General features: G+C 42.9%; 3 protein-coding genes across 16 annotated transcripts in view; 2 read left to right on the top strand and 1 right to left on the bottom strand.

Annotated features, from left to right (window-relative positions):
- Nucleotides 1-22,503, bottom strand: part of LOC118224015 (connector enhancer of kinase suppressor of ras 2-like) — an 83,135-nt gene extending 60,632 nt beyond the window's left edge. Inside the window, exon 1 of one of the 4 annotated variants that reach the window (XM_035411164.1) lies at nt 21,347-22,503. In XM_035411164.1, the coding sequence (XP_035267055.1) occupies nt 21,347-21,410 (64 nt within the window). In that variant the 5' untranslated portion in view covers nt 21,411-22,503. The remainder of the gene's footprint in view (nt 1-21,346) is intronic. The other 3 variants (XM_035411162.1, XM_035411163.1, XM_035411165.1) reach the window with 3 other exon arrangements.
- Nucleotides 22,504-28,529: 6,026 nt separating this feature from the next.
- On the top strand, nt 28,530-43,391 carry hdx (highly divergent homeobox). Of its 8 annotated transcripts, none has more exons than XM_035410994.1 (11): nt 28,530-28,708; nt 30,330-30,682; nt 31,420-31,566; nt 31,928-33,169; nt 33,616-33,669; nt 35,166-35,312; nt 35,597-35,798; nt 38,335-38,417; nt 39,147-39,236; nt 41,344-41,466; nt 43,067-43,391. In XM_035410994.1, the coding sequence occupies exons 2-11, from the start codon at nt 30,656-30,658 to the stop codon at nt 43,208-43,210; spliced, it is 2,259 nt and encodes a 752-aa protein (XP_035266885.1). In that variant the 5' UTR covers nt 28,530-28,708; nt 30,330-30,655; the 3' UTR covers nt 43,211-43,391. The 8 variants fall into 8 exon arrangements, with proteins under 8 accessions (XP_035266885.1, XP_035266882.1, XP_035266879.1 ...); XM_035410991.1 differs by having other exon boundaries at nt 35,109-35,312; XM_035410988.1 differs by having other exon boundaries at nt 31,387-31,566; nt 35,109-35,312.
- A 634-nt stretch (nt 43,392-44,025) lies between these two features.
- On the top strand, nt 44,026-71,022 carry rps6kal (ribosomal protein S6 kinase a, like). 4 transcript variants are annotated; one of them, XM_035410596.1, is made up of 22 exons: nt 44,026-44,048; nt 54,049-54,108; nt 57,346-57,462; nt 58,124-58,205; nt 58,647-58,727; nt 59,236-59,315; nt 60,020-60,126; nt 60,615-60,652; nt 61,118-61,260; nt 61,392-61,462; nt 61,756-61,844; nt 62,656-62,720; nt 64,951-65,053; nt 65,577-65,701; nt 66,914-67,039; nt 67,866-67,955; nt 68,231-68,389; nt 68,811-68,972; nt 69,387-69,463; nt 69,806-69,923; nt 70,524-70,664; nt 70,807-71,022. In XM_035410596.1, the coding sequence occupies exons 2-22, from the start codon at nt 54,079-54,081 to the stop codon at nt 70,930-70,932; spliced, it is 2,130 nt and encodes a 709-aa protein (XP_035266487.1). In that variant the 5' UTR covers nt 44,026-44,048; nt 54,049-54,078; the 3' UTR covers nt 70,933-71,022. The 4 variants fall into 4 exon arrangements, with proteins under 4 accessions (XP_035266487.1, XP_035266486.1, XP_035266485.1 ...); XM_035410595.1 differs by lacking the exon at nt 44,026-44,048 and adding an exon at nt 44,529-44,815; XM_035410594.1 differs by lacking the exon at nt 44,026-44,048 and adding an exon at nt 51,982-53,029 and having other exon boundaries at nt 66,917-67,039.
- The last annotated feature ends 1,067 nt before the right edge of the window (nt 71,023-72,089 follow it).

The raw sequence follows: 72,089 nt of genomic DNA, 5'->3' as shown, positions 1-72,089 counted from the left end.
TAGCAACCACCTAGAACACCATATCAACTACCTATCAACACCTTAGCAACCACCTAGAACTCCATAGCAACCACCTAGCAACACCCTAGCAACTGCCTAGAACACCATATAAACTACATAGCATACGAAACCTGAAATACGTTGTCTTCTTCCAAAATAGTAATACTGAATACTCATGTAAGAATAATGTTTACATAATGTACAAAGCTCTGTTTAGCAGAAAGTCGACTTTGCATTGGTGGCAACCACACTTCACAATTTCTGCAGGAATTGTCTAGTTATAATAATAATAATAATAATAATAATGATGATGATGATGATGATTATTATGATTATTATTATTATTATTATTATTATTATTATTATTATTATTATTATAAAGTAAGGGACAGAATGCCGTATAGGCACAACAAATCGTGAAAAAATACCAGTCTTCTTGATTTGTACACAACATTACTTCTTGCATCAATTATTAAAAAGAGTACATCATATTTAATTCCCACTGAAAACACATTGAGCTGCAATAACTTGTAATACCTGCACGGTGGTAGTCTTCCTAACTACCTGCTGTTTTGCTTTTTGTCTAATAACATTTGGCCAATTGTGTGAGGTCACACTCTGAAACTAATTTACATCTGTTCATTGTACCGGTTACATTTTTAATAATTAAAATTTGTTCTTTCATAGGTATGTGTATGTGTGTGTATGTGTGTCTTCCACAATATGATTTCACTGCATCATGAAGAATGGGTCAGTTGCCCACAGGCTTTGCTAATAATAAATCCTCTCACTGACCCCTCTGCCTTCCCACAATGCCCCGGGACACCACCACAAGGTCTGGGCTACATCAAGCACATGCATGATTCCCCCCATCTTCTTCCAAGCGCTACAGCAGCTGAGGCTTATTTCCATATTTCCTGGGGGAGAATTAAATAGAATCCCTTTGCAATATGGCAACTCATTCTGTAATTTGTTACTTAATTTGTTTGGAGGAGGAGATGACTGATGACTGGGTTTCAAATAGTTTAGTTTTTCAGTTTTCTTGGTGGCTGACGATTAGGTCAGTGGGATTAGTAGTGAACTTCTGCCAGAGTGAGACACCTCAGTATCGTCAAACATCTCTCCTGCAACTGATCTTTCCCAGGAATTTAACTGGAGCAATCCACCACTCCAGCCATATCTAATTTTAAAAACAACCAAACAGAAACTCAGGGATAATCTCTATGGAACAGCCGACTCCCATGTTTTCCCTATGGTCGAGCTGAACAGTTTTCTGAAAGACAAGCTGCGCAGTTTCACAATCGGCGTCGATGACTGGCCTTGGAAATTAATTGGCACACCCATGCATGCACAAAGATAAACACGATACATTATAATTGGACATTCTGGCAATGGGAACTCAAAGAAGTAATGCAAGCAGAGGCAGGAAATGGCCGCTTCTGTATAATGTGTAAAAAGGCACAACAGCATATGAATGCGCACAGAACTGTACGTGGCATGAGCTCATTTGTAATAGACAGATTTTCGATCCCCCGCAGCGAACCTAAACCAGCATGTGTATCACACCCTCATTTCGCTTCCAGCAGGTTTGGAACCGTCACCATCTCCGTGCTGATATGAGGAACGCAGATCATTTATTTTTCGCCCATCTCGCTATCTGCTCGCGAGGCGCCCGTTCGCTGCTCTCCAGCTGCCGATAATCACAGCGCACCTGTGGCGGTATCGCGGCCGAGCCGAGAAAAGGCGAAATGGCCGGCTCGGTGGCGGATACAGCCGGCACGCTTACATAAAGACCCGATATGAATAAAGGATGGCGGGGAGGGAAGCCGCGGCAGAGCGCCGCGGTAGCCGATCCAGGGGGGCCTTGGGGAAGGCTCCAGCGCCAGCCCTGACCTACTTCTGCCTCCGCAGCCATGAAGCCGGCTGCGTGCTCATTTTAATCACAGCCGCACTCGCTCGCCCGCGCCCCCCCCGCCGCGCCGCGGAAACGCGCACCCTCTGCACCCAGCTCGGGCAAGGCTGGCCCCGTCGGGAAAGGGACCTGACAACGTCGCTGCAGCGTCCCGCAAATGGTCTAAAAATGTTGCTGGAAACACCAGAGAAATTGTCTGACAACGTGCCGGTTTTTGCTCGCCGTTTCTAGGCAGTGGGGGGGGGGGGGGTGTGAAGGGATCTCCTACTCATTCGAGAGCAGCTATTTCAGATGTTCAGACTGAAGCTCAAGTCCAGGAAACTTTCCAGTGAATGCACGTTTACATTGACAATGCAGAAAATAAATCCGAGTTGTTTAAAATAGGTGGCACAGTTATTTTCCCTCCATTCCTATAGTGGTCTGATGAGGAGGAAAAAATACTTGTACACAAACAAAATGAGCAAAGCCCATTAGTCAGAGACAACGGGGAGACTCACCCACACAATCACTCTATAGAGACATAACCACAGCCACCACCCCCTACATGTTGATTTGACATGGTTTATCCCTCCATTCTCAATGTTCCCACATGATGACATTCCCTCATCTAGACCATTGGTCCATAAATGTTCTGTGTAGTTGGGATACTAGAAGGGTTGAGGTATTTTATGTCAATGTAATTTCCCTTTGGGGGATTAAATTAAAGACGTGTCTGTCTGTCTATCTATCTATCTATTTATCTATCTATATAGCCCGGAATGATCATTGAAGCCTCTTCACCAATGCAAAAGAATCTGACACTGATGGCTACCTGATAATTCAGCTCAAGCTGAATGATTCCCCACCTCACACCTGAAGCCAGTCTCCCAGAGTCTTTTTCCTCAGGAAGAGATTTCAATCATATTGATTTACTCCTGTATAAAACCGTTAGTTTTGTCCGGGACACTTTTTCAGAGAAGAAAGTAGGGCTGTAACATGATCTTTGTTCAGAGCTGGATAGGATGTCTAACATACAAACGAGACCATCGATTGTAGGTCTGAATGACTTTCTAATGACTCTGATTCACTTTGTGTAACTTGCATTTGACAGTCATTAGGAGATTATGACTTTTGGGATTTTCATTTATCACCTGTGTACATAAGATGACACCTTATCTCTTTTACCTTCATTTGACTTCTATGCTCAAATAACTGGTGGGTGCCCACATACATTATTATGCTTCATGTATTTGCTTTTCAAGGGCAGTCAACACAGTTTGCATTTTACTGTACTGATGCAGATAAAGCACCTTATTGTTTCATACAGAAAACCATAAACATTTGGTTCCAGTTCCATTCCAGCTACACCACACTACTGTTCACATGTAACTCATGTCTTTCAATATTTATCTTATAAGTTAAAATGATTTACACTGGAAAAATTGTCTCCAAAAATCCAACTAGAGCATTTGTATATGTATTGGTATAATTAACCAATCAAAATACAAACCCTTGCACTCACCTTCTTCAGTGAAACTATACCTTTACAAAACAACTTTTAAATAACATTTTTATATACAATCATGAAACTGTACACCTAAGATTCTGCACAAGAACAAACCGGTTTTCCTTCACAAGCGTTTTTAAATGTGGTAGCGCTAATGCTGCATTAAGCATGTTTCCTTCACACTGTCCCATGATCCCATGAGCACATATGGCAAGTTAAATTGCTCCAGTGCACCAGTCGCTCCCTCATTGCATTTGTTCACATATAGCCATGGACTTTAAAAGCTTGCATATGCACTACAACTGCTGCAATGTTCTCACAGGACTTCCAGCATTTTGGCTTATTGCAGAGCTGCAACCAGTATTTAAAAATGAGGCAGCCCTGCTACTCACAAGTTTAAACTCAAGTTCCTAATTTGTTTCTGCACAAAGAATTAAGTGTCCTTTATCTTTCATTCACAGCTGTCTGCACGTGTCTTTATTTTGGCTCATACTGAATACTTCAGTGTCTGTTTACAGGTTTTTGAATGTGACTGTGAGGTTGCATGTGGTATTTCCCATCTCTGCCTGGCTGCTTGTGTGTCTGTTTGCCTGCCTGCCTGCCTGCCTGCCTGTCTGTCTGTTTATCTGTCTGTCCATCTGCCCATATCAGTCTTCATCCTGCATGACCTCTGGGACAGTTCTGGGATGAGTTGTTTGTTGACAGTACGCACAGGATGGCCAGGCACACAGGCTTCTTCTTCTACAGTACCTATGCATTTCTTCATCTGCCCATCTGCAGTCAGTCACACCCCCCCCACCACCCCCCCCCCCCCCACAAACTGGGTCCTGTCACATTCAGTGCATCTGCTCACCAGGTCCCCCATTCTCAGTACGACTCCACTTACACAAGGCAGAGGTTCTATCCAGGGTCCAGGAAGTGGGAGGGTCTCTGAAGAGACTGGGAATGATTTAGAAGTAAGGATTTAATATTTATACGGTTCTTCTCAGGAGAATGGAGCATGACCATGTGAGAGAGGCTTAGCCAGCCACACACCACTTCGTGTGAAGTCTTCCCACGACATCCAGGCTGCATCCCACACAACACAACGGGCTTCGCTGTATATCTCCTCAGCTGTGACACCAATATAGCTGCCAAGGTAGCTGCAAGGACACTTATGAAACCCAGCCCACTGCAAATGAAACAGCATTCTTATATCATGTAGATAAGAACATGGCAGGCACTCTTGTAGTCAGCCACATGAGCTCGTTAAATGGATACATACTAGCCATGGCTGGTATCATGTAGGCTGTGTTTCATTATGCGTACTTGCATTCTAGTTAGGACAAAGAGCAAGTACAATGACCATATTGTTTATAAGTGTGTTCTGAACTGCAAATATGCAAACGTGAAATACGTACTAAAATCCTCTGAAGTGCACTTCCATACTTGCACATGACCCAGATTTTCTAGAATGCATAGATGTATAATTGTATGCACTCTTCACTCCCAGAGATCATTGCACTAAACATAGCAACATGCCAGCTATAATTTACCATAGTAACCGTCCTCTAAGTGAAAGAGGAATTTGTTTTCAGCAATAACCATTATAGACGTACCTTTTCGATAGTGAGTTAATGATCTTAATTGTTATTTTTTATTATATATTTCTGGTATTTTAAGTACACTACATTTAGAGAAAATGTTGCCTACTTAACTTTCTCATACAGTGTATTCAACAACTATAATCAATAGTAGGCAAATGCACTGATTTGGACATAGCCATTGACTCTGATGGTTCTGGGTTTTCCAAGCTCAATGCCAGTAGTCAAGGACATTGTGAGGTGATGTAATGAATTAGATCCATTAGTTCTCCCCATTTCACTGCTCGGAAAAAAACGATGTAACTGTGATGATCATGATTCCAACACAGGGTAAACAGCATGCATTATGAGTCTCTTTCTCTGAGAAACTGTAGTGGACCAAGCCGCTTTTGATTCCACAAATCCACTGGCAGATGCTGCAGATTAGATGCAACATGTATTTATTAAGGTCCTGAAACCTGGCAACCCTTCATTTTACTGTGCCTCCCATTCAAGTGTGGATTTACAGTTGGACGTGTCAGAATGGTTCAGCGTTTTTACTAATCTGCACTCTGTTAAGTTAAATCTCATTTCAACTGAAACTGAATGACAGGTCTGAAATGCATAACTGTGTTTTAATTAGAATCTGACTAACAGCTTCCACATCCCACTTCAGGATTATCGGGAATGGGGGAAGGCTGGCTGAGAATGCCCTTCAGCTGGGATCAGTTGGCACACGGCCAAGCTTTGCTTTTCATTTTCATATTTGCCATTAATGTGGCTATGAGATGTTTAAGCTTGCATGCATGTGTGTGCATGCATAGGCCTATATGTGTGAGTGAGTGAGATGTGTGTGTGTGTGTGTGTGTGTGTGAATGTGCATGTGGGTGTTTATGAGTATGAGAGAGCATGTTAATGTGTAAATACATGTGTGCATGCGTGTGCAAGTGCATGTCTGCAGGTCCCAGGGTCCTAGGCAATCTGTACCTGCCTGAATTAGATTGCCATGTGTGTGGGTGTGTCCATCTGTCTGTGTATCTCTCAGAGTGGCATGGGGATCACATGGTGCTCATAACATATCTGTTTGGGCTTAAGTAACAAATCTCAAGCAGCTGTGATAATGGCAAAGCAGAGTGCTTAATAACCCAATTTAACATGCTCACAATTTACATCCATCCTGCATTAACACTCCCATTACAACAAACACTCCAAATAACCCATCAGCACTGCATTAGCACTCCCATTGCAGCAAACACGCAAAATTACCCATCAGCCCTGCATTTACACTCCCAATACAACAAACATGCAAAATTACCCATCAACACTGCATTTACACTCCCATTACAACAAACACTGAAAATTACCCATCAGCACTGCACTAGCACTCCCATTACAACAAACACTGAAAATTACCCATCAGCACTGCATTAGCACTCCCATTACAACACACTGAAAATTATCCATCAGCACTGCACTAGCACTCCCATTACAACAAACACTGAAAATTACCCATCAGCACTGCATTAGCACTCCCATTACAACACACTGAAAATTATCCATCAGCACTGCACTAGCACTCCCATTACAACACACTGAAAATTACCCATCAGCACTGCACTAGCACTCCCATTACAACACACTGAAAATTACCCATCAGCACTGCATTTACACTCCCATTACAACAAACACTGAAAATTACCCATCAGCACTGCACTAGCACTCCCATTACAACAAACACTGAAAATTACCCATCAGCACTGCATTAGCACTCCCATTACAACACACTGAAAATTATCCATCAGCACTGCACTAGCACTCCCATTACAACACACTGAAAATTACCCATCAGCACTGCACTAGCACTCCCATTACAACACACTGAAAATTGCCCATCAGCACTGCATTAGCACTCCCAAAAAAATGCATTAAATGAAATAAAATTGGAATTACCTTTACAATATCATTACAGCAATCATTCAGAAGTACCTGTTAGCATTGCCTCTACTAGAGATTTACTACAGGGAGACAGCAATGAGAAAACAGGAAGAAAATGAGTTAGAGGACAGAGAGGTGAGATGGATGGACAAAGTAGGGAGTCATCAATTTGACGACTTCAAAATAGGTCCCATGAAACTCTTCGCTTTGCTGAACTGACAGATGCATGACATGGGAATAGCATGGTAATACGGAAGAAATACCATGTTATCTCTAGAGCGGCAAGGGAGAAGGATTCATCCAGCGTGGGACCACAGTAATTTCTCACACCTTGTTTCACACCTAAATGACATATCAGATGATCACAGGCTAGCATTTGGATGTCAAATATGAAAACAAAGCATTTGGTTTGCATCAGAGAAATGCACCCTCTTCAAACATCTTGCTTCTGTTCAAGAAGGTCGGTTTTGTTACCTTCCCCAAGGCTGGTAAAACAGGCAGCTGAAAAGTAAATGTATGAGCCAGAGCAGGCAGTGGTGTTCCGGCGGTAGGGAAAGCCAAGGGATGTAGGGGTTAGAGAATTAGATGAGACTTCTGAGCTCTGCTACTCAGCCCCATACTTTAAAGGTGACCTTGTCCAGGAGATGAGATCTTAAACCGAGGTCCCGACTCACCGCGGTCATTAAAGTTCCATTCACACTTATCAGACTAAATGTGGTGCTCTCCCCAGCAACCTGGCTTCTTAGTTTGGCAAGCTAATTATCACCCAGTGTAATAGACAAGTTCGATACTTACGCTCTCAATCAAACCTGATGGTGAGTGCGGTATAGTGAAGGAGCAGGGAGTTGCAAGCCTCCTCAACTGTAAGCATTCTGGGGTTTTTGAAAGATACGTGTATGTGATTCATTTGTACAGTCTTTATTCGTTCATCCGAATTTGAAATGTAGCACAATTAATGTAAAACAGAATCCAGAGCAAAAGCTTCCAGACTAAAGAATTACATGTAATCCTGGAGAAGAATGTCAAGTACTGTACTTAGATGATCTAGCCAACGCTCAATCTAATCACAGTACATTTTTAGCAATAAGTCAGCAAAATATACATTTCATTATATCGTAAAATGATCACTTTGTATTCCCGTGGCACTTACAAATATGTTTTTGAAATGATACATGCAAAAAAAGATGCAAAAAAGATGATGTGCACACTGATGTTGCAATACCACAATATTTCCCACAAGAGTTTCAGTACAATCTCAAATAGAATGTTGCCTCTAAAGTTAGTGCAGCCTTGCTTTAGGCCTGTGTTGAGAATATCCATGCGAAAAAGAAAGGCCTCATAGGGTCTCTGAAATCTATAGTCAAGAATATTTTAGATTTAGATGATAGTCAGGAATATATCCTCACTATAACCTCACCCTACATTTTACATATTTTTTACATATTATTTCATGCATGGTTTTGTGCACTTGATTGATCAGCCTCTGCTGACTCTGAACAGGCTGTCAGACATTGTCACAAAAACAGAGCCCTGAGTCACAGGACCATGAGTCACGGCTGTGGGAGTCAATGACTGGGAACGCTGACCAATTTGTTTTCCACAGCCTCATCACGGCAGTCCCCACCTCCAAGGGTAATAATTCTGTTTGAATCAGATGTTTACTAATCATGGGTTTTCTCTTTGTGTTTATTTATTTGGTAAACATGAGTCCACGTAGAAATTACTGAAAAATTCAGGATGGCTTCAGTATGTAAACTCAGAGCACTGCCTGCTTTTTTTAAATCTCCCGAAGCATGTGATTTCTGCTGCCACATCTTCTCACACCGCAGTTTGCAAGTCGAGCTCGTCCAGACGTGAGTCAGAAGACACTTCATGCGAAGAAGAACAGGCAAACCTGCAGGTGCCACGTTGACCACCGGAGGCAGCTGGCACGCAATGAGATGTGATCATGTGACTGAAGCCCACCCATCCCAGGGTGACATTTGCGCCAATTGAGTGTCACCATGTGGGGCTTCCAGCTACATTCGCCAATGTTAGGCTCTCGATTCGATGCCAGACTACGGGGCCCATCCATGGATAAGCCACCCAGCAGCCTCATAGCATTCACAAAATCATAATTTCTGTCCCTGCTATTGTTTTTTTCAAAGTATCTGCATTGTTCACACACTGTGCATATTCATGAAAATGTGGACCTGAAGACATAACATTCATAGCATGACTAGCAACACAAGCACCAGAACCTGTTACCAACTGGAACCTTCTAGAATAAGGAAATACAAAGGAAGGAAAAGAACGCAGGAGTTGACTATCTAGTTTTTTTAATAGAACATCTGTGATATCACGACCTGACAGATGCCAATGCTACACGGTCATGGGTTTTGCTATAAGTGGAAGATGTTATGCAAGTAATCATAAAAAATGACTGTGGATACTGAGACACCTAAATGTTTGCAGATGCAACTCTTAGCTGGGGCATTGCTGTTGATCCAATGAATGTCCTACTTACTTACTCAGTAATTACATCTGACTAATAATATTTTGTAAAAATCTAAGTTATATAATATGTCCTAGCTAATCAAAGAAATAAAAATAAACAACAAAAAGGCATGCACCAATATATTTCAAAATGATTTAGAATAAAATAGGATAAAAATAGGATTCAACAAGATGACTATTCTCTCCACAAATCCCCATTACGTTTATCAGTCTATCCCAAACTTCATACCAAAATTGCATTTTAACACTCTTAATTCTAAAACTTCAGCATACATATGGAGTAGGAATTGTCCCTGTAGTGACATAAAGCTTTCTCTCAGTGACACAGGCAGATAGGGGGACTGGCTCCTACCTTCCTGCATTTTTATTGGTCAACTGACATTTGTTATATTTCATATTATATAACTTTCATTTACAGCAAACAGGACTTTCATGGGTGATTATGAAGGCTGGGCAATGCCACTCAACCTCTCACGCCATTCCCAGAAGCACCAATAAGCTGGTTATGAAACATTCACTTGAAATATGGGCTCAATTTAAGATAAACTTTGGGTTCAGTCACCCCTACTGCTCTCCCCAATTGCTGTAAACCATCCCTATGCTTCCTATGATACATCCACAGAAAAAGCTTGAAATGTTTTAAAGATTTGTTTATAGCCAATTTCAACAAATAACCTAATTACCCCAAAAATATTCCTGTTGTTTTTGTGTGAAAAAAAAAAATACATGAAAATCTATTTTTTAAAAGAAAGATAGGGGAAAACTAATAATAATTGACTGTGGCCAGAAAAATACACAATCCTTTAAAAATACACACAAAATGAAATAGTCCTGTTTCTGGGCACATATTTGCCATTTGCTACATGCTGCTCAACTAACACTGCTAACTAACTTTTTATCACTGCTCAGAAAGCAGTTGCCTCCTGTACGGTTAATAATGAGCATGCTCATTATCATGACCACCGGCCATAGAATGTGTGTGTGTGTGTGTGTGTGCACACATGTGTACATGTGCGCACATTGCGTGTGCACACATGCATGCATACATGCATGTCTGTATGTGTGTGCATGCATGTATGCATGCGTGCATGAGTGTGTGCATGTGTGCATGCACGCATGCATGTGTGTGTATGTGTGTGCATGCATGCCTGCAGGCATGCGTGTGTGTGTATGTGTGTATCACAGGTCTAATCAAGTGTGTTTAAGTGTGTTTAAGTGCATGCATGTTTGAGTCAGCATGAATGTTTTCCTTGTTCATTTCTGATAATGAAGCAGAGGACATCTTGATCTGGGCAGCTCAAATTTGGTCCCTTCCATCCACCTTACCTCATCTTCCCCCCCTCCCTCACCTTGCTTCAGCAGGCCAGGGCTCCTTGGCAACTGTTGCTTGGCAACCAGGAGGCAAGCCCTCCTTGGAGAAGCGAATCATTAGTAAAACCTTTTCACAGGATCCAGGGTTCCGATGCAAGGATGTGGTAAAACAGCAAGCCTCTATTTCTCGATTTAACAAAACTAAGCAGCTGCTCTCAAGATTGAGGAACCAACTCACATGTCTTTGAGATCTGTGCTTCAGTTAGTTCTCCATATTTATTTTCTGACTGAGTTAAATAGCAGCAATGCAAGCCTCAGATTCAGACTGTCATTGTCATTCTGGTCAGGAGAAGGGAAACACCCCTTAATTCCCGATCAGACTGCATTTCGCCTCCAGACCCCGGTGGCGAACCATGCCAGTTTTCCTTATGGGAATTCAGGAATGCAGGTCAGAACCGCTCACCGAACAGCCAGCAGCAAATCAATCCGAGAGAAGCTGACACAATCAAGGACACACCCATGTAATGAAAAAGAGAGGAGCTTCCATTGGTTCATTGTTATTGTTCCCCATTTTTTCCTTACACATTTCCCTTATCGTTTTTTCCCTTATATTCTTCCACAGTCTGTACATGAAAAAGAAATACAAGACACCATTTTGTAGCAGCCTAGGTCTCACTCCATGGAATAAATGTCCTTCTAATAAATGTTGTTTGTAAATGTGGATCAGGGGAGAGACATTAAAATGCATGGGTAGCTGCACTTGCACTCTATTTTGCAAATAAATGTTGAGTTGGTTGCAACATGAGTTCTTAAAGTGCTAAACAAATAATTGTGCAGTGTGCATTAAGACCATTAACATCATAACGACAGCAGCATTGTTAAAGATTTGCAATGAAAAAAAAAGATCAGGGCAGCTAAAACATAGAGATTTGAATTTCCCTTCTACTTTGATCACCTCTGCAATACATTCAATGAGGAAAAAGTCAAATTCACCATCTCATCACATGTACACACAGTTGTTCTGGATGCACTGAGACATTTTCATCACAATAATAACATTAAGGTTTCAAGAAATTTTACAAAAGATGGAGAGTGATCAATATTATCTTTCCCCACTGCCTCATGTCTTCAAGATTTCAATGTTTTTTTTTTGTTTGTTTGTTTGTTTTTTTGTTGCTTTTGTTGGATTGTTGCAGGCACAGGAAAAAGAAATTAATTTTGGGGTATTGTTACCTCTGACTATGCTGACTAGGAAGTTGCAAAGAAAAATAATTGTCTTAATTTTAGATTAAATCCTGCTTATATCTGCAAACAAAATATGTCCATATGGCTGTATTACAAAACATAAGCATAATATATTTCAAAATGAAGATCGGTAACATTTTCTAATGATGTTCCCCAACACTTCTTTTCAGCATAGTATATTTACTCCTGCACTTCTTTTCTTTCACATGTCAGTTTCACATTTTCACATACGTGAAAAGAAAATGTCACGTGTATCTGACATTTTCACGTGATTGGCTTGTTTCACATGTGAAAATAGGTCACATGAAATTTGCATGATCACATGTGAATTATATACACCGATCAGCCACAACATTAAAACCACCTACCTAATATTGTGTAGGTCCCCCTCGTGCCGCCGGTGTATGTTCATATGTGACTGACTTTTTCAAATGTGAACTGCAATTTTCACAAGTGAAAACAAAACACGTGACTTGAAATAGCATAGGTTACCTTTTTCTGCTCTCATCTTAAAAGTGGAATTATTTTTACAGATCACATATGTACTCTTCATATGTTGGGTGTTCACTTGTGGTTTTATCGTGAGGGTCCAAAGCATGTGGTGCCAAGTGTCATGTCTCACCACACCACTGCTGGTAAGCTGGATGAGCTGGGGATCCCTTTAGACTGAACCCTCCCTAACCCCGTGCGAAGCTGCCGCCAATTGCGTATCATTCCCCAGGGTTGCCGGCCACAGTCGCACTGCTAAGGCAGGAATCTGATCCTGGACAGCGGTGCTCATGTATACACTTGAATGAGAATGGTGTTTTAACTGGTTAAGCCACCAGGCACCTCCACAAGCACCTGCATTTTGTATGTTTGTGGTGATATTTAGATCATCCTATTTGTATGCTGACAAAAGACTATAGCCATGATCAAATCCTCACAACATTTGAGTATTTATATACGGTATTTGTAGGTATTTGTCAGAAGGTGGGTACAGCACAGAAGGCCAAGAAGTCAACAGATCATAATGTACGACAGCCACAAACATCACTATTCAATGTGAAAACAAGGAAGAAGAGACGGCATACATTTGTCTAGAAATATAAATACAAGTTAATGGATAATGCAGTCAAATCAGACAAATCTCTTTTGCCTTTGTTTTGTCAAACCTCAGAGGCAATCAACCAGAAACAAGCTGTAAGAATGGCTATGAATCTGAGACACTGAAAACACTGGCATTGTCAGGTTTCAAAACTAGAATATAACGTACAATTTCCCTTTAAAAAATAGAAATAATGTACACTCAGACTTAGAAAATACTATGGATGTTACTAACAAAGGTGAAAAATTTTTTGCTTCATCCTTGCTGGGTCAAGTTACTATTTTAATTTTCACATTCAATTCACTGACAGATATCTACACATTTATTTGTTATAAATTCAATATATTTATGACAAGACTATAACACATATGAATACATAAAATTCAGTATGATCTCAATACGATAGTTTGTTATTCATTAGTAGAGGTGCCTGCTAAGTTCACCATTTGTAAAATAAATAAATAAAATAAGCATGCAGAATGGTCTGCTCTAATAGCAGTATTCACCATGCCGCCTATATCAATTGAAGATAATACAATGGAACAGAGATCTTTAGTGCAGAGTGAAGACACACTTCTATGTTCAGTATAATAAGTCCTTTGTTTTCATTCATATAATGTCAAAAATCAAAAAGAAAAGGAGCACTTAATTTAAAAAGCATGTAATGATACTCAAAACACAGTGGTTCCAGAAGTCTGTCAGTAAGGGGAAAAGGAAAGGAAAAGTAAAAACCTGAATAAATGAGTGGAGAAACAACAAATGCAGATGCTTCCATACAGGTGCACTGCATGATATAATTAAGCAATTAATTAGCAATGCTCTGTGGCATGTATAAAGATGCTGAGCAGGTCAAGTTGACCTCAATTTTGGATCAAGAGGGCAAGAGGAAAAGATCTATGTGACGTTGAAAGAGGGTTCATTTTTGGGGCACGGATGGCAGGAGCTTCAGTCACAAAGATTGTTCAATTGGCTAGTGTTTCAATAGCAACAGTGACTAAACATCAGCATTTAAATCTATGGGAAAGACATCAGTAGGCTATATAGGGTCAAAAATTGTGGTCAAAAGTATATATTCAATTGAGCACCTTGAGAGATTTTGGGCCTACATGTTAGGCAGTGCTCTCTACCACCATCATCAAAATGAGGGAATATCTTTTGGAAGAATGGTGTTCCATCCCTTCAGTAGAGTTCCAGAGACTTAGAATCTATGCCAAGGTGCATTGAAGCTGTCCTGATGGCTCGTGGTGGCCCAACACCTTACTAAGACATTTTAAGTTGGTTTTTCCTTTAATTTGTCATCTATATTTGGAACAAAGACATATTTTTTGTTTATTTGGCCTCTGTACTACACAGTATTAGATTTGTAACCAAATAATGCACATGCAGTTAAAGTGCACTCAGCTTTATTAAATTTATACATTTTGGTTTCATTATGCAGAAAATGCAGCGCTTTTTATGCAGGTACAGGTATAAAAGATTTCACAAATGAGGGTGAGGGCTTTGGATTTTGGACAGTTTGTTTTGGCCTCCACACTTTGCTCTTATCATCACTCTGATGCAAGTGAATCCTGGTCTCATCTGTCCACAGCATTTTACAGAACTTTGTAGGCTCTTTTAGGTACTGCCTAGCAAACTGTAACCTGGTCATCCTGTTTTTCCAGCTATCTAGAGGTTTGCACCTTGCAGCCTCAGCAGTTCTGTTTGTGAAGACTTCTGTGCACAGCAGTCACCGACACATCCACACCTGAAGAGTGTTTCTGATCTCTCGGACAGGTGTTTGGAGTTTTTTTCATTATGGTGAGAATTCTTCGGCCATCAACTATAGAGGCCTACCAAGCCCTTTGCTATTACTGAGCTCACCAGTGACCTCTTTCTTTGTAATGATGTTCGAAACAGTTGATTTTGGTAAGGCAAAGGTTTGGCCTCTGTCTCTGACTTTTTTTCTTTCTTTTTTTTACACTCATCAGCCTAATAATGGCTTCGTTGACTTTAATCGGCACAACTCTGATCCTCATGTTGACAAACACCAGTAACAAACTCCAGAGGCAATCAAAAGCATAGAATCAAGACTAGATACTAAAAACTCGCTTTCATCAGCACTAAGGAAGCAATTGAATGCACCTGACTAATCAGAAACACCTGTGAAGCCATTTATCCCAAACATTATGATGCCTGAAATTGGGGGTCTGTGGATAAAGAGTACTGTAACTTCTACATGGTGAAACCGAAATGTATATAGTGTGTGTGAGTGTGTGTGTTTTATTCATTCAACTACATTTTATATTGTCAAACTCATGTGCATTATACACAGATATACATGTGATATACATCAGACGTCAGATCATTACAAGAAACAGAAAAATTAAGTATTGCCAATTTTTGAAATCGTGAGGACCAAATCTGCCATGTCTTGAAAATATGTATTAGTGAAGTCATGTCAGTGACACAACAGCTGTGTGAGTGAGGAGGTTTAGGCTACAGATCCAGAGCTCCTTGGGGAAAGGTCAGGAACAGAACTGAGGCAAACTCAAATAGTCAATTTAACAGCAACCGGCACTTTCTTCCATTTCTGTTTATCAAATGTTATTGTCCTCCTTTTACTCTGTTTGATCCTGGCTGTGGTTGTTCAAACGCTCACTTATGGTGAGTGTTGGAACTGGTGAGAAGACCTTACTGCCCTTTAGAGCATTAGCTGTCTGAAGATAGCAGAGATATGGTAAGACATAAACTGCAAAAACACCTTTAGGATATCTCACAAAACATGCCCTCAATTTATTTAGAATTTTCACTTCTGTCCACCCCCCAAACCCCCGCAAACCCCCCAACCCCAACCTGCTTTCAGAAAGATCAGGAAAGAGATCAACTTCTGCACCGAATATGGCTGAAAAATCATGATTGCCTTTTCTGAATTGTGTAGGAAGAACACACCACTTTATAAACAACTGCAGTTCTCATTCAGAATGCAATGCTAAGAATTCATTCAGCTGATTTCAGATCCTGGATTTAAAAAATAAATAAATAAATATATATATCTTTTAATTTGGATGAGACTGAATAAGACTCAAATCCTTTAATTTCCTGGGACTTCTCCAAAGGCAATTCAATCTTTGATACATTATCAATTTCATTCTGCGCCCAGCCTAGTTTCTGATACCGCCGCTCTGTGCTATTCTCATCCCCATCTGACTCCAGTAACGGACGCCAAATTCCTACTCACTTTAGTCTGTGGCACTGCAAAAGAGAATGGGCAGAGGAAAGAAACTGAAAGCAAAACTGGGCAGAACCCAAAGGAGCAGTCAGGATTAATGGAATTCTGGAAGAGGTGGAATTTTGTTAATGGTCCCGTTTGATTCAGCAGGGAAAGAGAGGCGGAGCTTGCGGAACTATGGTATATGCTATGGAGTCAGTGTGCCTCATTAGACTAGACAGCCCACATTTCACACACGTAAATGCACACACAAACTCACACAGTTGTTCACATACTCACACACACTCTTTTACTGCATCACACTCACACATAGTTATATATGCAATCATTGGTTATTTACACAAATACAAACACACTTGCACGCACAGAAGCACGCAAGCACACACACACACACACACACACACACACACACGCACGCACACACCAATCCTCACAAAAACCTTGTGTGGGCGCTGACAGCTTTCTAATCCCTGCTTAATTAACTGTTTCAAAGAAATAAACAACACTGCAACTTCTCCATTAATCCAGGATGAGTAATCGTCTGTGAACCCCAGCTTCTCATACAGCATGTTTCAATGAGCAAACCCCGACAACAACTCCTTAACCGCTTTAACACTACAAACCTTCTGGCAGGTCAGGTATAAGACCCACAGGACAAAGAGAAGCATACAATATAATCAATAACATCTATATAATCACAATCGACTCACATGCTAACCAAGCCAAAACTAACACTTTGGGAAGTCATTTGCTATAGCCTTGATCTGGATGAAAGGATTTCATCTGAAATTACAGTACAACATTTTGCCTTGTTAAATTAGCTAAATTGCTGAAATGAACTACGGTATTTTGAGCTACTGGCAGAACCACTGACGGAGGGCCTCAGTGGATAATTTGTTGCCGTTCACTCGAGATGTGGCTGCCATGCCTGAGCTGTTTGCGGCATTTCTATGAAAGCTATGGGATGTGGGGCTGGGGGGTGGGGGTTGCGCTGCTACGGTCATATCTGAAAGCGCAGGGAGCCGTGAAGTGAAGTGCAACACTCCATGCTGACGAGGCCCCCGTGCAGCTGAGCTGCGGCTCCAATCTCGCGACGCCTTCAGCGTCTCCAGGACGATGGGCCAAGGATCTGTTGCCACAACGACGATGGCAGCAGCGGCTTCGCGAAGCTCAGAAGTGATGCTGCTTTGGGTTTGAAGTTTTGAGGTGTGTGAGCACCAGGGAGAAATGAAGGGCAGTGAGTCACGCAGCATTCCTCTTCCACCCCCACCCCCTCTGAGAAAAAAATATATATACCGAGCCCAGTTTAATCACAGGCACTCTGGAAACAGAAGGCCCAGAAAGAGGAGAGTCACAGGGAATACAATTCAATTTCCACAGACAAGGGTGTCTCCACGGCTTGCTTCTGTCACACCAGTCTCGCGCCAAATTGAATCTTTACCAGAGGGACAGCCTCTCCTCTCCTCTACTCACCTAGCCAAGGAGGAGGCTTTGCCTTCCTGCCAGAGTCTCCAACTCCCTACCCGGCCCTGCTATCTTGCCTGGGGGACAGGCCTGAAAATTATACTCCATGGGTTCCGGAGTGGCTCTCACCAAAGCAAAGGCTGGGCCCTGAATCAATGGAGCAATTATCTTAGCTAAGACAGCAGCTAACTATGACTACAATAGCAGAACACAAGTGGCCATTGGCCTCATCCTACCTGCTCTTATGTTTAGGTTTTCAGGTTGTTTCTGTACTCACATTCATACCAATACTGACATCAGGATCAGAACTTCAGAGGACAACACCAAACTGCATATTTCATGCACCTGAGTGCATTCTCAAAATTGCTCCTTCAGCACCAGACATGATGTCATCTTGACTGCTACACAGGAAGCTCACATCCTTTCCCAATGCCCTTCTGCCATCACGACAGAGTGCACATCAAAGATCCTGCATAGAATATGATGGGCTCACTCTGCATTTCTCATTGAACACTGTTAAAGGCTGTTTGTTTATCAAGGGATCCTTAACTTAAATAAGTTAAATATTTGTCAAAAAGCAGGATGTCTGTGAAAGTAACAGAACCAGTGGGCATATGCCTACAATGGTATAATCTACAGAATGACAAAAAATCTCTAGCCCAGTCCCCACACTATAGAACCAAAAGTTCAATAATTGGAATAATTGGAACCAGAGTGCGACCAAATATCTGTTTGAGTTGAGTTGAGTTGACACTGAACATTTTACTGAGCAGTTATGGCTTTCAACATTTTTATGGGTGAGTGAAACTCTAACTTGAATGGCACATTCATTTTCTGATGGCAAGTTTGACCACTGGGTTTCAGAATAGATATTCAAGGTAGTTACTGACTTCAAGTGACATCGGGCTTTACTGTATGTTGTGTATCTCCCCAGAGTATTTTAATTTTTGATGCTATCCCATGTTGGCAATTCCATGTTTGAATTCCTCACTGTGAAGTCCTTGTACATCATACATAATACAGTGCCAGTGTTTATATATACTGAGATATTGAGTAATTGAAATTTTAATCCCAAAATCTATTTTGCATTTGGAAACAACCTGTCACTCATCAACAAATCAGTGAATAAGTGTGTTTTCACAGTCCAGAGTGACTGTATTTATTCAGTCATTCAGTATTTATTCAGAGTGACTGTATTTATTCAGACTGTATTTATTCATCCACACATCATAATGGATTTTTTGCTGAAATAGATATGTGACATTTAACTTTGATTATTAATTCTGATTTAACAATTGTAGGGTCAAAGTCAAAGACTCGTAAGACTATGTGTACCCTGATGGTGTACCACTTTTTATAAAACAAATTAATAAAAGGGCAATGTTTAACTTTTTCTAATGGTATGATTACATAAGCAAGTCATCAAACATTATGCAGAAAAAAGATAATTAAGGGAGTTTTCACTGCTGTTAAACTCAGAAAAGGGTCTTTTTTGACCCAAGCAAAGCACAAAAAGTTCATTTTTGAGTGTAGCTATGAGGTCTGTCTGTTCTTTTTTAATAATATGAATAACTGTGCAGCTGCTTTTGTGTTAATTGTTCAACTGGAAAAAACACATATATTGTACATGTTATAAATGTCTTATAAATATGGTGTTGAATACTATTACCATGATAGAATGGGTGAAATTGTTACTTTTTTAGATGAAAAAAAAACATTTCTATGTTTTACAATTTGGTTTGCAGAAACAAATTTAGCAGCTGAATTGACAGCATTAACATAAACCATGCTTAAGTCTCAAAATACTGAAGTTTAAAAAAAAAAAAAATTCACGCAAAAACTAGTTTGGAACTTCAAAGTGCAGTTGGAACCGAGATAGAATTGATTGTATGGAGAAAATTTTTACATTCAGATATAACTATCCAAACTCACATTAAATCCCTCTCTTGCATGGCATAGATATAAATGGAAATAGATACTCAAACCAAACACGCTGTAGCAGCAGGCACAAAAGTCTGAATCAGTGCCAGAGATCCAGTATCAAAACACTGCAAGTGGTCCACAACACACATTAACACCATAAGTCTTAAATCCACACACCAGCTGGTGCCATTAACGATATCTATCTGCAACCAATTTGGATGTCTGTGTCCAGCGAACAGACTTATTCAGCAAGATATTTCTTTGTGGGCTCCTGAGTAGTTAATTCCCTAAAGGCACTTGCCACAAACCTAGTTGTCTACACATGGCAGGCTTTTAGACTGGGCTATGAGTAATATTTTTAGTAGAGGCTTGTAGGCCTGTGTGGTCTAGCTAACTGACGTCTCTGTAAGCCCCATGACATATCTGACAATCGCCATACCAAACTATCCAGTAATACAAATTCAGCTCATCAAGACACATGTCATGTGGATACTATCATTCTGTGTTGCCCTGGTATTCAATGGCAGAACTTTAATGGGAAGTATTATACACCAGCATGCCTTTCTGCACTATTTAAAATACAAGGTAAACTACTGTGCCAATGCCAAACATGTATACAGAACAGGTAAGTACCATCTCTACTCATTCCTGACATGGTACAGTATTTATCAAATGCAACAGAATTTTAGTCAGGTTTTCTTGACATATTTCGCTCTTACTTGTGGTCAGAAATGGCATGTAGACCCAATATCAACCATCATATTATTTTTAAAGGTTTGGTAAATAATGTCTCATCTCCAAATAGTAGGCCTAATGGCAAAAGAGTAGTGGAGGGACGGTGCAGATCATTGACGTAGTCGTTCTCGTGCGGGCTTACTGTAATAAAAAATGTCATGCACACGCTGTTACTCGCGCTGTTAGTTTGACCGGATTCAGGCAAGCGCCTAATTTTATAATAGCCTACATATCTTGTCCGGACACGAGAGAGCCTGAGCGTGTGCGCGCGCATTTATTAGTCCTAATCTTTCCCCTTCGTGAAGTAATCAGTATCACATTGAGGCCGCGGTTCCCGCCAAGTCCACGCGCGTGAGAACTAGCACTGATCAGTAATTCCCCCCAAAATGCGTATCTCTGTGCTGTCCATGGTGCTAGTCTTTAAAGCTATTGAAAACTGCAACAGCGCCAAGACGGGGAGCCAGCGAAAGAAAGAAGAGCGATTGTGCGTGAGGGAGACCGTAACATGTATGAGAGAACGGTGTGTGTGTGTGTTGGGGGGGCACACTGATGACCGTTAGCAAGGTTAAAAATGTAAATCTTCTGGCATGACTGCAAACTTACCCTAAACCTAAGTCACTATGTAAGCGCACCTAGTCGATACATTAACCTGCGGAGTTCACTGACAACAAAAAAATATACCGAAATTTATACCTTTTGATCCGTGCATCCAGACAGACCATACGTTCATAAGGATGACAGTCACATCAAATCATGCGTTTCAGAATTGATCAGATACATGTACACTGGTATAACCTGGTGCATATACCTTGCATTAGCTACATTTTTTTAACGCATTGGCTACCTTGATGATTTATATCCGCACAACCATAAATGCCAAATGTAGAAGGCGTACTGTGCACAGACATTCCTTACGTTCGCTGCAATTTTGACAAATTCCCACGAGCGAGAATTTCGGGAAGGGAAACATGAACATGCTTACCTTTCATCCAATCCAGGACCTGCTTGGGTGTCCATTTACTTATAGGCTCCATCACGAGTGCCATAATCGATGTCACTGTATCTTCTGAATTCACGCCAAAGGAAACGTATGGGTTATTTCGCGATGAAAAACGTATCACCACAAGGACACATAGAATCGTAAAATATGGGTTAATCTGAAACTGTTGTTCAAAGCATGGCTGTTCGCATGTTTTGTGGAGAGGATGCGGTGGTGCAATCCATGCGCACACGCACGCTTTCTCTATTTCGTCCGTATCTCTCTCTCTCAGCTGCTCACTCCCCTGATGCCAGCCGACCCTCGCAGTAGTACTGTGGAGTAGAGAGATTACTGTGAACGAGCAAGTCTAGCATTCCCTCCTCCTCCCTCTCCTGCACGCCGCAGCATCACACCACGGGCCGCTGTACGCGAGACACGGGGAATGGTGCAATACTAAACATTGTAGTCCACTGGCAGCTCAAAGAGTGACGCAAAAGCAAAAAACCCATCACGAGAAAAGAAAGTGCAGTATACGTCACATAAAAGAGGGTATCACACCTTGAATGAGACAATAGCAGACCTTCACAGCAGTGCTATCTCATTTGGCAATGTAATAGATATGTTGTAGCAAACACGACATATGAAATGTAAAGCATGACTTAAATACGTTTTAATGAATTATTCTAAGATGACTTGTGCTGTTTTAGTATTTCACCTAATCTAATACCGACCTGCATTTTATTATTCAAATAATGTTGCAATAAATAAAATATTCACACGGTTGGTTCCACTGGATAGTATTTCCATACACAATATTAATAGCCCCAGATCATGCAATATCTTAACCCAACATGTAAGCACTCAAAATATATCAGTCACAAAGGTGACTTACAGGACACATTTCAGCCTATTTCACTACATTTCTTATTCAAAAATTAAACAGGGTGCAAATCTACGGTAAAAATCAATGCTGGAACCTTAAGATAACGTCTTCCAGTACAGAGCAGAGCAGAGCATCGCGGAAAGAAAGAATTGCCTACATAACAGGGATGAACTACGACAGGCAACGTGCCTTTTCCTATATCATTGCAGTTTTACCATTAAACGGAGTGAACGGGAGCATAAAATATTGCACCAATAATAGAAAAGATCTTGTTCTGCAATAATTTTCCGGCATGCATATATTGCCAAGAGGGGGAACAACGTGAGACATAGACATATATCACACTTCCTCACACCAATAATGAAAAATGGTCGGATAAACACGGACAGTAACTGCCAGCGACCCCTGCCGTTACATCGTGTAAATTCAGCTCAATGGTGACGTATTACATTAAAGACGTCTCTGCTTGGTGTTCTTTGCACTGTTTCTGTCGGTGTAATCATGAACTGCAAAACCTGACAATTATATTTACAGAATGGACTACATTACCTGACAGACATGAGTAAATAAAATATTACATGTAATTATTGGACACATGTTCATGTATGACTGAATTGACTGATGGATGGGATGAATTGCTGTTATTATTATTATTATTATTATTATTATTATTATTATTATTATATTGCCATACATTTTCATTGGTTTCAAAATCTCCGGGATTACTGCAATAGGCTTAGTGTCCATTACTCATCCGCCACAACCAAATCATTTGAGAAAAGTAAGATAAGAGAAAAGTAAGGTCATCACATATTTCAACACACGCCTTGCTTAATACATGTCTTATACAGACAGCAAGTGCTCTGGTGAGGCTACTGCTACCCTGCTAGCTATGAGAAGACCAGTGAATGACTCAGCAGGTAGAGTGCTGTCTCTAATATACAACACAAGCTGAACATTGAAATAATGCTGTGCAGTAGGTTTATGCCAATCTAAGTGCTCTGCAAGTACTTTTCTAACACCATGTACCAAACGAAAACAAATTTTTGGAAGTCTTGCATAGTTTTTATTGTTGCCTAACAACTGGTATGGTTTAAATTAACAGGTTATTAACCAGTCCTTTATTCAGTTTTGTTTACCTATTTTATCAGTTCATAATTAATTTTTTTGTTATTATCAGAGGAGTCACTCCTTTTTCCTGTCACTCTACACATACTGCTGTTCTACACACATTTTAACATTTTACAGTCTTACTGTAAAATGAATTCTTACAGAACAATTACAAGTCCAAGCATATAAAAAATCAATATGTAAACTCATATGCAATTACTTATGGCAAATTAAAGTGCAATTATATCATAAACTGGCACATGTTAATTCTGTAAAAAAAAAATTTAAAAAGGGTTGCAATTAAAATAATATTCCTGTGGTGTTTTTATTTTCAATAACACCCACGCATCCTGCAGAAAGCAACAAAATGCTATTTACAACACCAAATTTTTAAAATACTAATTCCGAGTATTTTCCTTAACTAAGTAAACAAATTAAGCAAGTGTTCAAACATTTCTTTTTAGTTTCTTACCAAGTATTAATTATGTTCTGAAAATACTCCTGCTCATAAAATAGGGAACATTGGTGGTGATGGTGATCGTGGTGGTGGTGGTGGTGGTGGGGGATTTGCAACGAATAAAGAAAACAGCATTGCGGTTCTGCGTGTCTGTGCCATCGTCATATTTCTGGGGTGAATACTTTCACATTATTTCACTGAAAGTGTTTCAGATATATCAAAACTTCCAACTACTTTAAATTAGCATCATACACAGATCAGTCTGAGAAGATGCACAGCAGCTACAACAGATTTACTGGATTATCATATTGAGGATCAGTTATTGCTTTTTTCCATTATCAATAATTCAGATGCAATAATTCCACTGGTGCTGCTAGTGTTTCTATCCTCTGCTATTTGATAAAACTACTAATAATACTGGATTTTATACTTTAGTGTGTTAACACTGGCAGTTCAAAACCCATGGCAATTCACATACAATATAGCTTTTTCTTATTTATTGTTTATTTTGAATCGTTTATTCATGAACGGAATAAAATGTTTTTATTTCACAACATCTTCATTTCATATTGTTACACTGGTATGATATATACAAATAATTATATGTATTATTGATTTGTTTGTTATAATCTAAAAAAAGGTTCTGAAATGAAATGGACTTTTAAATACTGTGACTTTGTTCTGCTCAGAATGGCTCTTGTGATTGCGGATGTATTTATACTTAAGTGAGATTCTTTGGAGACATATTGTGTCCTGTACTATTCTCAATCGCGATTATATCCACATTAAACAAGACGGCATGGAATGAAAGCAACATCAAGCAGAGCACTTGTGAGCACAAGAGGATACAAACACAAACAAATTTTTTTTGACATTTGGAAATGCATGCATTTCTACATGCATGTGCAGACGTGTAGATGATGCATGCACTTCCAAACGTATGTGCCACTATATGTATTTGTTTATTCCACAATTAGGCCCATGCATCACAACCTTAGCAAGCAGACCACCCACGCCTGTCAGGCATTTACCATGTCAACAATGCAAGGTCCAAAGCCTGTGGTGTCCAGAGGTAGCCAGAGGTGTGCACTGACCTGCAATGTCCAATCAGGAAACACCAAACTATGCAGGAAAGCAGACGTCCTGTACACTGCTAGAATGCGGTTTAGGGGCAACACTTCACATTAATAAATAGTTAGATGATTTCATAGAAATGAATACACAAAACTACACAAAGGAGAAGTTTATTAATTGATGTACTGTCCCCTGTTTGCAAATGATATGTTGTCAGACATCACCTTGAAATTATGTTAGACCTTTTTTTTTTTTAAAATAACACAAAAATAATCATCTCCATTTGATAGACAAATGCTATAAAGCCAATGCTGAAGAAAATGATTCATTCGACAAAACTACAATTTTACTTCAATTTGTTACACCTATTTTTTTTTTTTTTTAGGTTTCTCAGCTGAAACTTTTTAGTCTCATTCAAATTAACTTAAAAAATATTTAACTGAGAAAACCCAAAAAATCTAGGCGTAACAAACTGAAGTGAAAAATCTTTGGTATCCAATGAAACATTTTTTTTTCAGCGAATGCTAACACAGTACATTTAGTGTTGCAACCCAGAAATGTAAGTACAACCAGTTTGGTCTTTTGCTGTTTAGCTGTGGTATAGGAAGTAGGGGTATCTATTTTTATAATAAAAGGAACCACAGGTTCCTCACACTCTCCTTGTAAGACAGACCTTTTCCATGGCAGTTAAGCTTGGTACTGTGATATCGGATATTCACAGCTTTCTTTTTAAATTTTGGAAAAAATAATAAAATAAAATAAATGCATTTTGAATGCAAACAAGAACAATTCTATAATGAAAGCACATACACCTCTGGAGATAATAATGTCTGGTACATCACCTGATACAGCTGCTCGAAGATGTTTAAAAAAAATTAATAAATTTTAAAAAAAAACATTAAGTATTTGGAAGCTCTCGGTGGCATATTCAGTTGAAGCACTGGTTCTCAGTGCAGTGATGTTTTCAAGAGTCTGACCGTGCCATTGAAAAATGTAGCCAGGTGGAACAACAACGCACAATTGATCAGAGTGTTACCCAGGGAGTGAGGGGTTGGTTGGCAGGCTATTCCCCATCTCATCAAACTAAAGTGGCCTCTCTGGTCAGTTGGGTGCCTGCAATTTGTATTATTCTGCCAGCTCAGCTAGCAGACTGCAGAACAATCACACTGCAAAAACCAAAATATAAGTTGAACTTAAAAAGCATTTTTTTCTTATATTAAGACTTAAAGAAGTAATAGAGCATGCAATAAAATCCAAGAATTCCCAAAAAGGTAATCAGATAAATGAAAGAAAAGTTGGGAAAACACTTAAGTGCAGAAAAAAGTCATATTGATTTATTGGGATTAAGGCTCACAAGGCGAATGACTAGCCGTGGAGCAAAGAAGGCTCCTGCACTGCTGTCTATGTGCTGGTGACATGCTTCCAGAAACAAGCTCTCTTCCTCAGGTAACATTGGGAAAAACTGCTGCACTATGTAACTTATCTATCCTAGAATAGGAAATGCATTATATCTGAAGGAGTGGACAAGGCAAACATACTTACTAATACAAGAAAATACAAGAAAAAGTGCTGATGTGTGGTCACCAAAGGAATTACACACAAAAGCCTACAGAAAAGACAATGCAAAACCTACAACTACAACACACACACACACACACACACGCACACACACATATATATTATATATATATATATATATATAGAAAACAGAAACTCATTAGGGCCATTAGGGGCTACTGTGTTTAAATAATGAAATAATGAAGCGTGCCTCTGTCCAGAGAACTTTTCCGTCATAGTCTCCACCACAGGGTGATGGCAGCCCTTTTTTAATGGCCCAGAAACTAAATTGGGAAATGGTATGTCCCAAATGTTTGAAATGGACTGTTAGGGTATACGTTTCATCATTTCTCTTGATGCTGTTTTTATGTTCTGCAATGCAGTTTTTGAAAGGGTGTGATGTTTCACCAATGTAAAGTTTTGGGCAAAACATTGAATGGCATATACCACTTCTTTTTTATTGCACATGTTGTGAAAGTGAGAAAGGGAATTTGTTTTTTTGGTATGTCTATGAGGAATGTGTTTTACATGTGTAGACCAGGGGCAAAAACAGCAATGGCCACAGTTAATGACCTATAGGGGGCAACCCTGTTAGGTGGACTTGATGGTCTCAGGTATCCTATGCTCGGCATGAACCAGCATGTCTGTCAAACTGGTGTTGCACTTATAGGCAACAATGCTCTCTTTAAAAAATAAAAATAAAAGAAAGTCTCATGCACTTGTAGGACACCCCAATGTTTCAACAATGCACAGCTGATCCTATTGGCAAGTGGAGAATATTGCAGGATGCAAACTAGATGATCACTAGTGCGTCTATGTCTGGGCTCCAGAACAGCATCACGAATGGAGCACAGTGTTCTTTTACAGGCTTTTCTTACAACTGATTTACTATAACTCCTCTCTATAAATCTGCCTAAACCGCAGTGTGGGGGCTTTCTTTGTTCCATTCACCTTGTGCGTTCTAAGCCCAATAAATCAGTATAATTTTTTTCATCAAGTGTTTTCCCTAAATTGGATTTGGACTTAAATTCTTATTTATATGACTTTTTTTTCTGTTTTCTTTTGCTAAATAAGACAAAAATAGTGTCAGTAAGGTGAGACAGTTTGACTCATTTCAAAATTTGCAAATGGGGTAAGACAATTTTACTTATCAAAAAGTAACATGGCAAACTAATCAAAAAGTAACTTAAAAAAAGTTAATATTTTCTACATGAGAGAAAAGATTATATATTTTATGTCTCATTGCATGACTAAAACCCTTGTTAAGACAGGCTTTTTTTGCACAGCTCAAATGCCAGTTAGCAGCACATATTTTGAGAACACATGTCCTACACTGTGCCCTGCAAAACAGCAGAGTATGTTTTAGCAATGGCACAGACTTATACCAGGGAATCACCTACTATCAATCTGGGAAAATGTATTATTATTATTATTATTATTATTATTATTATTATTATTATTCACACCTTGGATGACTAAGGAAACAGTAGGCTAGTTATGACTCGTAAATTGCACCAAATATACAGTAATATATGCTGTAGCACTACCGCAGCATATCACTGAATGGATCAAGGGTCAATTCCAATAATACTATGTGTCTGTGAAAGAATGAAAAAAACTATTTCAAGCATAGCCTAATACATACAATTGTCTGAGTAAAAACAATAATATAACGTCAAATAACAGTTTATCATTAAAAACAAACATGAATATTAATTTTTATACACTGTACTCGGCGTTACTCATCATGCATAAATAATTTAAAGTTAAGGTCATTTTCTCATATTACGTATGCATGCTCAGCCATCTATCTATAGTCAATTTATATAGCCTACCTCGAAACAACACACAAATGTGCATCAACTGTGTTCATGTAATTCAGTCAGCAATTACATTTACCAAGACAAAACAAACGTGAGCTCGTTTAAATAGGCCTACACTATTAAACAAAATATGGAAAACCGGTCCAGTGAGACTGTAATGGCGAAATTCGTGTGGACTGAGACAAAAGTCGGACGGTATTTGCGGTCTCTATGACCTCCCCTTTCGCTCCCTCCCTCTCTCCCTCCACAAAGTCAATGATGGGCGGGACAATGGTGCTCAGTTTTCAGTCGGTTACGACTGTCACAGCTCTGATCTCGAGCAGCTATTGGCTCCTGTCTGTGTCTACGTCACAATCATGATTAGAATTGATGATCGGACGTTTTGATTTCATTGTCTGGCGAAGGGAGTCGGGAAGAAATCTGCTGAATTCGAGCGTTCGTTTGATTTGTCAACAGAAAAGGTATCTAGCAAATTAATTATCTCCTAGCTTTTCATAGCTTTCGACGAAGGTTTAGTGTGCTCCGGGGGAATGGCTCGGGCCATATGTGCAGCTCCGCTTGGGGTGGGAAAACCGCAAAAGATATTTAAAGAAAAAGTTTACTTGCATTCAGACGCATGGCCTCCAGGGCCTGGCTTGCAATCGGCTCTTATCCGTAGCTAGCCCGCTGTGTACATTAGCTCATCTTGTCTTTGTTATGTTGATGTACCGCTTACCCATAGTTAGCTGTTTTGCTGTACCAAGCCGGAAAGTTATCGCTCTGGTTTCCTGTGCTCGTTTTCTATTCCGGCGACCAGTATTGCCCTTGTGGTGAACTGGGTGGATGTGCGTTTTATTCATCATCAGCGCTCTTTGTAATGTAATCAATATTACATACAGCGGCCATGCGCACTGAGTCTTTCCGAAACGGGAAGAAGGAACAAAGTAACCCTTACATTGCCTCCCTTCCCATTCAGAAAACGATTTGATCTGGTGTCAGCTTTCACCAAAGCAATCTAAGTTAACTTCTCCAGTGCGAAATCTGTGTATTTGTTTCATAGCTAACCTTAGCTATAACCTGCTGGCTAACTAGTTAGCCAGCTTAAGAAATCGTGTTTCCTTGCTTTCCGCAATTCTCATGTTTACATCGACTAACGTTAGCTGACCCTGGTGAATCAGTTAAGACTAGAGTAGGCAGAATTTACACAGTTAAACATAACGTTACCTAGCTACATCCATGACAAGCTGTTACAGTTAGCTAGCTCATAGTTCATAGTAACGTTCATAGTCTTGAAAGCTCGTCTTTAAACTTTAGAAGCAGGGTCAAACAAACATTGTTCAATGAGTCTATGTTCCCCATGTGAAATGCGCAATATCATATTTGCTGGATAGCGAATTACTGTAAGTTAGCTAGTTAGGTAGACTGTGTCGCTAGCTAAATATGTTATAGCCAGCGAACTAGAACCCAGACTACTGTTGTTTTACCGGTTCATTCTGCAAATGACCCTGTGTGAAAATGAAGCTTTTTCCAATTATTGAAATGTCACGGAGGTTTTTATATTGACTTTATCATAAATTCTAGCCTCTGTTAGTCTAAATGTTTAATGTTATGTGTTTCTCAGCGAAGGTTCCCTCGTAACGTTAGTAGACTGTTATCTGACGTAACTGCCCACGTTCTCTTGTACTTCTCATGTTGATTTTATTTAATTATCTTGACTGTGACAGCAACAATTACAGCATTTAGCTAAATGTAGCTACGTTTCTGAACTGAGAAATGTGGCAAAAGCACATTCCAGTAACACTTAATTTAGCATTTGGCGGTGACCCAATGTTGCAAACCATTGTTTGTTCTTGACTGGGGAATCTCTCTGCTCGGAAATGATTAATTTTCTCTGCCTCTGCTGTTATTTTGCGACTATGAATGTTTTTTTCCCCCACAAACTGAATTATATTAAGGACACCCCAGGACAACATATTTTTAATTCCATTCATTTATTTGTAATTCCTAGTTTTGATGTCATGTACCAGCAAAAATGAGTCTGTACAGTAGCACATATAACACATCGTCATGGTCTCCTCAGTTTCTCTGTCTATTCTCTTTCAGAGCTTCTCCAGAGGGACAAGTAGGCTAGATAGCTTTTGAAGGCCGCCAGTCGTGGAGTGCCCTGCAGCCTGCAAAACTCCACGAGACCCTCCAGGATGTAACGTTAGCAGTGTTGGGCCAGAAATCGCATAGCCCAAAGAACACTTGAGGGAAGGCTGTTGGTTTGCGCGATGGTAGACAAATCATCATTCGCCTGACCAGTCGCCCTCACTAGCTGTCCGTTTCTACAACAACCGAAGTGACCGAACTGAAACTTTGGCATTGAAAACCTGGGTTTTCTGTTGATTAGCCTACCTGACGCACCCGACTCCTCCTGCTCCAGAAATATGGAGGCATGGCAGGAAAAGCGGACCGTAAGTAGGTTATATTATATACTGTGGAACAGGCCACGGTAAGGCCCTTGAAAATCCCCTGCCTACCTTTGAGTCCCACATATATTTTCACTTAAACCTCCCACGTTAAAATTTTTATTATTATTTAGGAATGTGTTTTTTTCCTACCGCTTCATTTGGTGGGAAATTATGATCAAATTAAGGCTTTACTTTGCTTGTAGTGTAGTATAATGGGCAAAGATCTGGTCTTTTAACTTAAAGGAAACAGGTTCGATTCCCGGGTAGGACTCTGGTGTTGTACCCCTGAGCAAGGAACTTAACCTGCAATGCTCAGTATATATCCAGCTGTATAAATGGATGCAATGTTAGTGATTCTGTGTAAATTCTGTGTAAGTTACTCTGGATAGAGTTTCTGCTGAAAATGCCTGTAATGTAATGTTTAATATAATGGATATGTTCAAATCATTGAGTCAACTGTAGCTCCACCCATCTTGCGGCTCATAAAGCCTCTGTTTTGAATCAGTAAGTGTATGAGAATTTTCACAGTTTGTAGTACTGCAGAGATGTCTGCAATTTACCAAGTCTGTGGCCCTTTCAACGCTGATTTATACATGTTTGGTACTTGGTTCATCAAATTATAAAAGCTTTCTCAGAGTTTTCTCATCTAATGCAATCCCTTTTGTGCCTTCTAAATGGTAAAGGGGATTAACTTTATCATTTGGCAGCTGTGCTGTCCCAACCACTTTTCACCTCCACAGATGAATCTACGCTCTGTATTTTCTGCTGAGCAGCAGCAAATCCTGGAGCGTTACTATGAAAACGGGATGACCAATCAGAGCAAAAGCTGTTTCCAGATGATCCTGCAGTGCGCTCAAGAGACCAAGCTTGATTTCAGTGTGGTCAGGGTAGGATGCTGAATGAACACCTTATGGTCATTGAAATATACAAGGCTGGATTTATAGTTTGTTCAGAAATGCTGATACTATGCTACCAATCTGTTTTTGTTATTATCTGTCAGGCTTCAGCACTGAAGTGAATTTGTATGGAAACCTGCTTGTACACTTACCTGAGAAAATAAATAAAACAAATGCATTATTATTCTCATTTTATAGTTTTTTGTTTATTTATTTTTTTAAAGATGGACCATGCTTAAAACATTTTAAAAATCAGGTTGCAGGGTTTAGCTTGCCCATGACTGTATTTTTAATTTGTACGTAGGGTCTACTTGAATATTTTGTGTGACTATTTTTTTCTTCCTCTTGATAGACATGGGTGGGAAACAAGAGGCGGAAACTGGCGTCTAAGGTGGAGCAGCAGAACGTGGTGGTGGCACACGGTCCTCCCGGGCACAGTGCGGTAGGAGCAGGTGGTGGGCCGCTGGTGTTGACCCCTGAAATGGTGGCTTCGCGGAACGTCCAGCGGAGCGCGCCGGTTGCACACCTCCACCCGCCAGCCTCCGCGTCCTCCACGTCCCCCGCCCCCTCCTCCTGCTCCCCCCACAGTAGCGGGGGCGGGCACAGCAGCAGCAGCAGCGGCGGCAACAGCAACAACAACAACAACGACGTGATCGTCACGGGCATCTACTCCCTGAGCCGCCCCTCCACCCGCCCCGAACCGCCCTCGTCGCACTCCAGGGCTACTGCCAAGGCCCCGCCCCCGCTGCGTACGGAGGCGGAGCGACCCATACAGATCCACGTTCGCCCCACCTTGAGCACGGACAGCCCGCCCCTCCACACCAAGGGGGCTCCTCTCCCGCGCAAGGCCCCCCACCACGGCAGCAGCTCAGGCCCCACCCCCGCCCTGTACAGCCAAATCAGGAAGCTCTTCTCCCCGGGGGAGCCGGCGGACGTGCCCCGGTCTTGGGCGCGGCAGTACGGGCCGCTGCAGTCAAAGTCCTGGCCTCACCCCTCCTCACAGTCCCAGTCGCAACCCCACCCCGCTCCAGCGGGCGCAGGCGCCCACAACGGTCCTCAGCCGGAGGAGGCAGAGCCCGGCGTCTGGATCCAACAGGTCTTCACCATGGCCGCCCTCGGGGGCGGGTCACGCAGATCCCCGTCCGCGGGGGGCGGCCAGACACGGCCTGCCAAGCCGCGCTCTCCCGACGGCACCGGCTGCTTTTCCATTGCCATGGAGACGGGGGATGCTGACGACGAGTACGCCAGGGAGGAGGAGCTGGCTAACATGGGGGCGCAGATCCGGCTGTGCCCAGGAGGGGGCAGTAGCAGCAGCAGCAGTGGCAGCAGCAGTGGCGGAGCGGGGGACATCAGCGGGGCTACAGGGACGAGCCAGGGGGGCCCGCGGTGGGACAGCCCCGCTACGGGACGAAACCCGACTGGGGCAAACCCCCCAAACTCTGATCACTTTGGGGGAAAAGGGTACCAGACGCCCCCCTCGTCTTCCCTCGGCCCCCACAGACAAAGTCCCTACTACACTAGCATGGCTCCACGTGGAAGCTACCCGCTTAGGATGCCCTTCCAGGGTTCTGGGCAGACTGTGCCCAGCCTGCAGGTGAGTTCAACCAGCCTGCCAGCATACCTTCCTAATTTGGAGAGGAGGGGTGAGTGGGAAGTGTGAGTCGCTGGTTTTCTCCCAGAGAAAACAAGCTGTGTCCTGTAGTTAAGACATGACAGGCAGGTGAGTGTACTTACTGTTGCACTTGGGCAAACGTGTGGATGACAACATAAATACTTTTTCCCAGCTTTTGGCATCCCACTGTGTTTAGTGCAAAAGTGTGTCACACTAGTTTTTTTAGTTATGACTCCTGATACTTGTGATGAGCATGCGTGGGTTTGGGGACTGAGGAGCGGCGGGTGGGTTTGCAGTGACGCACGTACAGCATTGTCCAGGCCGGCTGGGCGCTCCAGCTCGCTGCTGCCGGAGTGTGGCTGTAAGGAGGTGTGGTGTGAAACCGAACGCGTGAAGTCTGTCTCCTTTCTCTCCCTCCTTCCCAACAGGCCTCAGGCTCACTCAGCGCCCCCTGGATCGTCAGCAACTCCCGCAAAAGGACAGTAAGTCTGACCGCGTTGGCGGGCTTTCGTCTGCTGATGCCGCGTTAGTTGGCCTGCGTGTTCAGTAATTGCGGGGCTCTCTAACTGAAGGGAGTGCTGTTTGATAACAGCCCGTGATCACTGTGTTGGATTCAGGATAGCAATGATGGGGGGTGAGGCTGTAAAGAAAACGTAGACTAGAGGTTGTGAGCCTAAGTCAGCCAATCAAAGAGCAGGGGTAGATTAGACAGGGTCTGGGAGTCAGTGCTTGACATTATCTTTGGAACACTGGGGCATCAAGGGGAATGAGAGCTTCTACCACAGGGTGCTACTGTAAATAACACATTGTTTAGCCATAGCACACACGTGTAACACTTTGCACAGGTGAAATCAAAAGCTAAGTAAACACAGATTGCATTTTTAAGATAAAACTTACCAAATGTCTGCTATTATGGTTATTGAACTCTTGAAGTTGGAAGATTGGGATGCTGTTTGGGGGGCGGGGCAAGGTGCGTTATCCTTGATCAGTAGAGTTGGTTGGCTTTGACACTGTAGTTGACCTTGGCTGTGGCATGAATTAAGTTTCAGGCACATTTTATGGTTTCAGATACGATATCAGTAGCATGGTTCTTTTGATCTCAGGTATTTCTGAGAACGCTGAACCACATCCCTGTTGTCCCTGCTCCACCGCAACACTAGAGTCTCTCATTCTCTGTTGTTCTTTTGATTGGCTGATTTTTCTCAGGGTACTAGAAGCTGGGGTTGTTTTGGCCCCCGATGCCATGTTAATCAGGTTAATCAGGCACTGTAGGATCTAATTAGTTTGATTGTGTGCCTGCCAATAATCAGAATTCTATTAACTCATTTAGTCTGGGGGGGAAGGGGGGGGGGGCAGGCCTGAACATGGGAAACTCATCTGATGACTGTGGTGTCTTATTGGCCAGTTAGTGTGTTTATTTGATTAATAAACAGAACAGCAAGGTAAAAAGTGTCCAAACAAAAAAAGCGTCCTCTTTTTTAAACTGAAACAGTCACAGGCACAAATCGGTCTTGGCTGAAATAGCTGTCATTGTTGTCCTAACCTCCTCCACAGAGCTGAGTATATATAGACTGATGTGGTTCTGCTTGGGTGGGAGTGTAATTGACTGTTGGGGAGGTTTGTCTATCTCCCTGTGTACTTGCATCTATTTTTACACATAAGAGCGCGTGTGAGTGTGAGCGGTGAGAGTGTGAGTGTGTGTGTGTGGATGTGCGCACGTGTGTGTGTTTGTGTTTATGTGTGCAAGTGTATCAGTTTGCACATGTGCACAAGCATATATATGTATCTGTATACAGGTATGTATAAGTGTGGGACTGCAGGTGATTGTTTGAGTGCGTACGTTTCTGTGAGTGACTAGTCGCCTACCTGAAATTGGTCAGGTGTGTATCAGTGTGTATGTCTGTTCCCTCCCATAATGAAGGTGTCTGAAGTGCATTGTGGGATGTCATCGACCAGTAGTGCATGTTGCCCTGTGCAGCTACAGGACAGGACACAGTTCAGTGAAAGGGACCTGCACACGCTGAAGAGGTACTGGGACAATGGCATGACCAGCCTGGGATCCGTCTGTCGGGAAAAGATCACTGCTGCATCCACAGAGCTGAGCGTGGACAGCGAGATCGTCAAGGTACAGCGCGAAGAGGCTTAACTTCGAAGAGAAGAATTAAGTAGCCGTCAACAGAGGACTTTCACTTCTGCCAATGTATATGGGAGGTTCTTAATGAGTCCACTTTGGCATATGGCACTACAAAGCCCTGCATTAAGAGAACACCCAACACCCTTTATAGGTCATATTTGTGGATATATATGGCATTACCATTACCACTGCGAAATATATGTTCCAGCGTTTACCTGTATGTGTGTGTATTTGCTGTTACATTGCTAAATGCTCATTTCTCTCCTCGTTGGCAGACCTGGATTGGTAATCGCCGCAGGAAGTACCGCCTGATGGGCATTGAGACCCCGCCCCCGAAGGGAGGTCCCGCCGTGTTCACCAACCACTCGGAGTCAGAATCGCCGTGCCGCTGGACTCCCGACGTAGACGACGTCACCACCCCCGAGCCGGGGGAGGACGGCGAGAGGACGGATGAGGTGTCCATCTGTCTGTCCGAGGGTGAGATTCGGCCTGCACTCCGCCATATTCCATATTCCATATTCCATACCTCATTTCCAGACCTTTTGTGCTGTTTCTGATTTGATGGGGGTCCAGGGACGGACATTTTTTTCCTGCAGCATAATCTTTTGGCAGAATGTCTTCTGATGAAAGGCTCTGAAATTCCCTGTATTCTGTTGCAAGCACACTCCTGCATATAGGGCTAGCTAGTGTGTGCTGCAGTGTTGGAAATTTAGGATCTTTCTAAATAAGCACAGCTGGAAGGTAAATTGTTGCATTATGTATTAATGCTTTATAGTTTGATAAATCAACATTAGTTTTTTAGTATGCAACAGCAGTAAATTTGTAATCCTCAGCAAATTCATGGAAGTAGTGTTCTGTTTTATCACAGATTTCCACTGCAGGGAGTGATGGCTGTTTGATTACTCGTTACAGGTATCGTGCTAATTAACGGCCCCTTTGAACAGTGGAGAGCAGGGCCCTGTTTCACAATGCAGGATTACAGAGTTAGCTGGATAACTGTACGTGTTACACTTTCCACTGCATTTATATAGCACTTTTTCAAACTTTCAAAATGCTTTACAGTGATAAGTGGGAACTCACCTCACCCACCATGGTGATGCATGGCAGCCATTTTGCACCAGAACGCTCACCACACATTAACTAAGGTGAAGAGGGAGAGAAAAATTTCAGCCAATTAAATCAGGGGATGATTAGGTGGCGAGTTCGAGAGAGCCAGGTTGGGCATTTAGCCAGGACACCAGGGAACCGCAGAGTCAAGACCTCGGTCTCATGCGAAAGACAGCATCTCCAACAGCACAGCATCCCCCTCACTCCACTGGGGAATTGGGGTTTATTTAACCGGAGGGAAGATTGCCCCCCACCAACACCACTTCCAGCAGCAACTTAGTTTTCCCAGATGATCTCCCATCCAAGTACTAACCAAACCCACGCTTGCTTAGCTTCAGCAATTTGGCAGGAGCAGAGTGCATGACTAATACTGCACTGAATAGAAGTGACCATCATGGTAGGATGGTTTACTGTGGTTTTCTTCTTATATGCTGGATGTTTTCAGTGAATATTCTGCAAAAAGTGGGAAACATTATGCTGAAGACTACATAAAGACCTCAAAGGCCACACTTGAACTTATTCATCACACAACTTGTATTTAAACAACATTTATTTAATTCGGTAGGCTAGTTAATCACGACATGACAGAGGACAAAACACTAAAGCAACACCTTTGATTGCATGAATAAACTGCACGTCATGGGGCAGCTTTAAAAACCAAACTAATCCAAGGCCTGCAGCCAAATGGAGTCGGGTTCAAGGGTTGCCACTGACATACAGATCAATGCCTGGTTCAACTGCGCATCTCACTACCGTCCCAGCAAACGATTCTCAGGCCTACCTTAGCCTGTAAAAGACTTGCACTCGCTAGTGATGTCCTTTTTTTTTCGCGGTGTGCTTTGTGGCCTTTCTAATTGGCTGGTCGTGGCAGGGATGTGAAGAGCTCCGCTCTGCATGACCGGGGTTTAGAGATGGCACGACCGTTAGCGGGGTACACAATGGAGAAAGGTCTGAGGCCGGGGAGTAATCCCTCGCTGACGCCCGACGGGGCACAAACAAAGTGGATTATGTCAGCGCGGAGGAATCCGCCATTGTTGATCCTGTCCAAACAGGGCTCAAGGCCGCGGGCTCAGTTTGGCTCTCATGCCATTAGCGGGAGCTCCGCGGCTTTGGCGCGCCCAGCTCTCCATTTGCTACTCTTTTGAGCGCCCGTTGCCCTCCGACAACCGTTACTAGTTGTTTTCTTTGTTTCTTTGTTCTTTTCGTCTATCTTTAGTGGTGGTTTAAAAAAAAAAAAAAAAACATCTGAAAATCTGTTTCCTGAATGTGCTAATTTTCAATATAAAAAAAGGACAAGTGAGTCACAGGATGTGTGTGTAGAACACCCATCATATGATTATGGATTACAAAAGCGGTCTTCGCTGAACAACAAGAGTAGTTTTTACAGACACCGCTGAAGGTATAGCATGTAAGACATCGGTATCTCTACCCTCTGTGTTTGTCAAATATTTTTAAACAAAACCAGCAAGACTCATTGCTGACTTATTTTGGAAAACTTTTTTCCTTTCATCTCTAAAAGTTGATTATCTTTGCTCCGCCTTTTAGACCAAAGAAATCCAATCTGTTGTCTCTGTGATTCAGATCTGAGAGAGTCGCTAATGGGCTAAAGGAAGAGGACTGACACCCCCTCTATCCTGTAGAGCTGGAACCACAGGCCACAACCAGTACAGCATATTTACTTTTCCCTCCCGATTTCAACAACAACCCAAAGGCCGAGGATTTCCTGCAGAAACAGTTTTCCCCCAGAAAGTAAACGGTAACTTTAATGAGCTCGTGTGGCTCGGCTCAACAGTGGGAAAGGCTATAACGAGCCAGTCTGGTTCCAGTCTGACTGTAGGAATGGAGACTGGGAGAGCTTCCTCGGTGTAACCTGGGGATTGACGTAGATGATTCTGTCTTCACACAGACGGTGGCAGTGACACCTACCAGAGAGAAGACAGTGGTGATGGGGATGGTGAGACCACTGGCAGTACCCTGGCTGACAATGTGGTATGTCACATTTCCTGTTTGTCAGTGTGGTGAAAATGATTAATTCAAACTATGGTTAGACCTCTCCATGACAGAATGTCAAGCACCCTAAGGGGATTTCTTGCTCTGTCATAAATGGAAATGGCAAAGAATCAGCGAGAGTTGCTGTATTTGGGTGTGCGTCTGTGAAGGTCCTAGACCTGCTTCTTGTAATATATCTATGATGATATGATCTGTGGTGATCCGTGAAAGCCAGCTGTAAAATACTTTTCCGTTTGTGTACATCTTCCTTACATTTAATTTATTTTATGCACAACCAAGAATTCCACGTTGTCCCGAACCCCGTAGCTCTGTCCTCCATAAGTTCAGGTGGGCACACACTAACACGGACATCTTATACAGGAGTCGTCACAAGTGATTTTTTCAGCCACGCCCTAGCTGGCCCCATCAAGTAATAACATGTCAAATTGGTATTATCAACCATATAACTGTAGAGATTAAATTAATACAGGTACATCTATGCAATTAATCTCCAGATGTCTGGGTAAAGGACATTTTACACGTTATACATGATACCGTATTTCAAAATGGCTATAGGGACTGCACAATGGCACCTAAAGTAGATCATTTCTCAGTTACATCCAGGTGTCTTGTGATAGCTAGCCTGCTGTGTCACATGCAGCATATGCATATGTGGTGCATTGCATAATTTAACTACTTTTTGGTTTTATATTCTGCACACTTTGACAGAAAATTGAAATAATTGATGATGAGGAGGAGGAAGATGGTGACGTGATTGGCTCAGACATGGAACACCTGCAGAATCTCGTGGAGTTTAAGGTACGGACAAGACAGGGCCAGTCTTTCCAGGGGTATGTGGGCTAAATGGCCTTTTAGGTTTTCCAAAGCCTGAAACACAAACTCACTGCTGTCTAATGCTGTCTAAGATTTCTCATGATGAGAGAGTGAGGCTTTATGAGGATGTTTTGTGCAGTTACATTTTTCAATTTAGTCATGTAGCAGACGCTCTCATCTATAATTCAGCCTAATCACCTTGCTCATATGGTATAATATGGCAGTGCCCTACCTGGCAATGAAATCTGCTCAGTTGCCTAACCATTATACTAGGCTGCCACCCTACAGCTTACACCATTATGTTACACTGCCACCCGACAGCTTACACCATTATGCTACGCTGCCACCATACAACCTCCACCATTATGCTACACTGCCACCCTATAGCTACCATCCGCTATCAGTCATGTGGTTGTTAGAACAAAGCAAAAGCTGTTGTTTTGTACAGGAAAACACTATTATTTTTGACAAAAAAACTGTGAATTACTGAATATGCATGATGGCTCCATCCATTTTTGAGTTCATGAAGCCTTAGATGAATCACATGCACAGTTGTACTGGTAATCACAGAAAGGTCACCTGGGACTATGTTCTCAAAAATGCAAAAAACTACTTAACTGTTCAGCAGTTATTTAATGTGTGTCTATTAGGATTGTGCTGACATTGCTATATCCGTTATGCTGTATCCTTTATGTGTGTCATTATATTCAGGTGTAGCCTGGCCATCTACTGTTCAAGTATATGAAAATACAGTAGTTGTACTATCCACTTTCAAAAGATCTTCCATTTAAAATAGTTTTTCATTTTCTTTGAAATGTTCTGCTATTTTGTTTCAACTATTGATTCCTCCAGATATAATTGCATGATAGCAGTAGTCGGCGCATAATTTTCATAATTATATAATAGGTCATAATGATTTTATTATCCTATTTTCCGACTACCAGGCACACCACTAATATCCAAGTAGATATGTAAATCCATTCCATATTTTCTTGAAAAGGGTATTTAAATATACCTGAATGTAAAATCTTGGGAAAGTGCTTAGTTGGATATGGCAAGCCCACACGAGGCTAATGGCCTTACAAGGAAGAACTGTCTGACCACACATTGGCCCTGGGTTTTATCTTCCCGTAGAACATTAATTGGTCTAATTTAAACATGGATTCTTGGTTATCGGTTTCTGCAGTCTCTCTCTTACTGACCCGCTGAGGCTATATGCTGTTGGCTCAAAGTCCATACGAGGAAAGTACTTAATAGCAATGGGCAGACTTCACATTTGCCAGATTTTCCTTGAAAGCAATTACACCAAAAAATCTCAGTCATGTTTAGGCAATTTCTGTTCTCCTGTCGTGTCGACTCCTCGGGATTTAAAGGATAAAAAAACGTCAGCCCCGGCAGTGTGGCTTACAGGACTGCTCAGAGAGACGGTTCAGAGTGACCATTCCTCACGGCCAGTGCTTCTCTAAGCCCCTGCTTATTGTCTGGAAGGCCAATGCACGGATGGCCACATCCAGAGCCAGGCGATGCCAGGCATTCCTAATCCCCTCCTCGAATCAGAAACGTTTCCGCCCGAGCGACGAGCTGGCGAACTCGCAGCGCCCTGCTCTGCGCCCTTCGCACTGGCAGGCCCAGAAACGTACCGGATTTGCATACAAATAATGCCCGGGACAAATTATTCCTGTAGGTGTGAGTAACCCCTCTGACTGCTTTTTTGCATCTCAATAAAGCCCGACCTAGTTTTAATTTCCCCAGTCACCAGAGAGGCGGAGTGTCAGCACGCTGGGTAGAGTCTCCCGTATAGCGGGTTGAGCCGGTCAAGTGTGACCGCGAACTTAGCCTCCGCTTCATTAGCGCAGCCGTCTACACGGTGGTATGACTCCATCAAACGGCGCATCAAATTCTTTTGTTTAAGAAGTGGAAATATTTTTGGTGCTAGGTTTGGACCGTCACCTTGAGCACAGCACGGAAGCGAAAATTCCTGTCACCAGAATCACACTGAGGAAGTGACAGAGGTCGGAGGTAAATGTTGCAACTTTCACCGGTTAGTTCCTCCGGCTCAGAGAATTAATTGCATCCATCTGCTCTTCTCCAGCATGAAGAGGTGCGCTTCCTTGAGAGTGAGCTAGAGAACCAAAAACAGAAGTACACTGAGCTGCAGAACTTTACTCGGAACTTACTAAATGCCATGAAGAATGACGACAAGGAGAAACAGCAGGTGAGCAAAAGGAAACGTATTGGGAAATGGACCAGAATGGCTGCCTAGCCTCAACTAGTCTTAATGACAAGCCTACCATCACATCCAAATCAGGGGCTTTCAAACTTCCACTAAATATTGCAAACTTGAAAATCTGTAAATGTATCAAACACAGAATGTGTAAATGACTGAGATTGAACTTTACATACTTAAAATATATCTAGCTTCAGCAACAAGCTAAAAGCTGATAATATAATATATTGTGATGTATGTCAGTTATACATTATAGGGAGAAATTAAAAGCAATCATTGAGAACATATGTTGCAATAACAGCAGTATAAAAACTTATGACAATGATATGGCATGGTGATGCAGAAAAGGGAAGGAGAGCTAGCCTTGTGGTATGATGAAAGCACTCAGTATGCACAGTGCATGTGAAGTGGATCTGCTTTTATACTCTGTCTCCAAACATCAGCTTGATCTTGCCACAGTTATCACCTAATACATCTCCTGTTATGGGCTTGTGTTGTGGATTTGTTTGTAAGTTTGTAAGGTAATGAAAGCTGTTTTGTCAACTTTTCCCAGACACACCTGTTCCATAAAGAAAAATGAATTAAGTTTTATTTTTTTTCCTTCCCAACCTGGAATCAGCAACTGTGTCCCTGGGTTACTGTTGTGCCACCTGCACCTGTGCCACATGCACCTGTGCCTCGATACACTCAACTGCTATTTTTCACCCTACGGCGCGCACAGTATTATAGAAGAGCTAGCAGTGTTAGCAGAGGCATAGTTTTCACCGATAACAGCTGGTGTTGTAGCCAGTGGCCACCTGGCATTTTGCTGGGAGAAGCTAATGTAGCAGCAAACCAAGGAACCCTGCCAACTTAAACCCCATCCTTGGCTAGATAAGAATATTTGTGTCCCCTCTCTGTGGACTCCTGGTCATGCAGCTCTGGAAAAAATTACGAGACCACCATCCCATATTTTTAGGAGAAGAATTGGGGTTACTCCACCGAATATTTATTGTTGAACCCTTACAAAGTGAAGACATTATTTCTATTATTTATTTATGGGTATAAACTTGTATAGTTGGCATTGTTCAGTGTATAACAATCACTTTATGGTGCCCTGAAATGGGTGGATATGTATAAATGGTGCTGTAATTTCTACATTGTGGATAAAAATACCCTTAAATAAAATGAGAATATGCACTTTTACCACGTGACTTGTTTCATTACAAATCTAAAATTGTGGAGTACAGAGCCAAATCAAGAAAATATATATATATCTTTGTCCCAGACATTATGTAGCTCACTGTAAATGTCCTGAATGACAATATTTTTGTTTGGAATTAAAATCAAATGTGGCCAGTGGTTCATGAAAGAATATCAAAGTTAGATTTTACACAGATACCCATAAAACTGTTAATCTGAAAATTTGATGTTGTCTCTTAATTTTGTCCTGAGCAATAGATGGCTGATGAAAGTTCAGAAGCTCAAAAATCCTACTATTTTTCAAACACAGTTGGAAAGGAAGTGCTGCATACTCCTTGGGTCCGTCGGACCAGGAGGAAAGCATGGCACCACCGGCTCATCTTGTGGTCTTTCACCTGCCCCTCAGGAGCTGTTGGCGAGCCTACCTCAAGACGTTGAAGAGGACTGTGAGATGAGTCCGGAGATGGGGGAGGAAGCTGGTGTCTCATCGATCTGCATCCAGAGCTGTTCCCCAGGGCCAGAGGAGATGGGGGAACAGGCGCCCCTGTGACAGTGGCCCTCACCTCTACACACCTTCCCCTCTCACTACAACCACCACACACTCCATACGGTGCCTGCTGACACACTCACACCTAACTGTACTGGGCTCGGAATGCCTTTTTTTTCTACTGCATATCAGATCGCCTTGTTCAACATTTCCGGTCCAACTACAATAAATGCCACTAACTTGATTGGCTGTCTCTGTCATTGATCTGTCTTTGTAGGAAAGGCATTATGGATCTTAATTTAAAACTGCACGCTTTCCCTTTTCCGTCCCTCTGCCTTGATGTTTACCATTCCCTTGACATCCTTCTAATTGAATTTCACCTCGCACTTTATGTTGTGCTTTTCAAGCAGTAAAAATAAAAAGTGCAGTGTAGAATGAAATAGTTCTGTATTTTAAATTTATGAACTCTACCAGATTACTATATAGCAACGTGGAGAAATTAGGTCCTTCCAAAGAGTACACACCCGTGGATAAGAGAGATCGTCTGGTCCTCTATCAGGAGTACGCGCTGTTAAAACGCCTGTGCGAATGACAAATGTCTGAACAACAGATAGGCTACTCCAGGTGCGACAGATGAGCAGGGGTTCCCTCTTGAGGCGGAGCCGGGAGTGACCACGGTAACAATGAAAAGCACATCTTCAACCGCTTCGAGGTGGAAAAAGAATCACATTACGACACTGTTATCTAAATTGCCGTTTTATTCGCAGGCGTTTGTGAGCTTTTGTAATTGTACAAAGGATGCGAAGCTTGAAATTTTTTATGCGGTCATATGTGTCTGAGAAAAATGCGCACAAGGTTGGAAGAGAATCCGCAGTCTTCATAATTTGACTTACCTGCTAAGGTGGGTAACTTTAAATTGAGCTTGAGGTGTAGATGTTAATCAATGCATTATGAAGTGAAGGGAGTAACACAAATGAAACTTATAAAGGTGCACATTTTCATGACTAATAACATTTAGTCTAAATGGAATCACATTACAACTGACACACCACGTGTGTTCTACATTAGGCTAATACAGTCAGCACCGATGAAAGGAAAAATTAATGTAATTGTAGTTATAGCCTAGACGAGATAATAATGTCATGCATACGAACGCACACATTGTAGGTTAAATTTCTAATTGTGTAGCAATCATATTGTCATATATATGCCCCTCTCTTGCTTCAGCAATTATTAAGGGTTTTTCCAACCTGGCTGCCAAGGTTATTTTTGTTCAGGTTTTTACCCACCCCAGGTTTGAGTTGTTTCTCGGGATGGGGAAATCCTTAGCTTCATGGCGTCATAGCTACGTCAGTTGTACTTGCTTCCCATACTGTTCATCAGACGGCCATATTCACATCTATAGGAATAGCAAAGGGACTGGCCATAGACGATCCGTACGTGATACAGTCTGCTACACTCCAGATAGACCGTGCACCGTCGGTAGAACTGGGTAACGTTATTAGTTAATCTTCGTCGCAACTGAAAACCAGGGGGCGGAGGCAACCAGGCTGACCAGTGAAACGAAGAAATGCAGTCTGAAATAAGGCAGTAGTCAATAGTACAATGCCTTTTGCTCAACCGCAGGATTCCTGGCACAAAATGGAGGTACATACCGTTAGTAGCGAGGTATGTATCATATATTTAACTGCATCGTGTCTGTTATATACGATTTGACAGTTGTCAGTTTTGGTGCAAGCTCAATCGGCAGCGTGTTCGCCACGTAGCGATCAAGCTCCTAAACTTGTGTACTTTGTCTCCGCAAGCGGATGAGCTGGGGTGTTTTGCAGTTGTTCAGCAATTAAGCTCCACATGGCCAGCTAACTAAAAAGTAAACTTGACAGTTATGTTAAATAAGTTTCTTTATTTTGTTTTGGTGACGTTTCTACCAAACTATCTTTTAGCTAACTAAACACCAAGACACAACATCCAGCTTGCTAGTATGCAACGGTAAATCCAAGTTATTTACTTGGGTAGCTGATCACTGGCTATCGGTTTCGCAGGTATATCTGCCGGGACAAAAATGGTAGAGCTACTGGAGTCCCAAAATTTCAATTAGTTGCTAGCAAGCAATAACCTCTTTGTAAACGTATTGCCTCTTAACTCCGCTAACCCCCTGCTTCCGAAAGCAACAGCAGCGTTAGCTTGTCGCTGTGCTAGCTAGCTAACTTGTATTCGCTGTTGTGGGTTGTTGTTTGCAGCAATGTGCCTACAAACATGTCTAGAAAGCAAATTAAATAAGCGCTAGTTTATATATCAATTGCGCTGTGGTTTCGGGGCATCCTGTGCTTAATTTTCTTACCATAGTCCATATGACAACGCAAAAGTTCAACTGAAGTTGAATGTCATCTACGAGAGGCAGCTAGCTACTTAGCCCTAGATAAATGAAATTGACATATCGGACTTGCAGTTAGCTTGCAGACAGAACCGCGCATGCTTCTTCAGCTGGGTCAGTGTTTTTAACGATTAAGTTGTGTGTTGCCGGTCTTTCCAGTTAGTATGATTGAACAGCGTAACTTTAATTTACAAAATGAAACAAAATGGAACAAGTCTGGTAACCAAACATTCCAACAGTTTTCTGAAATGCGCACTTATCGTAACACAGTGGTTTATTTAAAATGGCTAGAACAAAGCGTTTTACACTGACGTTCTGATTTGTGCAATATATGGATCAGCAGCGTCTTATGTCCTGTCCTGCCAACAGACCGCCGTACAAATAGCCAAGTAAAGAGATTTTATGCCCTAAATCTGGTCGTGTTCTGAAGAGTTGGCGCTGGCATTGTAAGTGCAGGCTACGTTTTGTTTCACTGCAGACTGCGCGTAATATTGTTTTGGTTCTACATACACAATATCTCCCTGTATAATTATTGAAACGGTAAGGGCATTGCATGTTACTAGGGTGAATATGTCACTGCATATGGGAATCTACAGGGATATATTTGGCGTGCTGCATATGTGACTGAATTGAAGAATAAATCAATGCAGTTCTGCCGACAATTGCGTCGGAGTTGCCTTAATAATCAGTTGAAATATATTATTATTCTCTCTTCTAATGCATGATGTCCGATCGTTCAAGAAAGCATTACAGAATAAATTGGCTTGTTCCGTTCTGAACATTCTTGTTTGTTGATGCTAGAATTTGTCATTATTTAGTCAAAGCAGATGTAGCTTAACACCACCTTATATGGCACTGTTATTTGTTTCTTTAGTTAGTGCTAGTAGCCTTCAGTCGTATACATTGCACCTCATTTCCTGCTATAGTTGAAAGTGTCAACGCTACAATGTGTCTGTCTTTGCTAGTCCTCAATACTGTCTCTTTCTGTAGGTGGCATGCTGGCCAGCCAGCATTCATCCATCCATCTCACAGATCCTGCTTTTTGCTGATGAAACAAATGCCATCTGCTGACATCAGATAAGAGTGTCACTCTGAGAACAATGGTGTAGTTCAGGGGACCTGACAATACCCTCACATCCCAAAGCCGGCATTGTACTTGCACTACTATGTTTAACATGCCCACACCCTCTTTAAATCACTCTCGGTGCCCTAATCCTTCTGTTACTGTCTACCAGGATGAATGAAACAAATGGGATAAGCTATACATTGGGCTTTTTAATTCTGTCTCTAAATCTACTCTTGTGTGCTGTTGTACATTCTGTAAAATAATGTGTCTTTAGTGTTTTTTCTTATCATTGAAATGATTGAAAGAGAGAGTGAGAGATTGATTTGACTTGACTTACTTTGATGCCCCTTCATTAGAACATCAGTCAATTCATTACACTAGAATAAAAATATTAATAAAACCAACCAATACACACACCTGTCAATACACACAGTATCAAACTAAAAACGCCATCAAAAAGGGAAAAAAAACCTTGTCACAAAGGGTGGGGATGAAGATGGGGGGTTTGGCATTAAAGTAGGGTGCATCTATGGCCCATTGACAGATGGGTCAGGTGAGATGACTCATAGGAAGGAACTGGATTGTAAACAGTGTTGTCATAGATAACACAGGACCTGCTCTATTTTGTATCTGCTTTCCTGTACACTGCCACCCTATCTGATTTGAGACTCCATTAACATTGGTGTAATTTGTGGGTACCATACTTAAGATTTCCGTAAGCCAAACCGTTTGCATTTAAGGTAGATGTCTATGCGGTGAAATCTGTTTTACTCTCTGTGGTAGACCCAGTCTGATCTAAGATCTCTGCTTCAAATACAAGGTTAAGTTGATTGCTTTCTTACATTTTTGAAACTCCACTGCTGCTGTTCGAGCACCTTCCTCAAGCCTTGATATTCATTATGTTTCTTACATGAAAGTAGTTTTTTTCCCTCTTTCTTGTGCTTTGAATGGATCCTGACACTCAGAGCTACATTTTAAAAAATCGTCCAATGCTGCTGTTTGAAATGTGCTTTCTGTAAGCAGTTGCAGCATCTCCTGGGACATGTATTTCTCAGCAGGTAATAATGGTTTGTGAAAGCTTGTAAACACTGTGCAGTCAGGGATGCACATGTAAGTAGCGCTCTCAATGCACAGTTATTTGAGCCATTCCAGTACAAGCTAACAACAGGTGGCCTGACTAACCTGATTTAGGAAACGGCTGTAATTTGCTCAAACGCTTGTGTGTCAGATTTGCTGTTTCCATCCCTGGTAGGAGAAACAATATGGATTCCATGTCTGTATGTTTTTGAGTTGAAGTTCTCCCCTAATGCATTTCCTTAGCCAAGTCTTAAATAATGTACATTTTCCAATGCTTGATGCCAAATTTGGCTTAACTGTATCACACTGTATATGTGTGAAATTTAGTGTGATTCAAGTGATCAAAGGCTGTCACAGCATCACAAAGTAAATTTCTTCATATATTTTGTTTATTTATTTTTTATACAGTCATGAATATATAGAAAGCAATGACCCTAATGTGTCTCATCAGAAATGTTGTTCATACTCTTATAAAAATGTTTTTTATTTTTTATGAAGTACAGAATGTGCACAATCCCTTTAAATGTATGGATTATGCATTGTAGGTGATGGGCAGTGTCATGACAGTGGAGAATGTGTGTCGCTTTTAGAAGATATGAAGTTTCCATTAGGTAAGCTTTGAGGTCAGAGTAATTGCCACACAATTGTGCAGTGACCCAGGATAAATTATTATTATTTTTATTGATCTGTGATGTTTCTATCTTGTAACCTTCTAAAAGATAGATCTCCTTTGCTTACCTGGGGTATGTTATCTCACAAATCCTGATTATCTTTTTGTGAAGTGTTTATATTTTCTGTGCAGTTTTTGGTTGGTGGACATTTGCTTTTAGTTAAGTATTGTGGTGATATTTTTCCTGATGCAGGTTTGTATCTGGTCTTATTTTTAGTGTGAGCCAGAACCCTGTGTTGCTTAGCTTATGTCTCCAAATGAGGTCCTTATGACGGAAGACCCTTGATTGAATTTCCTCTATTTAATATTTTATTATTTTGATGTCTGGTGCTATAATTGGGCAATGAGAGTCTTTTGAAATATTTATTGAAACTCGCCATATTTCCTGACATTCACAACGATACCATTTGCTTTGTGTGTGTACGAAGCAATTTATTTCTGTCCCTCATCAATCGTTTTGAGTGGGTGAATGGGTAGAAGGATGGGGGAGGGGTACATGTGATCTGTGGACTAAAAGCTAATGTGCGCGCTTCTGTGGCCGATCTCCGTTCCTAAGAAGTCGTTTCTCTCATTCATTGCTCCTGATAAATGGGGTGAGTCATCCTGTGAGGTTGGCTGGAATGCTTGAAATTGATTTGCAGTCTAATATCGTAAATGGCATGAAATGGGATCGGGGGAACAGAATGCCTGGAACTGCACCCCCTCCCCCCCCCCACTCCCCCTCCCCCACTCCCCCTCCATTTTTACAGTGTTCCTGAGATGGGGAAAGGGCAGTGTGGAAGACCGTATATCACAGGAGCGCTGTGCTGTCCTATCTGTCATGCATAGGGGCGTGAAGGCAAATAGGAAACTGCATTTAGAGAGCTCTGTGCTATTTAATTATTTTGAAGCAGCTCTGTGAACTGTGACAAGTGTGACGCACGCACTGCATTTGTTTAAGGAGCTGTGGGCGGGCGAGTGTGTGTGTGTGTGTGTGTGTGTGTGCGCCTGTGTGTCTATGCGAGCAATTGTATCCCTGAACACAAAAAAATAAAAATAAAAATCCTTGTAGTGGAGAGGATAGTCACGGATGCTGCTTGCAGGTTTGTGTTCAGCAGGGCTGGGGCAGCAGGTTCTGTACCGTAAGTGTGGCTTAATGACCATGCCCCAGTTCCCTACTGGACATGGCCCACTCATCCTGCAGATGCTGTGGAGTTCTGAAGCTAGAGGGCGATTCCTTTGACACCCAGTGTACATGATGGATTTTGTGTCAACCTCTGCTGTTACTTTCATAACTGCCTCCTTGGTTTAACTTAATTTGGCTTGTTTCACATAAGGTCTGATGGTTCACCTGTGCCCTCTCCTCAAATGTTGTACTTCAGTATTATTTTGGAACGGTGTAGCCTATGGGCGACACGTCAACAAATTCAGCCAGAGTAATCCCTCCAGAAATGTGACCATAGTTTGGACACCCCAACCATAAAGGGTTGATTGTTTTTGCCTTTTTTGGTAGTTCCACTAACAGGTAGTTCCTTGTGGTTGGCCGACACCTCATTCCAGCTTTGCAGCCGGGTTACTGGAGGGCTGTAGTGGAGCTGCAGTATCTGCAGGCTTCTGTCCCCGCCTAGCTTTTACCTGACCTGCAGAAAGGAGCCATCACTCTACCGGTCCAGTGACTTTGCCCAGATCTGGGGGCGTTATCGCTGGTGGTGTTTAGAGATCTGGGAGAGCTGACTCAGCATCTGTGGATGAAATGTACGTTTGCGTTGCAGAGCACGCTAAGCTAATCTGATTAGACACACCCAAATCAGGGACATGAATATTCAATTAATGGGCAGTACAACAACAAAATATCATCACAGAGAGTCATAGACAGGTGGTTATATCCAGGTTTTGCATGAGATATGTGCCACTTTCTGTACTATATAGGTAGTTGACTTTAGAAGAAAACAGTTAATTCTCTCTACATCTGCTGTCTGTATAAAGTGAACCTTGCAGGTTGGGGAGAAGGATGAGAATGCAGTGCCCTTGACCCCTCTGAATGCGATGGCACACGGCTTTGTGGGCGATTTCTTTAACGGTCGTTGTGTGAGGGATAACCTCGCACCACACTTTCATAGGCTTGCGCCTTCTGAAGCACCGATGGCTTTACGTTACCTCACTGCCGTTGTGCTTTTTCTTAAGACCGCCGCCCCGCGTCTTTGCTACGAGAATCTCTCGAACTCTCTCGACGGTCGCCATTTAAGCCTGCCGCAACAAGTGCCGCAGTGTTGGGATTCCTTCGACTGGCCGGTGACTGCGGAGTCAGCACGTTTGTGCATCAGGCGGAAGCCTGAGCGCAGCCACGGTGATCATGCAGTCATGACTTGGTAGAAACGCACTCCTGAGATCTCTGCTGTGAACCTTAATGTCAGGGAAGGAGACTAATGCAGAAGAAATTTGATGACGAGAACGGGCATTAACTCATTTCCGTCTGTTCCTGCTTGTTCTGCTGACTGATGTAGCTGGAATATTTTCTGTAGCGCCCTTTAATAATCCCTTAAAAAAATATAGGCCTATTAACCTCAAGTACTCTTGAAGCTCATTGTGCACAAATAGGAACCTGAATTATTTCCGATACCTGGAGCCAATTTTGTAAACATGCCCTTCCTTTCCTTTTGTTGGCTATATCCTCCTTATAGTGTTTTTCTCTGAACTGGGCACAGCACTTTAATGTGGTCTGTAAATGTCAGAGTCATTGTTTAATCGTAAGATCCTTTGTTTTATTTTCGGTACTTTGCGCTACATATATCCCAGAATCCGATATGCCTTTTCTCAATGTCAAGGTTTTTTTAACTTATTTTTTAAACTATTATAATATTCTCAAATTAAGCACGCTAATTTTTCCCTTCTATTTGCATTTGCAAGTTGCTTTCTATTTGCATAATTAGCCATGTTCAATTGCATATGCAAGGTGTCCAATACCAAATTCTGGTTAAATCATTTAAATTATTTTTGTTGCTTAAAAACGGTTTTCTATAGGCCATAAGCATAAAAGTCAGATATGACGATCAGATATGTCATTTAATTGACGACATGAAAATCATAACAAGATACAGTACATAGGCTAAGACCTCAATGAAGTAGTGGCATGGTGACAGCTTGGATTGTGTGGCGCGCACCACAAACTCGACTATAATGGAATGCTTTTTTATTTCTTGCGACATTGAGCTTCATCCTTCCGTAAGTGAAAATGGAGCTCTCGTTTATAAAATGCAGTGAGGTTGCGCTGCATAATACCAAAAACACTCCCAACAATGCCACTCTGGCGTACGTGGTGATGAGGTGAGAGAACATGTGGTGTGTTACGTGCACACACACGCACACACACACGCACACACGCACACACACAATCACATCCATGTCACACAAACGTCCACATGAAAATAGTGAGAGGTGGCAGTGTTCATTGGCTGTTAATACTTCACCCACGCAGTGCGAGTGGGTAAGCATGGGAGGTGTAGGTGGAGCTCTGCAGGTGGGGGGGGGGGGGGTGCTAGCGGTGATGTCAGGAGCCTCTCACCCTCCCCAGCCAGCTCCCTGCAGTAGCCTTGAAGGTGCTGATGTCAGTGCCCCGCGCAGAATCTGCACAGTGAGGAGGTAGAGGAGGAGGGGGAGGAGGCGAGGCGTGGCGGGTCCCACTGCTCCATCGCTGTCCCTCTGACTGCCAAACCAGAGAGGAGATGGTCAAATAAGAGCATGATCACACGCGCAAATGCACACAGACAAACATACACATACTCATTTTCCCCCTGGTGTGCATGTATGGCACATAGACACACACACACTCACACAGCACTCCTAACAGTGGATGCGATATTCCAGCTCTTCGCTGATGTGTGCAGGGAACCTGCTTAGCAGCAGAGCTCCCTGGTTTGGCTTTGGTGAGCTATGAACAGTGAGCCTTAGTACCTGGAATATTAAACATTAATTATGCATATTTAGAACACAGCACATTGCGGTGGTCTTCTTCCTGAAATATGTTTTCCTTTCCTCTTAATTTTTATTTGTAGCGTTTTTATATTTGTTCAGATGTTTCATTTTCTGAATTACCGTGTAAGCTGTGTGGGCTGGATGATCGTATGCTTGTGCGTGCGTGTGTGTGTGTGTGTGTGTTAGCTGTATTTGTGTATTTGTTAGCATGCGATTGTACATGTGAGTGCATTTAAGGATCCGTGCAAGAGAGCGACTGCACAGAAACCTGTTCACTGCCCTGAGAAAACCGGAGCTGAAAAAGTGACTATTGCTTGTACCTAATAGGAGCCTGACATTTGTGTTTGTTCTGTGTGGTGAGTCAGTAATTGACCCTATTAGGAAACGCATACCAGGGAAAGCGCGGAGCTGTATGCGACCAGCTCCCATCAGACAAATCGCCCTCGTAAGACTGACTCAAAGTGCTTTTGTACTTCCACCCAGCTCTTTCCCTTGCTTTTATTTTCTTATGGAAGGGCCCAGAGTGCCTTTTAACAGAACTGTATCATCGCCGCCGCGTTTCCGGCAGAAAAAGGTGCTTTATTCAGAGATTTAATGGCATCACTGGGAGGTTCAGATCCGCTGTTTCGTTCCTTTCAGAGAGCGGGAGGCGGCTGTGCGTGTGCGAGTGCTGGACTGCTGGGCCACTGGGCTGCGGGTTCGAATTATTCCCCCAGGCTGTGCCTCAACAGAAAATGCAAAAAGGTTGCCAGTGCTTGATGAAAGGCTTATATGTAGAAATAAATACGCACAGTAAAATAATTACGATGGTATAAAACACTCCTCTGCCTCCACAAAAATTTACATTTAAGCTGCGAACGTGGTTGAGTTCTGACATTTGGGCATTTTCATAAATTCACAATGTATTCCATTAGTATGCTAAAAACCTACCTACGTATCACCACTACAGTGTACACTTTGCCATTACTCATTGTTACTTCCGGTTCATTTCACACGTCCTTATTTGTCTCTTCTCTAATATATGCATTTATGTATTTTGCCTTGATAACCCTGCGAGCTGCTCTGGATTACAGAATCTGCTAAATAAAAATGATAAATACATGCATGCACAGAATTTTCTGTGGAACTGTTCTATGATAAAACACTTGTGGATCACACAGGAGGCCTCATGCCCATTAGCTGTATATGTAGGCTAACGTACAGTTAAACGCAGGTAAACGTTACCCGCTGTTAATTATGCATCTTGAAATGTCTGTATGATGCCTGCCTTCATGTGCTTTGATGATAGCTGAAGCTAGTTGAAGCTTAGCTGCAACACAACTAAACAACGGCATGAAAAGATAGAAAGTTTTTTTAATAATGAGGGGACGGACAGTATTTTGGAAAAAATATATATATTTTGTTAAATTCTTGTGAGCGCTGAGCACCTGGCATTTATTTTTCTGTTTTGTGAGAAGCACGCCTCCACCCACACTTAGCTGTGCATTAACGCATTAACGCGATAGCGGAAGCAATTTGAGGGACCTGGCGTCGGCCTGATGCCAGTTTCCGGCGTTACCTCACTGCGTCGCTTCCGAAGCCCCGTGGGGGCGTGGCCCCAGGGACGCACTTTCACCCCTCCCTGTTGACCCGTGACATCATCCCTCCACTTTTCCCCTTGGTCTCTGGTGTACTGTGGTGTAAACAGTTTTCATTTGCCTGTTGATGTCATCATTGCGAAGCGTTGTCTCTGGTCTGCCTGAAGAACTGTTTTCTTCTTCCAGGTCAATGGGCACCAGACGACAGACGAGCCGATGGAGGAAGGGGAGTCCCTGTCACACTGTGTGAGTACTAGCCTGCAGCTCACTCTACGACAGGGCTGGAGGACCACAGTTCAGTTCATTTAATTAGGTCAATCGTGTTATGTGAAATTTTGTTAGCTGAAGTTTTAGATACATTTATGGATACATTCAGGAAGCACAGCTGTTATTTTGTCCATACATTAATCGGCTTACCATTGTCTGACGTGCAAGTCAACTACTGGTTGTGGATGATTAAATAATTAGGACCAGAAGTTTGAATATAAACTGATATATTTAGAAACTGATACGACCCTCCAGGAATGGGATCCCCCATGCCTCTTCTAGAAGAAGCAAACAAGATGACAGACCCCTCTGCACTGTACCTCACAAGAAATAATCCACTTATGCATTACTCAAACTAAAGTGTCATCAACTCCTGGAGGCTTAACAATTTATTTTGTGCTGGAGTCACATAGCTCGACCAGGAAGGAACACAAATGCACCGTTTCCCTGGTGACGAACAGTTTCTGGTACTGATGCACAGGGCCACATATGATCATCGTCTATAATTCCAGGCTTCCTGGCCTGATGTAGGCTATACTCTGCATATCAATTTCCTCATTTGCACTTAGAGGCTGAATGGTACACACAACCTTCAACTCCCACGACACGCAAGAGTGGGCTGGTGCTAGCAATGCCTGCTGACGTCATCACTGAAAAAAATGTGCATCCTGGCCACAAACACACGCACATACAGTACATGCCCACACAGACTGAGAAGATTACAGATTCCAGCTTCCTTTTCTGATGGAATGGTCTGGATTTTCCTGTACTACTACCATTTATTAATATATCTGTGGCTTGTATAAAAAGTACGCATCCCCTGTTTCCTATTGTATGTTTCTGTAAATAATCAAGCAGCTGGAAATTTTGTAATGAGGTTGTCATGGAAGTTGCAACCGCAAAAGGACACATACTGGGTTCTGTTGATTATGTAATAATGTGCACATTTTCCTAGCAATGTTTGGTTGCCCCCTGACATACCCACTGAATACATGTCAGTGCCTGCTTAGTGGTGCTTCGCAATCGTTATTTCTTGTGGAGAGGGTTTCATAAAGGAACATGCCTGACTGTAACAGACTGCGGCGCTTGGCAACACACATTTGGCTCCATATTGCGCTGGGATGGGAGGGTTTCTGTTGAATGGGATGACAGCGTCTTGTTGTGCATCAGTGGTTGTGGCTGGTTGACTGGATGCCTGTATTTGTGTCTGTTGAGCTGCGTGTGAAGTGTCTTCCTCCACCTCATGCTTGTGCGAGTTCAGCTTGCAGCCTGTGGTATGAGGAGAAGCAGCAGCTCATATTTTTCTTGAGGCGTTGATGAGCGTTGCCATTTGAGCTTGATTGGACATTCCAAAATAGAGAGAAAAGGAGGGAAAACTAATAAAAATGACAGTGCATCAGAGCACGATTAGTCATCCAGTGGTAGCTTCAGGGCTATCAGGGCCTTGTCAGTTGCCATATCTGAAGCATTTGAGCATTTTAGGGATGTTCTGGGACCTTCTTCGAGAAACATGTAAACTCTGCCACAGCACATGCAGTCCGCACTAGCCACACATGGTGTCACACCCTATTAAGGGGCTTATTTTCAGTCACCTCTGGCTTTTATTACTGATTGTGTGCTGGCAATGGAAAAATACTGTGGGTGGTAGATTTGCACAGAATTTTTATTTTTTTATTTACTCTTGACTTTTTACTAACCTGTTTTAACTTCCATGTACGCAAACGCAAATGCACATTTTGCCAGAAGCTTGCGTATGTGTTTAAATTCCATATTCGGTGGTGCGCAAGGTCATTTTCCCCTGGATCCGACAGGAAAATATGCAATAGCAATAGAGAGAACAATGGAAAAGGATCTTTAGCAAGTGAGAGACGTTATAGCCTAAGTGAGAAGCCGTCGGGGTCCGTGTCGGTTGTGTGGCGGGGGTAAAGATTTAACGGCTCGGGACGCGGGGCGTCGATGTCCCTGTGATGAGCCGCGCTTGGGGGACGCTGAAACGGCGGCGGCGCGCGCGCCGCGTCGAGCTGGCGCTCTCCCAGCGGCGATGAATAATTCAGCCGCCGCTGTTCCGGACAGCGGAGGAGCGGCTCATCGCCGCGGCTAAGCCGATTAGCGGCTCTTTGATGTCGCCGGGCGTCCCCCTCGCTGAGGTCTGCTCTCCCAGCGGTGGCGGGTGTCGCTGCGGCATGTCGGCTCCTTGGCCCAATTAATAACGCGGGGAGATGGTTTCTCTCCCGCTCTTTCTCTCTTCTTTCGCACTCTCACTCAGAGGCTGGCTCCAATGAGGCTTTAGTGGTCCCAATTTGGCACAAATGGGTTCTGGTCTTGTTTGGGTCCATGTGGCCCATGTGGCCCATGGCACTATAAGGGATAGCTTATGGAGTAAATTAGAAGAATTGGATGTGAGACGTATTTAATTAAATATCCAAATCTTGCTCTTGGAATGTTTTGGGATTTTGATTAGTCGGGAAATGGATGATAAATCCAAATGATTTATGTCTGAACTAGCTGTCCAGGCTAATTTACTGACAGAACGTGATGTGAATTTTGTTGCTGGTCTTATTTAGTTCAGGAAAACTATCATTATTTGATGTGCTAAATGTCTACGCATCGGCAAAGTCTTGGAATACATTAAGAATGTTCAGGGTGAAATATGTGAATTCAAATCCACACTCTAAGCACTACAAGGCTAGAACTGTGACACCTTGTTATCCATGATGGTGTGAAGACGCCGCGTGAAGGACGTGAGAAAAGGTCACGACCTTCCCTGGTCTCTGGGAAAGGGTCTGGTTTTAGTGAGATGCATCCACAAAGACAGTTATGGATGCTACCATAACAGTGCTACTCAAATCCAGGTCCTGCAGGCTGCAGTGTCTGCAGGCATTCACCCCAGCCAGGCACTACACCGCCTGATTTCACTCATTATTTTGCCTCCTTGTTTCAGGAAGTAAGCTCATTAGTAAAATTTGTTAGTGGTTAGTGTAATGCATGGTTGGACCAAATACCAGCAGACACTGTGTCCCGCAGGACCTGGCGTTGAGTAGCCCTGTCATAACGCTACCCAAAACCGAACACCACCCAAATACCCAGACTCTACCTCATCCCAAGTCCTACCACAAGCCCAAAACAAAAAGGCAGAAGCTTCCTTATAATGGGCAGTAGTACCCCTGGTGTCTGTCGCTGCTGCCCGCTGGGTCACTCCAGTGCCTGCCTCCGCAGGAAGAGGGTGTCTACAAGGAGATCCCTATCACCCACCATGTGAAGGAGGGCTGCGAGAAAGCCGACCCCTCCCAGTTTGAGCTGCTCAAGGTGCTGGGCCAGGGGTCCTTCGGCAAGGTGGGCTTCTCTTAAACCTTATCCTTTCTGTGAGTGTCTGACACCTGTGCTCAACACTTTTTTTGCGTTATTAATTCCCCAACTGGGCTTCCCCAATTCCAGGCTTGTTGGAGAATTAATAACACGAAATCCTTCCTTTCTATATCGACTTTAAAATGCCAACCATGTCTATATGGAACCCCCCCCCCCCTTTTCACTAAATTAGATATGATGTTTGGTGCACTTTGTGTGATGGAAAACCTTTGATTGTACTTTGTTATTGTTGATATCGGAAAGGCTAGTCCAACCTTTACCGGACTTTTAACAACAGTATATATCGACTAAAGTCATTTCACTGCCAGATGCAGTGTTATGTCACTATGTTATTGAATTACTGACAGATGATCAGTTTAATCATCGTTCTAAGGTTAAAAAGGAGCACAATTTATTTTATTTAAAGCAAGGTCTAAAATTTGCAGAAATATTCACTGAAAATGCTAAATACAGAATGATAGCATTTAGCCCAGCCTAAATCAGTTAAGTGCTTTTTTAAAAGGTTAAATGCTCCTCAGAAAATAACCCCTTAAAATAGACTTCATGATGTTTTGCATTTAGGGATTAAGTGAAATCATTAAACCGTGAATAAGGTTGTTCTTTTTAAACTTTTTTTTTTTTTTTTCAGGTATTTCTGGTTCGAAAAATCGTGGGTCCCGATGCAGGGCAGCTTTATGCAATGAAAGTACTGAAAAAGGCTTCACTAAAAGGTGATTCTGCTGTGTTAAATCAATTGTGTCTGTGTGCTTTTTCATTTAGTCCATCTAAGAAATGCATTTTGCTTTGACTAAGATGGTGCATGTATTATAGACACAGGCAAAGGAAAGGTGACTGAAATTTAGCTGAGTATCCTAATTACAATTTCCATGTCTTAGTTTCATTCTGTGCCAATGGGCGCAGAGCTCTCTTGTAAAGGATGATCTTTCAGAAGATACGAGTCTGTAGGACTTCCTCCCAGAATGAGAGCCGTGTTATACATAGTCTGAGGATGAAGCATGAGTCCTGGTAGCAGCTGATTGGTATTGAACGCTGACCTTTGAAGGCTAAAGGAGGGCTGGAAATGATCAATGCATGGTGACGTCCTTTCCCTCTCCATTCTCACCGAACCGTGGGGGTCCCTCTCCTGACTCACATCTGTCTTTGCCCGGCAGTGAGGGACCGGGTTCGAACAAAGATGGAGCGGGATATTCTGGTGGAAGTGAACCACCCTTTCATTGTCAAGCTGCACTATGGTGAGTTTGGTACCCCTTCTGCACAGTCAAGTTTCATAGTCCTGTAGCACGTTTAGCCTCCGCTCCAGTGATGCTAATACCCCTTTAAGCACAGTTAATCTACACTACGGTGAGCTTAATACTCCAGTAAGCAAAGATGAATCTAATGCCTGTTTAGCTAAGTCTCAGCCAGCAACCCTTCAAGCAGAGAATGCCCTGTGGTGGGTCTAATACCCTTTTAGTTACAGTCGGAGCGGACTCTGGCAGGTCCAATTAGTTTGGCTACCAGGCGTTTTTGCATTGTTATTTCACCGTACACCTGCTCCTCGGGAACATGGTGTCATGGAGTGTACACACAATTCCCTCAATGCTCACTCAGTGCTTTTTTTTTTTTTAAAGGTGAGAAAATGACCATTTCATTTGGTACAGAAGATGTTGTTTGGTTTCACTTGTTTATGAAATGGGACAGATTCAGTGATCTGAGGTGTTTTCCTGTCGCTTCCTCCTTCCCTCCTCTTCCCTCTCTCAGCCTTTCAAACAGAAGGGAAGCTCTATTTAATTCTAGATTTTCTCAGGGGCGGTGACGTCTTTACTCGATTGTCCAAAGAGGTAAGGTCACCTTGTTCCTCCTGTTACTCTGATGTGTGCATGCTCACTTTTCACCCATCTAGATATTTGCATGCAGTAAATCCGGGTGATCGTAAAGCCACCTTCTGCTAATATTAATATTCCTGATGAGAGTTCCTGTGCTCTTTTGTTTGAGATGCATGGAACCCGGATATGTCTTTGATCGCGTGGTTTGTGTAGCAGAGGGATTTTTCCAGCCCCTCCCACTTTTGGTGTAATGTGTTGAGTCATGGCATCCGTCTCAAAGCTGCCATTTGCATAAATATCAGTTTCTCTGGAGTCCTGAATGCTTAATGCCCTGACCCTGAACTAATGGTGTGCAGATTGATGATTTGGACCTTCCATTAATCCACTGGCTGCTATGCTAACAATATAATTTGCAAGAAATGGGTTATTCCACAGACTGTTGTTTCTCACGCCGTAGATTATTATTAGAATAATTATAATCTACAGCTCATTAAAGAAATTGTGGATTTCAAAATATATATATATATATATGTTTCTGGAAAATGAAACTGTATTGAACAATAACCACTGTCTTTCTATTGATGAAAAATATTTGACTGAATTTCTACTGTAATGTGCTTTTTCCTTTTAATGTCTGGATGATGATGATGATGATGATGATAATGACTTGTTTGTGTACAGATGAAGATCAGAGGGTAAATCTGTCCAGTTCTTATTAGGTTATGTTTACAGAGGAGGATGTGAAATTCTACCTTGCAGAGCTGGCCCTTGCATTGGATCATCTTCACAACCTAGGCATTGTTTACAGAGACCTGAAGCCTGAAAAGTAATGTATATCATTAGCTTTGACCTTTGACTTTACCCACTCTCTTGTTAACCTCCACAGCACACCAAACACGTACGATGTGCAGTGCATATGCATGTACACAAGCCGTACGCAAGCAGAGCACGCCAGCATGCTTGTGAGAACCTCCACACTCTGTAACATGCAACACTCTGGCGATGGGATGGCATTCCCAATGTAAAAATCTCTGCTATTGCTGTTGCACGCTGAAGCCACACATAGAGTAGAGCTCACAGCCCTGCTCTTCCTGGCTAGACCAGTTTAACAGACAGTTTAAATTTATGTACTCCCAGATGTAGGTTTTTTTTTTTCTGTGGTATGGCTGTTACATTGAGTCTCTTGTGATGCCAATCACATGATCACAGGTGACCAGCAGCTGAACCATGTCCTGAACCATGTCTTTGGATTAATTATTGATGCAATGTTATGGAAATGTTTGTACGTACCTGTATTGTGATTTTAATTTTCAGCATTTTGCTTGATGAAGCTGGTCATATCAAGCTAACAGGTATGGACCCTTCAGTCTGTTGTCTCTCTTTTCATATTGCTTCTAACATTCACATACAATTGTATAATTATTATTCATTTGCAAAGATCTCCACTCTAGATATTTTTTATTGTGCCAATTTGAATTAAAAAAATGTACTACTTTAAAATGAGTCAGTAATGTTGAATGCAGTGGCCACAGTAATGACAGGAACCTGTTCCCATTAGCTCATTTTCACAGTTTTCTAAAGAGGATATTTTAAATTTGCATTGCCTCAAATATATTGAGGCTATCGTTTGGCCTGACATGCATAAATTAGCATAGCTTTTTAGCTCTCTGAATGAACTTTGAAATGTTTTTTTTTTGATTTAGGAAATAATATTTATACTGTAATAATTTTGGTGTTGCATTGTACAGTATAGTTCTGTGTGTGTCTGAGAGAGAGAGAGTGAGAGAGAGAGACTAACAAAGCTTGTTTCTGTGCAGACTTTGGGCTCAGTAAAGAGTCCGTAGACCAGGATAAGAAAGCCTATTCTTTCTGTGGTACTGTGGAATACATGGCCCCAGAGGTGGTCAACAGGAGAGGACACACCCAAAGTGCTGATTGGTGGTCGCTAGGTGTCCTTATGGTACGACTTCAGGGTCCGCCCTCCTTCTTCCTGTTCCACAAATAACGTTTTACAATGATAATAATAATCAGCAAAGGGTGTCTTTGATTAATTATGAATGTTGTATATTTGTTTCTCTTTTTCAATTCCAGTTTGAAATGTTGACTGGGACTTTACCATTCCAAGGAAAAGACCGTAACGAAACCATGAGCATGATACTGAAGTGAGCAATCGTTTTGTGAATGGAAGGCTTTTGGAAAGTTGTTGGTCGATGTGCGAGTTATTTATATATTTCTTCCGCTGTCTCATTAAGAAAATGCACTCGTGGCACTATGAAGATTATTCATTCACTTCCTTAGAACTGACTGCCTGTGAGGCATTGTGATACATGTCCAGCCTGCCAGATTTGCTGAAGATATTAGCTGCGTATCTGCGTGTGTAATGCGCGTGTTTGTGTGGGTAAGCCTAATGACTGCACCTGTTTTTTGTTTTTTTTTTCTTTTACCCGTCCTGCAGAGCCAAACTGGGCATGCCGCAGTTCCTGAGCCTGGAAGCTCAGAGCCTTCTGAGAATGTTGTTCAAGCGCAATCCAGCCAATCGCTTAGGTACGCTGCCTCCACCGCTCTCCCCTGGCGGAGCCGGCGGTGATGTCACCGTTTGGACGGTGCGGCGGTTTGCCGGTCCAGCGCGTGGGCTGAGCTGACTCGCTCCGCTAGCGGTCCAGGTGGCCCCCGGTGTTAAACCTGCCCAGACAAAATGCGCAACTGCGTCAGTATCTGCTTTGGACTGCAGGGTCTCGAACCGCCGCTCGCGATTTACTGAATAATGAATTAAATGCGGAATGTTGAATTGAATAGATATGACTGCTCACTGGTGATAGGTCTTAATTTTAACTTAATTATAAATATGAAATATTGAATTTCTTGTGGCAACAGCCTGGAGAACTAATTAGATGGTGGCAGGTGGCGGTGTCGATCGGGCTTGTTTTTTTCCCTCTCTAAATGAGAGCAGGGTGAGTCATGCCCTCCTCCGCACATTCTACGGAACCGGGGAGTATGCAGAGGTGGTCTGAACCTACTGCGTGTGCGCGCGCGCGTGTGTGGGGGTGTGTGTGCGTGTGTGCGTGTGTGTGTGTGTGAGCGTGTGGGCATGTGTTTACATTTGAATGTATACGTGTGTATGTGCGTACGTGCAGATGCGTGTTTGCTTGTGCAGTGTGTGTGTGTTCACATATGCACAGGCTTGCGTTTGCGTTTTGAGTGCACGGGTACGTGTGTGCATACGTGTGTCTGTGCGTGCGTGCGTGCGTGGGTATTCATTTGTATGTGTACGTGTATGAATGTAGACGTGGGCGTGTGTGTGTGCGTGCGCCTGTATCTCTAGCTGGACCATAACTGCTCTCACGGTGTCTTGCAGGGGCGGGGCCTGACGGGGTGGAGGAGATCAAAAGACACGCCTTCTTCTCCACCATCGACTGGAATGTGAGTGTGACAGGAGAGTCGCAGTTACACTCAGTCGAGCCTGCCTTCGTTCCAGAAGACAGAGCTCACGTTTTGCATTCATGATTTTGAGCTTTTTGTTTGTTTGTTTGTTTGACCGTGTGACTCATTGTTAATCCCCATTCTAATGTTTTGAAGTGGCAGTGGTGTGAACGTGAAGGTAAACTCACCTGAGCACGCAGAGAAGTATGGGAGACTGGCTGATCAGTATGTGAGAAGTGTCTCTTCTGATACGTGATGCATCCATTTTGACTCATTTCGAAGCGTTCGGCCTCCCGTACAGACGCATCTGTAGGCTGCTATTTTCTGCGTTTGGGGGCGTGCGTGACTCCATGGCAACTCCCATGACAACCCCAGCAAAGCGCAGGCGAGCTCGAAAACAAGAATCGTTCTGTTTTTGCAATTTGACCATGTGGCAGGAGCGGTGAAACTAATCTGCGATGGGAGGTTCACACCCGCGTAAAGGGGAGATTTTGCAATTCTGAAAGAAAAAGCGATTCCTTGGGGAGGTGGGGACATAATTTAAGTTGACATCGTTTTAATACCACCCTCGTTTCTTATTCTGTGATCTTCTGCTCCTTCCCCATCATACATTAAAATGTAGGTTTAACAAACAGCAGCTGGCTGGCTAACTAAGTATTATTGCTGGCTATAAAGCCGTTTTCTCTTTCTGTGTTTTGTAACATAGCTCATGGGTGTAAAATGGGGGGAGTCGTTATTTTTAATAGAAAGGACATACAATGCAGGTAATGTCCAGGGTTGTTTTAATACCGTGGATGTACAAATTGGATGTCTGTCTCCCTCTTGTGGGCATTTTTAAATTCCAATGTCGGGGAATTAATGGAAAATAAACTGAGCCTGACATCATATGTGACCAACCAACAATAAAACTTTTTTACTTGAATTTGAAATTATTGGGGTAAATATTTTAACACACAATATATTCTTATCAAATTATTATGATTTGATTCATTTATTCACTTTTTTTGTTACTTAAATGATCAAATCCAGCCCTTTTACACTGTATCACAACTCTTAAATTTGGCTCATGTTTGAGGCTGGGGACTCATGTTTGAGGCTGGGGGCCCATGTTTGAGGCTGGGGGCCCATGTTTGAGGCTGGGGGCCCATGTTTGAGGCTGGAGGCTCATAGCACGCAGCCCTGCAGTCAGGGCTCTCTGTCTGTGCTCTCGGCTCCAGCGCTCAAACGGGCCAGGCAGCAGGCCAGCTTCTGACTGAGCCCAGCTAATGGGCCCTGCGAGGGGCCTTTCAGGAGCCAGCGCTGCTTTATGGGCCGTGAAGCGGGGACAAGGCCGCTCCCGCCGAGCGGACAAGGTTAATCTGTGGCCATCCGCGGCCCTCCCCGGCGAGGGCGTGGCACGGACACGCCCGCCGTACAGCCGGCCCGGCTCCCTCTGCGGCCCGTTCGGCAAGGAGTACCGGGGTGGGGGGACTGCAGTGTTCAGGGCCCCTCTCCAGCCCTGGCCTGGTAATGGGGCCGTCCTCTTACTGCCTGCCGGTCAGCGTGCCGTATCGCACGCGCAGGTTTTATTCTCGGTGTCTGAGGTGGGTGGCCTCAAAGCACAGCAGGCCCGAAGCGCCACACCCATCCCCGATTGCTAGTGATGTCACTGGAGCGCAGGCAGGTCTGAGCTCATGCTGTATTGCAAGTGAGAGGGAGCATGTATGTTTTGATGACACAAAATATGCATCGTGGACGCGCAGTGAAACCTTCAGACCAGCTCGTTTGGCAACTTTGTGAATGCAAAGCATTTCAAATATATTTCAAAGCCCCTTGCATTAGAAACAGGAAGTTCCTTTCTGCTTAAAGCCACCTTTGTTTCCGCTGCACCTGCCTAAGGTGGAGGGAAGTTTGGCTAACTGAGCTTTTGAAGTTTTGTAGTCCTCCTCACCTTATTTTAAGCATTATGTTTAAAGTCCCTCTGGATAAGAGAGTCTGCTAAATACATAAATGCTTGTGTAAATAACTGTCATTGAGCTTTCCTAATGTTTCATACGTACAGCGTTAAATGATTTTGAGCAGAGCGTCCCTTTGAGCTGATGTAGGTGACAGGAGCCTGGCACTTACGCCAAACACAGCTGGCCCCGAGCGAGCAGCGGGCGCTGAGTGACAGGCCGGGGGCAGGGTAATGAGGCTCCTCTTTACCGGAGCAGACAGGGTAACCGCTGCGTCTCTCCGCTCGGGCTCGCAGAAGCTGTTCAGGACGGAGGTCCAGCCTCCGTTCAAGCCCGCGGCGGGGAAGGCGGACGACACGTTCTGCTTCGATCCGGAATTCACCGCGAAAACCCCTAAAGGTGAGCACGGGGTAGTCTGTAACGCACTCCTCTCTCTGAGACTAGTACAGAAAGTCACACTTTGGTACAAGCATAGCCCTTAGCAATACGATTTTACATTTTTTCTCATTACCTAAGTAACTAGATATCAAGTATTTTTTTAGAGAAGAAGAGAAAGAAGAAGGCCATGGCATGTTGGTGTTTTCTGTTTGCAGGCTGTTCTTTGACTGTGTACAGCATGCACGGTGATGTATTCTGTGTTCTCCTGCAGCAGTCCAGTTCTCAATTACTGCTATGAAATTCAGACATGCTGTTTTTCCCCTTAAATAGCCATAGCATGTGATTAGCATGGTTGCTATTATACAAGAAATAACCCTATCATTTCATAGAATGGTTTATTCAGGAGAAGAAATCAAATGTACTATCCCTGAAAAAGTTTTTTTTTCTCCAGTGAATGTCTTTGAAATGGAGCGGCTTGCAGATCTACCCCTCTCTGTGACCACTCAGGAACGTGTTCTGACCATGTCTGTCTCTGTGGCTGCAGATTCCCCAGGCGTCCCGCCTAGCGCTAATGCGCACCAGCTCTTTAAGGGCTTCAGCTTTGTGGCTCCCACCTCCCTGGAGGACAGCAAGGGCTCCTCCCTGGTCAACATCCTCCCGATCGTTCAGGTAGGCCCGGTGGCTCACTCCAGCGACATATCTATATAATACCATATAATCACATTATCTTTTTCAACATTAAAGTGGCAATATAAATGGTAAGTAAAGACTAAACCAGCATCACTCTAATAAATATTGGTTGGATCTCAATGTCTGTCTAGTTTTCTTAAATTGATTACAGTGGCATTTTTGGTATAAAGGGAAATTTACCACATATGAGAAGCACTCAACCTGGAAGGAAGTATGCCAAGTTTTTTTTTTGTGATTTGATTGGTGCAAGCGGCCCGTATCCTTGTACACTAGAATAGATATTTCAGAAAATGAAGACTGCTGACATCATTGCATCCCCCTGTTAATTGCAACCCCGCCTTGAACTCAGTTCAACACCTTGTTTGATAACACATTTTGTATGGCATTCCTGCCTACGCAAGTGTAAAGCTAGCAACAGTTGGCCACTGTTTTTGGGTGGGATTGAAGTTAAATGTTTCTGAGGAGACTGCCATATCTTACAGCAATTCTGAAAAAAGTCTGTACTGCAAATAAATCCTCTGACTACTCTAACCCTGGCACCATCGCAGAATGTTCCGGCGTTGAATCTCCGCCTTTAATTAGAGTGCTGCGAACACAAGATTGTGATTTGTGAGAAGTCGTTACTAACCATTGGTGTATTAGCCAAGCAAATCTTAGAGTTGAACAGAGTTGTGCTATATTGATGCCATATTGGAGTGACCAGTTATTCGGTCTCGTATTCTGAAACTAACAAGTGAGGTTTGAGCGGACTGTGGGGTGAGGAATTTCTCTTGCAGAACGCTTTTGTCTCCTGCTTGCAGAACACTTTTTGGTTTTTTTTTTTTTTGAGTGGAATTGTATAATCCCAGCCTACAGACCTTCAAAGTGACATTTGTCAAACTGGTATAACAGAATATCTCTTTACACCCCCGATAACAGCAGTTATGTTTTCAGTTTGTGGTACAAAAGTTGTGTCAGAAATTCTTTAGCCTCAATTCTTTACCCTTTCAAGTGTTAAGTCACAAGGTCAAAAGGAAAAATCATGAAGGCTTCTGATCAGTTTTTTTGTTAAATATCTGTTTCTACTTTTTACTGTCCTCCTCTGTGATTGGGTGTTCTTTCTCCCTGGGCTCTGTCCTTCTTGGTGATTGGGTGTTCTTCCTCCCTGGACTTTGTCCTTGTTGGTGATTGGATGAAATCTCTTACCCCCAGCAGATGCATGGTGGCGGAGCACAGTTCTCAGACTTGTATGATCTGAAAGAGGATATCGGAGTGGGCTCCTACTCGATCTGCAAGCGCTGTCTCAACCGGGTCACCGGCATGGAGTTTGCAGTCAAGGTAGTGTCACACAGGATCTGACTGGTTGATTTGTGCTCCATTTCTGACAAAGAAATGAATGGGAGGCTAGCTCTTCTTTGATACATTCAGGTATATTGTGTGCGGTTGAATTTAAGGCATTTATGAAATTATTTCCTAGTCACTTTAGTTAAAGGGATAAAAAAACACTAAATCATCTTTTTTTTGTTCTAAAGCCCAGTATCCATTTTATACATCATATTAGTCCTATTGTTAAAAAAAATCTAATAGAAAACAATCTAATTAAGCACTGCCACTGCATTTTGTTCAAAGAGGACCCATTCACAGCCACCCAAAGGTGAAATGTTTTGTTTCATTTTGTTTCAATATTGCCCTTCCCTCCTCCCCCTTCCACTGTGCTCTCACTCACATCCCCAATTAGCAACTTTTAAAACTGTGAACTGGCGGGGACCAAAAGCTGTTGTTGCTGGTGTACACTTTAAGCTTGTTCAGATACGGTATTTATCAATGATGAGTTAATTGGCGAGACTACCAGCAGATGGCAGCACAATGCTATATAATGCATCGGGCTCATGCCAGTTTGAATCAACATAAATTGATGCATCGCTACATGCATATTCTCTTGCTTAGTTTGAGCATTGAAAAGGTAATTTTTAAAATAACAATATTCTTTTTTTATAACGATGAAGCAAAAATATTAACAGATGGAGGTGTGGAAAATGTATGAATACATGTGTGGAAAATGTGAATTATTGGGTTTGTTGTTTGCACCTTGGTTTTTAAATGGCGAATATTGCTTGTTTAATTTGGTTCTTTCTTTTTTTTCCCAATTCCCATATGATTGTAGATCATTGACAAAAGTAAAAGAGATCCGTCAGAGGAGATAGAGATCCTTATGCGATACGGCCAGCACCCCAACATCATCACTCTGAAAGATGTGAGTCCACTGCGTCTCTCTTGTCTTTGCTTTCTCAGACCTTATCAGCGTAGCGAGTGTGTCGAGAATAAATACCTTCAACTTGGTAAATCGTTGCTGTTAATCTGCCATGTCCATAGACCTTGCCGCTGCCTCTGGGCCTCAATACTGTTTCTAACGTAAACATCCCTCTCTGATGTACTGTAATGTTAACTTTGTATCAGATTATTGGTAGATAGTGATACTGTGACTGAGTCATGTGATGTGTTGTCGCCATGCTCTTTCCCCCGTGGCAGGTGTATGACGAGGGGCGCTTCGTGTACCTGGTGACGGAGCTGATGAAAGGGGGAGAGCTCCTGGATAAGATACTCAGGCAGAAGCATTTCTCAGAGCGGGAGGCCAGCGCGGTGCTCTACACCATCACCAAGACCGTGCACTACCTGCACTGCCAGGGGGTGAGAGCAGGGCGTGCCCGGGAGCTGTGGACCGGGGGGGATGGGGGGCTAATCATAGGGACTTTAAGCATCGACCGAGCTGTGGGTGTGTGGCTATGATGTTTAAAGATCGTAGCAGCGGCTATGATGCTAATTTCTGAATGCGTGACGTGCTCTCGTCTGCCGCCATAGCATTTGATCTTCTATGGTAAAGTAAAACTCTGCTTTCACTTAGTGGGCGGATTTATTTCCGGTCACTGTAGCCGTATGTATGCAGCCATCGATGCCTGAAGTCCCTAGTACTGGGCTGGGGGAAAGGAGGGGACAGAGAAGAGCTGTAGACAGGGGTTGGGAGAGAGAGGATTGGGAAGGTGGAAGAGGAGGACGTTTCTGCCCGCGCTTCTTGGACTCTCATGCTGACCAGTTCCCGCCCGTTCCCCAGGTGGTCCACCGAGACCTGAAGCCCAGTAACATCCTGTACATGGACGACTCGGGGAACCCCGACTCCATCCGTATCTGCGACTTCGGCTTCGCCAAACAGCTGCGCGGGGAGAGTGGCCTGCTGCTCACGCCCTGCTACACCGCTAACTTCGTGGCCCCCGAGGTGGGTCCCCATGGCAGTAGGGCTGGGGGGAGGAGCTCAGCGGAGGTGGAGAGGAGAGAAGGGGTTCAATTCCTGGGTTGCTACTGGGGGACGCAGGAATAGCTTGAGAAAAGCATTTCAACCTTCTCAAAGATACATCCAGAATGCACATATTCTGTCTTCTCCATGTCCTGAGAATTTCAACAATCATGGCCCATATTAAACATTTTGCAGAACAGTCTGGTTTCAGTGGATCATAATAATCTGTGTGTGTTTGTGTACTGTATGTGTCTGTTGTGCATAATTGCCATTATTTTGGTACATGTTGCTTTCATACATCTTCATATATGCGTGTGTGTGTGTGTGTGTGTGTGTGTGTGTGGGTGAGAGAGAGGCAACGGTCAAGATTAATATCCTAACGATTCTGTGTTTCAGGTCCTGATGCGACAGGGTTATGATGCAGCTTGTGACATCTGGAGTTTAGGTGTGCTGCTGTACACCATGCTAGCTGGGTATGTGCACACACACACTCACACACAGCAGATCTGTCTAAAGTGAGAATTATGTTGGGTCAGGTTTATGACATTAGTTGTCTTGGTTCTGTGGTAACTGTTAGATGCGGTTCTGCAGTTGTGAGGCAGTAAATAATGAATTATACTAATGTTTTCCTTGATTTTCGGTATGTGTGTGTATAGCGGGATAAATGTGATGTAACTCAGTAACACAGCAAGTGTTGTCTTACCGATAGTAATGGTGAATATGGAACTGCCCTGGTGTGACGCAGAAAGCAAGAGCTGAAAGCACCTATTTCCTGTCTCTCTGATGCCCCCCTGTGGCCTCTCCATCCTGTGCAGGTACACCCCATTTGCTAACGGGCCCAATGACACCCCAGAGGAGATTCTACAGCGAATTGGCAGCGGCAAGTTTTCTCTGAGCGGGGGCAACTGGGACAGCGTGTCCGACACATCCAAGGTACAGAACTTCCACATCAGACCCAATCCCCAGCGCACACTGTGGAATGCTAACGTATGCATGTACAGACACAAACAAACTGCATTGAAACGCAGAGCTACATACATAAAACCTTCCCAGAAGAGTGGAGGCTGTCATAGCAGCAACGGGTGGACCAAATCTATATTAATGGCAATAATTTTGGATGAGATGTTAGGTGTTCACATACTTATGGTCGTATAGTGTACATATCTTACACAAACATTGCTTGCAAAGATACACATATCTGACAGCAGGCCTGGCGTTTGGGGGGGACAACCGGGGAAGTTGTCCCAGGCCCAGCCCGGGGGGGGGGGGGGGGGGGGGGGGCCCAGGAGAGAGAGTGATCCTCACTTGTAAATGTTGGCCATTGATTGGGGGCGGGGCCCGTTGAAATAATTTTGTCCCGGGCCCAGGCATCATTCACGCCGGCCCTGTCTGACAGTGTGTGCATGCAGCGTGCGAGTGCGTGCGTGCACAAAAGCACGCTTCACCGGTACGTACATTAGCAGAACGTCTTGGCTGACTGTGTGTCGGTGACGCCGGTCCTCACATGGTGACGCTGTTCCGTGCCGTGTGCAGGACCTGCTGTCTCACATGCTGCACGTGGACCCACACCAGCGCTACTCTGCAGAGCAGGTACTGAAGCACTCGTGGATCTCCTGCCGGGACGAGCTCCCGCACTTCCAGCTCACGCGGCACGACGCGCCCCACCTGGTCAAGGTGAATGTGACTAATGCACCGTGCCTTCCGGAAGTATTCACCCCCTTGGACATACTTTGTCCTGTTATCCCTTAAAATGTTATGTATGCTGACAGCGTTGTGCAATGCATTGACTTGTGTGTTTGTTTGTGTTTGCACACAGGGAGCAATGGCTGCTACGTACTCTGCACTGAACCACAAAACAGGCCAGCCGGTGTTAGAACCCGTGGCTGCCTCCAGTCTGGCCCAACGGAGAAGCATGAAGAAGCTCACCTCTACTGACTTGTAGTGAACAACCGACTTCTGGACGGGGATTGTGTGTGCGTGCGTGCATGTGCGCGTGTGCACGTGTCTGTGTGTGTGCGTCCGTGTGTGCGTCCGTTCGTGCGTGTGTGAGGAAAGGGGCTCTTTTCTTTTAATTTATTTATTCACTTTTACCCCAGTCTCTCACCTGTGCACTTGCCCCTTCCTCTTGCCCCCAGCTCCTTCTCTGTGCAGTATCATTCCAGAGCCCCATAAAGCACCTGCACTCAACATCAGGGAGACATCCTTTGCAATCACAGACCATGGAAACTCAGACACCTGTACATTTTTGCTACTTGGAAGAGCAGTGTCTGGTGTTTTTTTTTTTCCCCCCCCTCAATTGATGGTAAGCAATCACCCCTTCCACCTGAGTGATACCACCAGCCCACATTCTCCGTTCACTGTGACTGGCCAACCTGAAGCTGCTTTTGTGAGCTATGGGCTGCTGGCTTCCAGCTCTTCTCTCGGCCTTGCTTGTCCTCAGGTCTGCCCTTTTAAGGGACTGTCTCCCTCTGCTTCCTTCTCTTGAAAACTCCTCGTGTAAATTTGGTGGGGGTTTTCTTGTGGATGCGGTGAGCTCGTTGCGAGGCAAATACAGTGCTGAGGAAACGTCTATGGTATGTTACAGACCATGAAGTTGCGTTTTTGACTTTGTTGGGGATGTGTCAAAAAAAGGGCAAATGTCTGACGTGTGGCCTCGAGAGAGATGAAGAAAGGGAGATGTTTCTGAGCGTGTATGTGATTCAGCATGAAACTGCTCTGTTCAATGCCTGGAAGCCGTTTCTTTCTTTAAACGTGTATTGGAGGAAAAAAAATTGAGCATTGGTTTGATGTTTTCAGTGTTTCGTTTCTCCAAAGATGTTCATTCATAATAAGCTGTATGCTTCTCCAGTTTGCTCTCGAGGCTTGGCAGAGTGTTGCTTTCTCAAAGTTGTGCAATCTCTTATCTTACAGTTTTTTTTTCTTTTCTTGCTTTTACCTGAATATTTTTCTTTTCCTTCCAAAGCCAATATTTTGATTGTCATTTGGGCTGTTATTTTAAGATGTACATAGCAACACAAAAAACTGCATTGCAACAAGTAACAAGCAACTTTTGAAAAGGTCAGAGAATGTGACAGTTTTCCTAGTGAGGTGTGTGTTGTT

Source organism: Anguilla anguilla, chromosome 3, assembly GCF_013347855.1.
Source record: "Anguilla anguilla isolate fAngAng1 chromosome 3, fAngAng1.pri, whole genome shotgun sequence".
NCBI lineage: Eukaryota > Metazoa > Chordata > Actinopteri > Anguilliformes > Anguillidae > Anguilla > Anguilla anguilla.
Note: the sequence above shows the minus strand (reverse complement) of the source record. Positions and strands in the feature narration are given on the sequence as shown.

Bases quoted from the DNA above. Each gene is read 5' to 3' on its own strand.
- rps6kal (XM_035410593.1), top strand. From the start codon at position 52,880: ATGGCATCACTGGGAGGTTCAGATCCGCTGTTTCGTTCCTTTCAGAGA. The intron at 53,030-54,048 runs GTTGCCAGTGCT...TTCTTCTTCCAG, and splicing joins TCAACAGAAAATGCAAAAAG to GTCAATGGGCACCAGACGAC. The intron at 68,973-69,386 runs GTGGGTCCCCAT...TCTGTGTTTCAG, and splicing joins CTAACTTCGTGGCCCCCGAG to GTCCTGATGCGACAGGGTTA.
- hdx (XM_035410987.1), top strand. From the start codon at position 31,354: ATGGTAAAGGGGATTAACTTTATCATTTGGCAGCTGTGCTGTCCCAAC. The intron at 33,170-33,615 runs GTGAGTTCAACC...CCTTCCCAACAG, and splicing joins AGACTGTGCCCAGCCTGCAG to GCCTCAGGCTCACTCAGCGC. The intron at 35,313-35,596 runs GTACAGCGCGAA...CCTCGTTGGCAG, and splicing joins TGGACAGCGAGATCGTCAAG to ACCTGGATTGGTAATCGCCG.